This window comes from Canis lupus, chromosome 2 (genome assembly GCF_011100685.1).
Source record: "Canis lupus familiaris isolate Mischka breed German Shepherd chromosome 2, alternate assembly UU_Cfam_GSD_1.0, whole genome shotgun sequence".
Taxonomy (NCBI): domain Eukaryota; kingdom Metazoa; phylum Chordata; class Mammalia; order Carnivora; family Canidae; genus Canis; species Canis lupus.
In genome coordinates, this window is record NC_049223.1 from 38,675,819 (window position 1) to 38,747,907 (window position 72,089).

The window sequence follows — 72,089 nt, forward strand, 5'->3', positions numbered from 1 at the left end:
CCAGTGGAAGTGGGTGTCACTTAAATTTCCATTAGGAGTCCTAGGATAACATTGGCCTACCTTGATTGCATGCCTTCCCTGTAGTTAGTCAGGTAGCCTAGGGTAGATAAAGCATTCAGATAGGCCACCCCCAGATTGTTTTCCTCTTCCAGGAGTAGTAGATAGAGTTAGCCTGAACTGAACCACATGGACTCAGAATGGAGAAGTGGTGGTCCTCAAACTTGTAATCTGAGTGCTCTTACTTCAAGAAAAAAAACTGGGTGTTGGATTGGCAAAATATATAGAATGGCTGTCGTACACTTTCTTAAATTTTTCTCTCTACCTCTGCGTAACAAAGAAAAATATAATAGTGTTTTGATATGATAATGGTAGGTAGACTAGAAATCTTAATCATTTTATGCTATGATCCAAAATCAGATGCTTTCATAATATGCTTATATTTCCATTACCCTAAAACCTAGAAAGAAACTGAAAGCAAGAATCTTGTGTTCAAAAATTCAAATTCAAATGCCACTGTAAAATAACTTGAAAGGAAAAAGTCACGTTTTTATGACTTAATGACAAATACCCTTAGACAATAAATGCATACCAAATTACTATGTATAATTGATCATCAATTCTATGTCTTTTGGAAAGGGGTCAGGTTGGTGACATTCTCCACTGAGATAAGACCTTTTCCTGACATAAGGCCAACTAAACTCCCCCAAAACCATGTAGTTCTACAACAGATGACAGGAGGTCATGAGCTTTGAAACATTAAAACAGATTTATTTAATGTGTAACATGAAGAGGGCTAGAAGTGACAAATGGTAGGAAGATTTTTATATTCTGTTCACCTAAAAAGAATGTAGCCTGTGATAGATTTTTCTCCTTTTTAGTAGGAGGCAAGAGACTTTGAAGTTACTGTCAGGCCACAGACTACCCAGGGAGTTTATCTCTGGCCCAAAACTCTCCTGTGTAGCATGGACACATGGGCAGTGTGGGTGACTCAAGATCACAGAATACAGATATTAATAAATAATAAAAGATAAAGTTAGATCAAGGCTACTCACAGAGCTATAGTTCAACAGATTTAACCAGGCAGAGAAAGAATGTATTTTTAGTTTCAGAGCTAATTCATATATTTTTTAACAACAGCTGTAGTGTAGAGACATGACTGTGAATCAAAGTGGCTTCTAATACAAAGAGCGGCAGGACCAGGGCTATACAGAGAAGAATTAAACTGTCGTGATGGAAGATAAATAAGGAAGATCTGTACCAATCTCCATGTGCTAGAAAAGAGAGGAGTTTTATCTCTTCTCCTTACTCCCAACAATTAATATCTAAACTTAGCTTTTGCTAAGTTCAAGCTCACACAAGAAATTCATCTTTCATGGTCATGGTCTTTAGGAATTCATGATAGCACTGTATCCTCAAGTTTGAAAAAGATAAAAGGTAGGCATATATGCAGTTATTTTCAAAATTTTTAATGCAACAGAAAGTAATTTTCTGATAAAATATAACCAGAACCCCTGCATACAAATTAGATAAAACAACAAGCACTTTGAATGAAGATATCATTGTATTTAGTGCCAGACTATTTGGATTTGAATCTAGACTGTGGCTCCCGATAGCTGTGTAAATGGGACAGACCACCTGTCCCTCACAACATCCATTTCTTCTGTGGTACAAGTGGTGATCTTAGTGTACTTACCTATTGCAAGGTTGGTACATTGAAAAACAAATTAGGGACTGCATCTGACAGCATCCAAAAGACGTCTGCTATAGACTTAGAGGAAATTATTAAGTCTTATAAAAGAGGATTAATTAATCCAAAATTAATTAAAATATTGGATGGCCCCATTTAATTCTTGGCAAAGTTGGTTTTGATCATGGAAGAAGATAATCTCAAAAGTCTGGAGGGAAGCAAATAAGAAATAAAGATATGGGGCCAACTAGGTAAGAGAAGATTCTAAAGGCTTTCATGATAAGAATAAAAAAGACATCAGTTTTAATCATTAAGGAGAATGTTTGGACCATTTGACAACTAATAGGTATATGAAATGTCAATGTGGCTGAGACTTTAAACTTTCATTCAGATGCTTAGAGTATCAAAAATAATGTGTGTGTATGTGTGTATGTATATACACACACAGAGATTATAAACTGTTGATACTGTAAGGAAAAACAAAATAATATGCTTGGAAATCCTAAATATATACTCTAATTAATAGTCTCACAAAGATGAGCCAAGACTTTTTCAGTTGCAAGTGACAAAAGCCTAACTCATACCTCTATGCAGAAAGATATAAAGAGACAGAGGTGATTGAACTAATGGACATTTTGACAGGGAAATCAAGGAGGTAGTTCTGGCTTCAGGCAATGCAGGATATGGAGTTAAATTGATGCCATCAGGCTCCCCTTCACTCCCTCTCTGCTCCCCCTTTAGGCTATTCCATTCTTTGTTTTTTTCCCCTTCAAATTTATATTTGAATTCCAATTACTTACCATTCAGTGTAATATTAGTTTCACAGGTAGGATTTAGTGATTCATCACTTACATATAACACCCTGTGATCATCACAAGTGCCCTCCTTCATCCCCATCACCTATCTAGTTCATCCCCCACCCACATCTCTCCATCAACCTCAGTTTGTTCTCTATCATTAAGAATCTGTTTCCCATGAACAAGGGGTAGTGGGAAGGGAGGTGGGCGGGCGGTTGGGGTGACTGGGTGACGGGCACTGAGGGGGCACTTGATGGGATGAGCACTGGGTGATATGCTATATGTTGGCAAATTGAACTCCAATAATAAAAAAAGAATGTTTCCCAGTTTGCATCTCTCCACCCCTCCATGTTTTGTTTCTTAAACTCCACATATAAGTGAAATCATATAGTATTTGTCTTTCTCCGGCTGACTTATTTTGTTTAGCATAATGCTCTCTAGCTTCACCATGTAGCAGCAAATGGCAAGATTTCATTATTTTTTATGGCTGAATAATATTTCACTGTGTAGGGCAGCCTGGGTGCCTCAGTGGTTTAGCACCGCCTTCAGCCCAGGGCCTGATCCTGGAGACCCAGGATCAAGTCCCACATCAGGCTCCCTGCATGGAGCCGGCTTCTCCCTCTGCCTGTGTCTCTGCCTCTCTCTCTCTCTCTCTCTCTCTCTCTCTCTCTCTCTCATGAATAAATAAGTAAAACCTTTAAAAATGTATTTCATTGTGTATTCTTTATCTATTCATCAGTTGATGGACATTTGGGCTCTTTCCATAGTTTGGCTATTGTTGATAATGTTGCTATAAACACAGGGCTGCATGTATTCCTTTCAATTGGTATTTTTGTATCCTTTGGGTAAATAACTAGTAGTGAAATTGCTGGATCATAGAATATTTTTAACTTTTTGAGGAACCTCCATGCTGTTTTTCAGAGTGGCTGCACCAGTTTGCATTCCCACCAACAGTGTAGGAGGGCTCCCCTTTACACATCCTCATCAACACCTGTTTCCTGTATTGTCGATTTTCACCATTCTGACTAGAGTGTGGTGATAGCCCATTGTAGTTTTGATTTGTATTTCTCTGATGATCAGTGATGTTAGACAATTTTTATGTGTCTCTTGACCATCTATGTCTTCTTTGGAAAAATGTCTATTCCTGTGTTTTGCCCATTTTTTAACTGGATTATTTGTGAGTTTTTTTGGTATTAAATTTGATAACTCCTTTACAGAATTTGGGTACTGACCCTTTATCAGCTATGTCAATTACAAATATCTTCTCCCATTCTGCAGATTGCTTTTTAGTTTTGTTGATTATTTCCTTCACTGTGAAGAAGCTTCTTATTTTGATGAAGTACCAATAGTTTACTTTTGCTTTTATTTCCCTTGCCTCGGGAGACATATCTAGTAAGAAGTTGCTATGGCTGATGTCAAAGAGGTTACCACCTATGTTCTCCTCTAGGATTTTGATGGTTTCCTATTTCACATTTAGGTCTTTCATCCATTTTGGGCTTATTTTTGTGTATAGTGTAAGGAAGTGGTCCCATTTCATTCTTTTGCATGTTGCTGTCCAGTTTTCCTGGCACCATTTGTTGAAGAGACTGTCTTTTTTCTATTGGATATTCTTATTTCCTTTGTTAAAGATTAGTTAACCATAGATTTGTGGATCCATTTCTAGTTACTCTATTTTTTAGATCTCTTCTCACCATTGCATAGACATTGGAAGCTGTTTCAGATATATCTTCTTACATGTCATAATTTCCAAATCCCTCTTCTCAGTGAATGCATAAAGTATTCTAAAAGGAACACCGACTGGTCCTACTTGGAGCACTTCTTCTTTTTTGGTAACTGTTCTGGACTGAGTACTATAATTGACCCATCTGGATTGGAAATCCATCCCTGTGGCTGAAAACTAGAACCCTGAATTGATACCCTTATCAGTAGCACATGGAATGGAGGAGGAGACCTAAAAGGAAGGGACACAAAGGCTATTAAAAATATATAAGAGTACTTGATGTCCACTAAAGTTTCTTTAACCTATTTATAATGGATATGTTTTTTTGTTTTGTTGTGTTTTAAGATTTTATTTATTTATTCATGAGGGACACAGGCAGAGGGAAAAGCAGGCTCCTTGCAGGGAGTCTGATGTGGGACTCAATCCCAGGACTCCAGGATCATGCCCTGAGCCAAAGGCAGACACTCAACCTCTGAGCCATCCAGGTGTCCCCAGATATGTTTTTTTAGTCATAAATATTGAGATAGAGAAAACAACATCCCTTCATTGAAGATACAATTAATTTTCATTCCTTAGGTTGGCCACTTGAAGTGTAATATTCTAGTTGGAATGTCTGAGTATACTGATAGCAGCCCATGAATGACAAGATGTGAGCTTCTGCTGGGACTTTGTAAGGAGGTCAAGGCTGAAACAAACTTATGGTTTTCAAGTTAGGAAAATCAAACAATTTCTTTGACCCAGAAAGGGATTCACGGAGAGAACTAAAGTATCAACTCCTTCTGCGTTGTGTAGCAGAGCTCTGACCCTGCCCTGAATAGCAGGACTTTGCACACCGGGAATGTAGTGGCTCCCCCCATAATAGAAAGAGCCCATGGTAAGACATTAGCACAGTCTAAAGTAACCTTTAAAACAGATTTAAAACAAACAAATGTGTTCAGACCTTAAGAGGACTATCCTCTTGAAAGTTGAATGCATATGAAAAATATGAAGAAACAGTTCTTATTTTGATAATAAAAAACAAAAAGTGACTCCAGATAGATGTCAAAAAGCCAATTTATTAGACTACAGTGCAGTCATGCAAATGAAATCAACCAAAAAAAAAATTAAAACCCTGGTAGCCCTGTAGATCTAGGTAGCAGGAAGGAATAAACCATTTCTTCAGGAAACTGCTGCTGGGGTAGATCACCCTTAATCAGTGTTTGTGCTCCTGAGTTTATATATGTCAGGAAACAGTAGAGCCTAATGCTAGAGTATGCTTTCGCAGAAGACACATCAGAATTTGAATTCTGTGTCCTCACTTAACTTTGGCTCCTTGGAATATTTGTTTCATTTGTAAGATTGAGATGACAATAGCATCCAGTTTATGGAGTTGTTGGGCGACCCCATAGGGCTTAGATCGATGCCAGTGCACACTAACAAATATTAAGTAGTATTATTATATGATTTGGAGTTCTAGAAGGTAAAGTCCACGTGATGAAGCATGGTGTCTTGAATAGTGAAACCATCAAGAGTGCCCTGAAAGAGGAGAAAAAAATTCACAAAAGATTATTAAAGTACATGAGAGTAGAAAGGATAATGGAAGCTGGGAGGTAAAGCATAGCAATGTCCACTAGAGTAACCAATCCAGGAAATTTACAAATCCCTCTGAGTTCCTCACTATTTTATCAGATGTACATGATGTCAGGGTAGATACTGGACTTCCCAAAGGCAAGAACTGAAGTTTGGTGACATGTTGGCAGGGGTACACTGATATGGAGAAGGTCATCCTGGTATTCACGTCTACAAAAAGAATCAGTTTCAAACTGTAACTATGGACTGCAGAACAAACTCAGCCTTTGGCTAGTTTTTGTATGGCCTCTAAACTAAGAATGGTTTTTACATTTTAAAAGAGTTGTTTTAAAAAAGAGACAGAAGAGAATGGAAGAAAAACCATATGTGGCCTGAAAGCTTAAAATATTTATCTAGCTATCTATACAATAAGTTTACCAACTCCTATACTAAATTGTGTTTCTAGAATGTGAATCTGAATTCAGACAGACATGGCCTCTGCCACTTACTAGCTCTGTGACCCTAAGACTCCATTTTCTCATCTGTAGTATAAAGTAATAATAACTCTAATGACTGATGTGAAAGCAAAATGGCATGCTACACAAAGCTCTCAGAGTGGCTACTCATAAGAAGAGCAAAGTAAATAGCTATTTTTTCTTTTGTTTTGGATTCATGAGGTCTATTATACTTTCTATGCTCATACACAAAAATCTGGGACACAAGGAAGGCAATTCATTTTCAGATTAGTACGTGAATCAAATGTCTTAACTATGCTAGGATTTGTCCTGAAGTCCATAGTTACAGATTGAAGGTCTGGTGTGTGTGTGCGTGCACACACACACACACACACACACACATACACATACACACCCCTCATAGGGGACCTCATAGCAAATGTGTCATGTGGAGATGATAGAGTGGAAGGAGAAACATAAAAAGATTGCTTAGCTCTAGGTTTCTTGGGGAAAGGGAAATATAGCTGGAATAGATTACCCATGGTAAACACAGAGATGGCAATAGTGTGAATTATTGCTAGGACATCCTCTGAATGTGATCACTTGGCCAGCAAATGATCCTCACATGGCTTTAAAACATTAATGTCAAGAGCAGAAGAGGGAAAATATTAAGAAGGAAAATATGCTCTCTAATTAAAGCACTGGACCTGTCCCTCTGGAAAATGAAGCATAATAGAGTAGCTGAAAATGTGTGCCTTTCTGGACCCCAACTCTCAAAGGAGAGGAATGGGTGAAGGGACAAGCCTGAAGCTGCGAGTGGATAATGGAAGGATGAAGAGTATGCCTCTGTGTATGTATTTAGAATTCTCTTTACTAAGCCGTCACCATACTTTCAACTTTCAGATGGATAACTGCATTGGTTGCAATGATCTGGCAATGTTCTGGAATCAAAGTTTACAAATGATAATGCAAAAAGCAAAGAAAAATTCTTCCATCAAAAGTCTGTCAGGGAGCATGTTTACTGAAAGTCCATCTGGAGTCTTTAGGCTTATGAGAACTTACTGAGAAGGTAGAATTAGGAACCTTCTATATCTTGAAGCATGATGATAAATAACCCTTGGTTGAAGATTCATGTAACTTCTGGGGAAGTTGTGTGCACCATCAGAAGAGCCCAGAAAGCTTTGTGGTTTTGGATCTTCCTATCCCGTATCTTCTTTTAAACGACAAAATTTGTCCTGGAAAAAAAAAACAATTTGTGCAAATATGTTCTGATGCATGTAAGAAAAACAAATGGTATTTGTACAGTAGTGCAAGAGAGTTTTTGTTAACACATTCAAATTCCCATATATCTATCGAAGATGTGACCCTGTTCTTCACTTGTCTATGGTCCCAGTCAACACAGAAATAAACCAGAAAGCACTCTAGGCTAAATTGCTTTGTGTCTAAACTTTACTTGTTCATTGCTGATGTCTTGACTTTTTTGACAAGTTATTGAATGAAAATAAATAAATATGCAGTTGATTCTTCTGGGCTTACAAAGTTTAGTAAATGCTTATTTTACTTTTTGGCAGTTATGAGTAATAAATAAAGGAGCATCTTGAAGTAAGTTTTGTATAAAACTTGCTTTAGTTTTGCTTACACAAAATCCCTAGGAACCAGGAATTGAAATATGTTTCTGTATCTAAACTTTTTTTTTTCCTTTTATCACTGAGCACATTTATTTACACTTTTAGTCTAAGGCTGTTCTGGACTGTTAGGTTGCTACTTTGATTTATTTTGGTTTTCATTTCACAGTGGAAGGAAAAATGAGCCATTAAGCACTTGGCTTTGGACAGAAGATCTCCCATGATACTATGAATGACATGTCTTTCCAAAATGGACTTGGGGAAGAAAGTTTAGCAGATTACATTTCGGCTACATTCTAGTTTGGACAGCACACTTAAGATATGGAGCCTTGGAGTTTAGGAGCAAGAGAGTAAGGAGAAAGGGTTGTTCTTACTCTCTTTTCCATTGTCTAAATCAAGAAAAATGTGTCAATCAGTGTCACACACTGCTCTAAGGGCTTGGCATACATTATCTTATTTAAGCATTCACTCATTCATTTAACAAGTATTTCATGAAGGCCTGCCCTGTGTCAGGTGCTATTCTAAAGGCTAGAGAACAGCAGTAAATAATAATATTTCTGGCCTCAAAGAGCCAGAAGGGCATGGATAAAAAATAACAGAATAAAGAAAACTATAGCATTTGTTTAAAATTGTCATGAGTTTAGGAGAAAAACCAAGCAAGGAAGTGAAATACGAACAGCTGGGAAATGGGTGGATATTTTAGAAGAATACCTAAGAAAATCTTCTGAGAGGAATTTTTTTATGATTTTATTTACTTATTCATGGGAGACACACAGAGAGAGGCAGAAACATAGGCAGAAGGAGAAGAAGGCTCCCTCCAGGAGACAGAATGTGAGAGACTCCTAACTCAGGGAAACGAACAAGGGGTGGTAGAAAGGGAGGTGGGCGGGGGGTGGGGGTGACTGGGTGACGGGCACTGAGGGGGGCACTTGATGGAATGAGCACTGGATGTTATTTTATATGTTGGCAAATTGAACACCAATAAAAAATAAAAACATTTTTCAAATGAAAAAAAAAAAAAAAAAGAAGGCTCCTTGCCTGGAGCCTGATGTGGGATTTGATCCCAGGACCCCAAATCACGACCTGAGCTGAAGGCAGATGCTCAACCACTGAGCCACAAAGGTGCCCTCAAAGAAGGTGTTTTTGAGTAAAAACTTGTGAGAGGGATACCATGTAGATAATGTAGGGAAGAGTGTTTAGAGCAGAGGAGATGTCAAATTCAGAGGCTCTGAAGTGTCTGTAGACCAAGTGCATGGGAATAGCCAGGAAACCTGGAGAGAGTGAACAAATAGAAAAGCAGTGGAGGATGAAGTATGAGAGTTAAGGTGAGGTCAGAGGGCAACTCAATTCTGTTGGCCTTTATAGGTCCTAGCAAGGCATTTAACAATTCAATACATTACTCAGTGCTAACCACGATAAGTGTAATCACATAAAAAAAAAATGTTCCTACCATATAATTGGTTGTATGTCCTATGCTGTCCTTTTCATCTCCAGAACATTTATTATGTAACTGGAAGTTTGTACCTCTTAATCCCTTTCACCTATTCCCTTGCCTTTTTCTCCTCCCACCAGTCTGTTCTTTGTATTTAAGTCTGTTCATTTTTTGTTTCCTCCTTTGTTTTGTTTTTCTGATTCTGCATATAAGTGAAATCATGTATATGCCTGTCTTTGTCTGACTTATTTTGTTTGGCATAATACTCTCGAGGTCCATTCATACTGTCAGAAATGGCAAGATCTCAATTTTTTAAATATGGCTGAGTAATGTTCCATTAAATAGTTATAAATGATATAGATAGATCTCACATATTCTTTCATTTTTTGAGGGATACTTAGGTTACTTTCTAGGCTATTCTAAATAATGCTGCAATAAACAAAGGAGTGCATGTATATTTTCCAATTAGTGTTTTCATTTTCTTTGGATAATTATTCATTAGTGGAATTCCTAAGTCATGCAGCATTTCTATTTTTCAATTCTGAGAATCCTCCTTACTATTTCCCATAGTAGTTGCACCAATTTACATTAACCAACAGCGTACAAGAGTTTCATCTTCTCCATGTCCTCATGAACAGTTGTTATTTTTTTGTTTTTTGATACTAGCTATTGCAACTACTGTGGGGTATCTCATTGTGGTTTTGATTTGCATTTTCTTGATGAGTGATGTTGAGCATTTTGTTCTGTGTCTGTTGCCCAATTGTATGTCTTACCTGGGAAGATGTCTATTCAGATTGTTCTGCTCATTTTTAACTAGGTTATTTGCGGTCTGGTTATGAGTTGCAAAAGTTCTTCATAAATTCTGGATATTAATCCTTTATCAGGTATGCCATGTGCAAATGTCTTTCCTCATTCAGTAGGCTGCCCTTTTCATTTGTTGATGACTTCTCTTTATCATGCAAAAGCTTATGATTTTGGTATTGTCATTATAGTTTATTTTTGCTTTTGTTTCCCTTGTATCAAGAAACAGGTCTATAAGCATCATTTCTCAGGCCAATATCCAAGAGATTATTGCCTGCTTTTCCTTTTAGGAGTTTTATGTTTTCAGGTCTCACATTTAAGTTTTTAATCCATTTTGAGTTTATTGAGTTATTTTGTTTTGTTGCCATTCTTTTGCATGTGGCTGTCCAATTTTCCCAACATCATTTATTGAAAAGACTGCTTTTTCTCCTTTGTATATTCTTGCCTTGTTCATTGTAGAATAATTGACCATATAGGCATAGGTTTATTTGTGGACTTTCTATCCTGTTTCATTAATTTTTGTATCTATTTTTGTGCCAGTACTATACTGTCTTGATTACTGCAGATTTGAAATTTATTTTGAAATTTGGGATAGTGATACCCCCAGCTTTGTTCTTCTTTTTCAAGAGCTTTGGTTATTCAAGGTCTTTTGTGTTTCCATACCCATTTTAGGATTTTTTTTGTTCTAGTTCTGTGAAAAATGATATTAGTATTTTGATAGAGATTGCATTAAATCTGTAGATTGATTTGGATAGTATGGACATTTTAGCTGAAGAATTAGTATTAATTTTTCCAATCGTTTGATAATAGGTATTAACTCTTATTTAAATGTTTGGTAGAATTCACCTGTGAAGGCATCTGGCCTGGACTTTTGTTTGATGGAGATTTTTGATTACCAATTCAATTTTCTTTCTAGTAATTGGTCTGTTCAAATTTTGTATTTCTTCCTGATTCACTTTTGGGAGATTGTGTATTTCTAGGAATTTACTCATTTCTTCTAGGTTGTCCAATTTGTTGTCATATAATTTTGAATAGTATTTTCTTTGTATTTATGTAGTGTCATAGTTGTTATTCCTTCATTTTGATTTTATTTATTGGTGTCCTCTCTCTGTCTCTGTCTCTCGCTCCCTCTCCCTCTCTCTCCTTCTCCCCACCCCCACCCGCTGAGTCTGAATAAATATTTACTATTTTTATTTATCTTTTAAAAGGCCCAGCTCTGGATTTCATTGATCTTTTCTACTTTTTTTTTTTTTAATCTGTATTTTATTTATTTCTGATTTAATCTTTATTCTTCCTTCTTCTGGCAAGCTTCAGGCTTTGTTTTTAGTTGTTTTTCTTTTGCTTAGATGTAAAATTAGATTGTTTGATTTTTTTTTCTTCTAGTTTCTTGAGGCAGGTCTGCATCACTATAAACTTCCCATTTAGAACTGCTTTTGCTGTGCCATAAAGATTTTGGACTACAGTGTTTTGTTTTTATTTGCCTACATGTACTGTTTCATTTCCTCTTTGATTTGTTAACCCATTGGTTGATTAATAGTAGGTTTTTAGCCTCCATATGTTTCTGTTTCTCCCATTTTTTTTCAGAGCATCAAAGTCAGAAATGATGCTTTACATAATATTAATCTTCTTAAATTTATTGAGACTTGTTTTGTGGTCTAACATGATCTATCCTGGAAAATGTTCCATGCGAACTTGAAAAGAATGTGTGTTTTGCTATTTTTAGATGAATATTCTATGCATATCTGTTAGGTCCATCTGGTTTGATGTATCATTCAAAGCCAATGTTTCCTTGTTGATTTTCTGTCTGGATGATCTATCCACTGATGTAGGTGGGGCTTTAAAGTCCCCTCCTATTGTATTACTGTCAATATATCTTTTATATCTATTAATATTTGCTTTATATATTTAGATGTTCCTATCTTGGGTGTATAGATATTTATAATTGTTACATCCTCTTGTTGGATTGACCCCTTTATCGCCATGTAATGCCTTTCTTTGTCTTTTGCTGCAGTTTTTATTTTAAAGTTTGTTTTATCTTATATAAGCATTGCTACCCTGGTGCTTTTTTCTCTTTCATTTGCATGGGATATATTTTTCAATCTTTTCACTTTCAGTAAGTAAGTATGTGCTTTCATCTGAAGTGAATCTCTTGTAGTTGGTATACAGTAGGATGTTGGGGTTTTTTTATCCATTCAATCACCCTATGTCTTTTGAGCATTTAGTCCATTTACTTTTAAAATACTTATTGGGGAGCACCTGGTGGCTCAGTTGGTTAAGGGGCCAATGCTTGATTTTGGCTGAGGTCATGATCTCAGGGCCCTGGGATTGAGCTCTGCACTAGACTCCACCCTCAGCAGGGAGTCTGCTTTAGGATTCTGTTTTCTCCTTCAGCCCTTCCTCACTCTCTAGAATAAATAAATAATGCTTTTAAAAGAAATACTTATTGGCAGGTATATACTTCTTGCTATTTTGTTAATTGTATTGTTTGTTTTTGTAGTTCTTTCTGCTTCTTTCTTCTTCTCATGCTTTCTTCCCTTATGGTGTGATGGCTTTGTTTAATGTCATGCTTGCTTTCTCTTGATTTGTGTGTGTGTGTGTGTGTGTGTGTGTGTGTCTATTGCTGGCTTTATATTTGTGGTTACTATGGGGTTCATATATAACATATTATGTGCATAGCAGTGTGTATTATTTTATGGTTGCTTAAGTTTGAACATATTTATGTGTACTAAATATTACTCCCCTTGCCCATGTTTTTGTATATGATATCTTATTTAACATATTTTTATTTTGTGTATCCATGACTAATTTTTATAAATAGAATTAATTTTATTATTGCTTTTATGTTTTAATCCACATACTGTTTTTAATTGATTTTTCTATCTTTTGTATATGTTTACTTTTACCAGTGAATTTTTTCCCTTTCATAATTTTCTTTTTATATGGCCTTATCTTTCCACTTAGTGAGTTCTATTTGCCATTTCCTATAAGGCTGGTTCAGTGGTGACGAAATCCTTTAATTTTTCTTTGTCCAGAGAAGAAGAGAAACTCCTTCTTTCTCCTTCAATTCTAAATTATCATGCCACTCTTTTCTGACCTTCAACGTTTCTGCTGAGAAATGAGCTGATAGCCTTAAGGGGTTTCCTTTGTATGTAACTATTTTCTTTTCTCTTGCTTCTGTTAAAATTCTCTTTTTATCATTATTTTTTGCAACTTAATTAACATGTCTTGGTGTGGACCTCCTTGGGTTTATCTTGTTAGAAATTCTCTGTCCTGGGGAGCTTGGATGGCTCAGTCAGTTAAGTATCTGACCCTTGATTTTTGACTCAGATCATATCAGGGTCATGAGATTTAGCTCATGCTGGGCTCTGTGCTCATCAGGGAGTGTGCGCTTGAGATTCACTCTCTCCCTCTTCTCTCTGCTATTCCCCCCCACTCATGCTCCCTCTCCCTAAATAAAGAAATAAAACCTAAAACAAAAATTGTCCTTTCTGGACTATCATTTCCTCAAATAACTTTTCTGCCCCCCTTTCTCTCTTCTCCTTTTGAGATCTCTATAATGCAAATGTTGTTACACTTAATGATGTTGCAGAGTTCCCTTAACATATTCGACTGATTGATGGATTGATGTTCAGTTTTTTTTGCTCTCATGTACCTTGTCTTCTAGATTGCTAATCCACTGTCTGCATTGTTTGATCTCCTGTTAATTCCCTCTAGTGTATTTTCATTTCATTAACTGAATACTTCAGCTCTGACTGGTTCCTTTTTATATTTTCTTTCTTTGTTGAAGTTCTTACTGAGCTCATCAATTCTTTTTTCTAGTCTATTGTGTACTTTTATTGAGCAGTACTTTGAATTCTTTCAGGTATATTGCTTAGCTCCATTCCATTTAGCTCTTTTGCTGTAGTTTTGTATTTTTTTTTTTCTTTAGGGATATATTCCTTCCTCTCCTAATTTCATCTAAAAGTCTGCTTGTTTTTGTGAATGAGGTAAGATAGCTAAATCTTTTGGTCTTAAAAGTACTGACCTTGTGTAGAAGAGGTTGCATGGTGTCATACTGTAATGCTTCCTAGTAATGAGAACCAGGTACATGGAGAGTTTCAATACTGACTTTCTTAAGCATCCAGCTGTCTAGTCTGGAGCAGGGGAAAAGAAATGGCACCTGCCAGCACTTTTGTTCCTGGAAAAATCTCCTACAGTTTTCTGCTGCTCCAGCATACAATCCAAGATTGGTTAATAAATCTCCTTCACAGATAACCCAGGTGCTTTTCAAACTGCTGCTCCTCTGCTGTGTGTTGGGATGAGTTATTTAGTGTGCTGACTCTGTAAGGGTAGAGACTTGGTTTTGTGTCCCCCTCTGGTTCTCCTGAAATTAAGCTCACTGATTTTTAAACTCTGGGAGTTAAGCCCCACTGGTTTTCAAAGGCAAATGTTATGGGGACTTTTCCCCGTGTGATTACCCAGGACTAGAGGTGCCTGGTGTGGGATCTCATCCCCTTGTTCCTTTGTGCTTGTGATGTCCCTCCTTTTTGTGATTAGTTGACCCAGGAATTTTTTTTACCAACCATGTCTCTGCCTCTCCTACCCACTTTGATGCGGCCTTCTCTCTATGACTAACTGTGGAAGATCCATTCTACCAGTTCGGGTCATTTTCAGAATTTGTTGTATAGATGTAGCCATTACCTTGGTGTGTTCATGTGAAAAGATAAGCTCAGGATCCTCCTACTCTGCCATCTTCTGTTCCTGTAATTCAGTGCATCTAAAATATTTAATATTTATGTGTGAATCAACTGTATAGGGTAATATATAAACATATAATCAGTAAATATTAATTAATGTCTCCTTTGATTGAAAGGCAGATAATGCATATAGTGTGCCTAGTTTGATATTCATTCAGTGTACATAAGGTTAGATTGCTCTGCCACACTAAGAAAAATAATATACATTGTATACCTTACCTCTTCTTAAGCAAGCAGGAAGTTATACACAGTGGAAGCCAAGCAGATGATAGAAATTTGTGAAGCAGTAGGGGTTGGTAGAGATGCATGTCTACTTGGAAAAGACACTGACTCTGAGTTTTAGGCAATTGTCTCCAAATAGGAATGGAACCCAAAGATGCTAGATGTTCATTTTTGTTCTAATATTTTAATCTGAGATCATTGAAAAAATCCTTACTCAACCAACCAAAACACAACTATGGCCTACCAGTTTACCTATGTATCTAAATTTTCAAACTAAAAAAGTAATAAAAGTTAAAGATAACTTTTAACATAACCTAGTTCAAATATTCCCTCCATGCCTATTCACTGAGTGATCTTGGGAAGTTAATTAAAATTCTCTGAACCTCAATTACCTCAACTGTGAAAAGAATATAATACCTAAGTTTTAAGGGCACCTGGGTGGCTCAGTTGGTTAAGTGTCTGCCTTCCACTCAGGTCATGATTCCACGGTCCTGGGATCGAGCCCCAAGTTGGGCTCCCTGCTCAGCAGAGAATCCTCCTTTCCTCACTCTCTCTTCCCACTCATTCTCTCTTTCTCCCAAATAAGTAAATAAATAAAATATTTTGAAAAAATACTTAACTTTTAGAGTTGTGAAAACTGAGATAACATCTGTCAAGTGCTAGTGGTGATTAACAAATGTAACTTCCAAATTTTCACTCCTCTGATTGCTAGAGTTTTATCATGTCAACCCCAGTAGGCTAGATGTTATAGTATATATATATAGGTCATACTCCACGAAGAGAATGGTACAAAGTCTTTGTATATGTATTTTACATGCAGAATTTACTCCTCCTAGCTTTTAAGTAGGTACTACTATAATATCTCTTCACAAGTGAGAAAACTGAGGCAAGACTAAGCATTTTTCACAAACTCACAAAACATACAGAGAAGCTGGAACTCAAACCAAGTTTATCTGACCACAAAATAGAACTCTTAACCATAGCCTTCTACATAAAGTATCTATATATGTCAGTCTGCATCAAGAAAAAACAAAAAGTATAAAATTAGAGAATTCAGACATGAGAGAAGGATGAAAGAAAAAGTAGCAGACAGCAGCTACCAAAGTTAAGGGACTTTGTGAAGTCACTGTAAGTACTTCTGGTAAGCACAGTGTCATGGGCATAATACAAATGAGTTTTTCTTTTAATTTTTATTATTTTTCTTGAGCATCAAAGCAAGGTTTATTGAGTGATAACAAAGTGATAATACAAAGCTCCCAAGGAAGGAGGGGACCCGAGAGGTTTGCCTGAGTTTGTTGTTTTTAATATCCAAACTGAAAGTTTTAACTTCCTTTTGGGGACATTAAAAAAAGAATCCTTATAGAACTTTATCTCTGTATGTATCATAAAACTTAAGACATTTATTTTTTTCTACAAAGAAATCACTCTACAGCCAGCTTATCCAGCAGAAATATTTAGCCAACAAGGAGATGCCCACCTGAACTGAAACGACAGGTCAGAGCATTCTGGATAGCACAGCAGCTGAAGTAGAAGCAGTCAGATGGAATATACTGTAAAATTGTGCACACTGTATCTGGTTGCATGTAACATTGCAGTGTGTAGAGATTAGAGAGCTAAACTCATGGAGCCCTAAATTCCTTGAAGAACTTGGCAGGATTAGGTTTAGCTGTGGGTGTAAGTTAATTCACCAGAACAGCGAACAGACCTTGGAGGCAGCCACAGTCACTGAAAAGAGATTTTGATGGATGTCTCAGCCCTGGATGCATGGTGTTCAGGGGTGCTCATGCACTTCAAAAACAGAATCGGGCCAGAAGCTGAGCACGTGGCAGGTACTGTGTGGGTGTTCCCTGAGGAGAATATTTATTTGGAGTGGAGAAGGAACTAGAACTTGGAAAAGCTGAAGGGAGAGGTTAAGAAAAATATTTGTGTTTTTTTTTTTTTTCTGATAACTACTGGAGCAGGAGGAAGACGTGACACATGAGTGTTTTCCCATGGCAGAAGCTAATTCCTGTTCTAAGAGTGACCACAATGCTGAAGGGAATTGGGAAAAGCCAGGAAGACTTCCTGTTCCCTTGACCTCCTTGACCCTATTATGATGCCCAAACCCCTTACTCTTATTTGTATTATTCTTAGTGAATATGTAGCAATAATTCTTAATGTAGCAAATGCTATGCTAAGGATATTACATTCTTTATTTCACATTTTTACAGAATCCTCATGAGGTACACTCACCAATTTAAGTGAGAAAGCAAAGAGTCCAAAAGGTTGTCATTTGCTCAGAGTTCCCATCCAATAAGTGGCAAACAGAGTGAAACCCAGAATAATTTTACTTTACCATTCATGTTCTTTGCGATTCCTTATGCTGTACTTCATTTTCCTAAGACAAGAGAAATCTCTCTTTCAAATCTGTGACCTTATCAGAGATGCCATGTAGAAAGAGCATCAGCTGGGAGGTAGGAGATAGACTATGTTTTTTCTTCCTTTGTTTACCTGCTAGTCCTTATTAAGCTGTGGCATCTGAGGTCTCAGTTTTCTTCTCTATAAAGGAGAGACTTAAAGTAGGTGACTTTATAAATTATCCCAGTTCTGACATCACCAGTCCTCTCTATAGTGTGTCGGGTCAATAAATGGTGAGAGACACCAAGATGTGAAAAGAAGGGGATATATTAACAAAAAATTATTTTTATTATTTAACATTAAGGATACTAAATTCCATTTTAAGCATGGTAAAACATCTATTTTTCCTCTATAAATTTCCTGTACAGTAAATATATTAGCACTATATTACCAGTTAGAAAGCTGAGTGATAGGCAGGTTACCTTTCCCCAGGGCTGTACTGGATAAAGCTGGTACTCACGTTTTGGTCCTTCTGATTCCAGACTTCATTGTATTAGACCCAATGATAGCTTTCAGTGACTACCTTTAGGCATAATCATGGTGATCCTTGCAACCAATTATTTTATTCTGGCAAAAGTACAAGGTATGTGTTGATGAGTAGACTTGGTGATGGAAAAAGCACGTTGTTTTCAGAGCTTCAAAGACAAATCCTAATGAAGAGAAAGCTCAGTTTGGAATAATGGCACGTAGCCTGTTCATCAATGATTTGTGATTATCTTGATTTTGTGGATTCCATTACGGGGAACCAGGAAAGCAAAATGATGGCTAGTCATTGAGAAATCAATCATTTCACAGCATGGTTAGTAAGTTGCTCTAAAATTAGCTTGTAACCAATCAGAACACAGTCAGTTTGATTGATAAAGTGACAGCCAAAACTTGATTATGGCCTCCTCTCTGTGGCAAAATAAATGAAGAGTCAGGCCACAGATTCAGTTTTGGAGGCTTTTATAGCATCTGGTTGGATCCATTGCTTATTACTAATTATTCCTAAATTATTGCTTACCTTAATCTCTCTGCAATCCCAAGCTGTTCTTCATGATGCTTGATAAATTGCATGGCAAAGACTACGTTAACTCATGAAGCAATTCAGTCCATTTTTGGATAGCCAGTTCTGATGAATGTGGAGTTTTCCAGAAATTGGACTGAAGGCCGTTTCTTTGCATTTACCTCTCATGGGGAACATAGAGAATCTTTACTCTTTCTTCTTCAGAAATAAGTTGCATTTTAAAAAATTATCTTTGAAATTAAGGCTATATTGTCTTATAATTTGTTAAGACTACTATGGGTTCCTATTTTTCCTTTTAGTCCTATCACCTACATAAATATACTTTAGGAAAATGATTATTTCACTTTGTCAGCTGAAATATATTTGTGTATTTACCTCCAGCCAGGAATTCCTGAGCACTTACAGTAATTTTCATATATAGTCTTCACAACAACTTTGTGGTTTGTCAGTATTATTTGCCTTCTACAGCAAGTCACTTAGCTAAATAATTTGATGTTATGTCACCCACAGGCAAATGCATAGAATTCCATGGGAATTGTCTGTGGGCTTTATGTGCTGCAAGTTCTGCTTCTTTCCAGACTGTGAGCCTCTTAAAGGCAGGTCTATGCTTATTGATCACAATATCCCAATAATTAATAAAGCATCTGCCATGCAATCGGCACAAATGTCTATTTCATTAAGTTGAACTATAAATTTCAAAAATATCAATTTGAATCCTATCTTATAAATGTTTAAATCAGTGAATTCAATTTGATTCTTCAGTCTTATCAGTGTTCAGCTATTATCAGTGTTAAGATACATACTATTTGATCTCCATCTTACTTTTTTGTTCCCTGGAATATTTTGGAACACTTTGAAATCCTAAACAAACAAACAAACAAAAACACATTTATTGGGGGGTATTTTGGAATAAGTCAATATTTTGGGGTATTTGGGATATTTTTGCAAGCCTCAGGTCATACAGGATTGTAGCTTCTTTTGACATGCCACTTTCATATATTTGCTCTTGCTAAGTCCTTTGTAGAATTGGAATATATTACAATTATGACCTGAGAAAGGAAATAAATTTACCTAAAGGTTTCCCTAGAGGGATTGTAGGCATTGATATCCCCCCACCCCCGTCACCGCCCAATCATTGTCCTTTCACCAAAAGTTTTCATAAGGCAATGAAAAAGACTATTATCATAAAAAATAACTTCATTAGAATAGAAAATATATATCTCTAGCCCCTTGGTAGGGCAGCCAAATAAAAAAGGAATTAACTACTTTTTAAAAATTTATGTCCTGTAGATATCATAATAATTCTGATTCTGTTTTCTACTTTTGAAGTAGATAGTATTTTTTAACCACATGGTTTCCCTAACCAACATGCATGGGATATAATGGTAGGCAAGTCCATTTGGAGTAACCACAATCTGATCTCTTACTGATATTTTAGAGTCATGGACATAAATTCCTTTGGATTAATATTGATGACTCCTATCAGAATACATTATAACATTTTTTTCCTTTTAATTAAGGCAAGTATCACTCCATAGATTGTGTTTTCATTCATTCATCAGTTTTTTAATTAAAACCTACACTGTGTCAGGTAGTCTTCTAGGTATTGAAGACAGCAGAAAGAAAGAACTTTGTCCTCAAGAAGCCTGTAGCTTAGTGGATACACAACATGTTATAATGCAGAATGACAGTTGATGCAATGTAGCTACTTACAGGATGGATAAGAATATAAGAAAGATGTCTCTAAGTTTGGACAAGGTAAAAGAAAGCTTCACAGACAGTAGGTTTTAAGACACAAAAGTTAAGAAAACTCATTCATTTGCTCAGAGGCATACAGAAGCTGAGGGTCTTTGAAGATCAGTGCAAGAATTTGCTAACAGTGAAATGTAAGGAAAAACAATGAGTTTAGAAAACCAGGCAGTGGCTGAATCATGGAAAACCCAGATATCTTCCAAAGGGATTTGTGTTTAATCCTGTGAGCAACAGGAAACAGCTGCAGAATCTTGAGCACAGGAATGACATAATTAGATGTGAGTGCTCAATGCCACATTTCAGAGAAATGACAATTGTGCTGGTGACAGTAAGTCAATCCTAGCTCAGTTCTAGCAATCTATGAGGCTAAATATCCAGGGCTCCCTGGTTCTGTGTCTCAGATTCTGTAACCAGCACTAGACTGAAAAAAAAAATCCTATCTAGAAATAAGCAAGGTTGTCACTGTAGCTGTTACACAATATTGTAGGTGGTAGTTCTTTTGGCCTTCCGTTAGCACATTCTCCTTAGACTGTCATGCAATGTGATTCAGCTACTCTCCCTGAGCCTCAGTTCATGAAGTATAGATGCCTACAAATAATATATTCCACAGAACAGTGCTGACATGTGAAGATAAAGAAGTAGAGAGCTAATTCTCATCTTGGTCTGTCCAAAATCATGATTATTGTTTGCTTTAAAGATGACTATCAAAAAAAAAAAAAGATGACTATCATCTGACCTACCTCCCCAGGGGGGTAGGTCAGATGTGAAGCACTAACAATAATTTAAGGAAATATAACACTCCACATGTCAAAAGAACACAGAAAATTACACTTGAGAATGTAATGATATATGCATAGTTTTATTGGTACCCATGAATTGGTACCCAATTTCAAACTGAGTTGCAAAGGTCATTTTCTATATGTTCTCTTTTTTTAAGAAAACTTTTTATTTTGAAATAATTTCAGACTAATAAGAAGTTGGAAAAAAGTAGTACAGAAAGTTCCTATGAACTTTTCCCCTAGGTTCCTCTAATGATACCTATCGTAATTATAATACTTCATCAAAACCAGAAAAGTGACATGGGTACAGCACTACAAACTGAATTTTGGATCATATTTATATTTCTTTAGGGTTTCAATCACCAAAATTCACCCACATTCTTTCCCAATTCTTCAAATGCTTCCTTATCCTTTCTGCTTTAAACCCTTACACATGCTGTTCCATCTGCCTTGGGCACTTGTTCCTGTTTCAACAACTCAACTCCCACATATATTGAATTAATTTTCTAATTTAGATATCTGCATCCTCTTTCAGTTCCAGTTCATATATCATTTCCTAAGGGAAGCTTGCCCAGAGCCCCCCCACACCCCAATTGGGTGTATCTGCCTGCTCTGTACCCGGTGTTCTTCTTGCCATTTATTATAATTAAAAACAAATAATTCCTTGATTAGTTCCATGGCAATATATGAAGTTTGTGAATTTCACAAGTCAACTAGACTGGGTAATGAATGCCCAGGTAGCTGTTAAAACATTCTTGGGTGCATGTGTGAGACAACCATGGATGTCTCTGGAAGACATTAGCATTTGAAATTGGTAAACTAAGTTAAGAAGCCCATCCTCCCAGTATGGGTGGGCATCATCCAATTCACTGAAAGCCCCAGTAGAACAAATAGTAGGAGGAAGGGTGATTATGCTTTTTCTGCTTGAATAGAGACATCCGTCTTTTTGTGCCCTTAGACATTGGTGCTCCTGGCTCTTGGGCTTTTGGACTTGGACTTATACCATTAGCTACCCTGGTTCTTGGAGTTCAGGCCCAGGCTGAATTATGTCACTGACTTTTCTGGTTCCTCAGCTGCACATGGCAGATTATGGAACTTCTCAGCCTCCATAAATATGTAAGTCAACTCCTTATAATAAATTTTGTTATCTATCTATCTATCTATCTATCTATCTATCTATCTATCTATCTATATCTAGCTCCCCTTGGTTCTGTTACTCTACAGAAACTTGATTAGTACACAGATGGAAAAATCATGTGTTATTTTAGGGTCTTTTAGACACTTCTTCATAAAAGAATACAATGTTTTCTTACTCTCTAAGTAAAGAAAGGTAGGGTGCTCCTGGTGCTTACTGATTTCAAGCCAGCTCTCCCTTGAAAAATCTGTGAATGACATTGGAACACAACTAGATGAACTACAGAGGTTGGCTCATAGTGTTTAACACCATTGGTAAAGGAAATGTTTCATTACTCTTTGACCTGGGAGTCCCTTAAATGCAAAGGAATTTCTCTGTATTCAACATTTAGAAATTCTGTAGCATTACTGGAGAACATGGAATAAATGCACATGTAAGAATGTTTGTTCTCATTCAATTTTTGCTGATGAAGTAAAGAGAAGGCAAGTGAATGAAATTAGCGAATGCATTATTCATTCTTGTATTCACCCATCCATCTGTATTCAACAAATCCTGTTATAGCAGAAGTTTTGGTATATGTGCTCCAAGGAATATATGAATAAAGTTAAACTCATGGCCAAAGAGAGCTTACAACAGAGAAAGAATATAAAAAATCATGTGGAGTGATGGAAAGGTGAGTAGAATCGAGAACACTAGGAATTTAAAAGTACACATTAGAAGTTCTCATCACATACATAAATTTATAACTATGTATGGCGATGGATATTAACAAGATTTCTTGTGACGATTATTTCCAAATATGTACAAACATTGAATCAGTATATTGTATATCTGAAACTAATATACCTGCTATAAGTCAAATATACCTAAATTGAAAAAATAAAATAAAATCAACAAAAAGAGCAACTTAGGGATACAGATTGGTTGCCATGGGCAATGGTAGTCATGGCATGGGTGAAGAGGGTTAAAAGGTACAAACTCATAGCTATGGATAAGGCCTGGAGACATAATGTATGGCAGGATGACTCAAGAAAAAGGATGTAACTGTGTGGTGACAGATGTTAACTTTACTAATGGTGTTATTTTCACAATATATACAAATATCACTATGTTGTACACCTGAAACATAATGTTGCATGTCAATTATATCTAAATTTTTACAAGGGGAATAAGAGGACAAAAAAATACACGTTTGGGAGTTAGACATGACTTTTCTCATATCTTGACTCTGCTGCTGTCACTTTAATCCAAACTCTCTGATCCTTATTCTCCTCTTTTAAGTGAATTTAATGATATAATTTAACTGTGGGGTTCTGAGGGTCCAATAAAATTGGGAATATAAAGTTGTTTTAGTGGTTCTAGGCATACTGCATGCATCTAATGCTATCTTTTGTTATTATTTCTTCTGAGTCTTAGTTCTGTCAAACTTTTTCTACAAACAGCCTTACAACACTAGTTCATTACTATTACAGTTTTCCCTAAAATATTCTTAGTTGCTTCAACAAAAATAAAAACTTGTGATCTTATACAAATGACAAACGAGAACTACAGAGCTGTATTGAGGAGAGATACTGGGTCCAGGCAATTGTATTCACTTTTTTTTTTTTTTTACACTAGCTCAAAGTGAGTGTAATTTAAATTCATACCACAACAGTATGACAAATTATACAAATTATAGACCCTTCAGGGTCACTTATGAAGAGTTGAAACTGAGAATGTTAAATTTGCAATGATGCCAAGGATCTGTTTGTACATAATTACATATAACTCTAGCAAGCAAGTGATAAATGCCAGTCAAGGGGACTGATCAGGTGTGCAGGAAATCAGAGGAGGGAAAGATTGTGTTTTCAGAAGCTGTTCAAGGCTGCAGCAAGAATATCTTTCCCATGAAGCACATATTTCTCTCTTAGCATTTGATAACTGAACTCAATTATAGAAGAATGGGTTTGAGTTCTCAGAATTGTATGAAATGGAAACTTGTCAAGTAAAGGTTGTTTGTCTGTTTCTGGTGGCCCTAGAGAGGAAACCTCTCTAAGAAGCTGATTAGAATAGTAAACGGCCATCACTGATTACTAGCAAAACACTAATAATGAAAGTTAGCATGTTCTGGATACTTTCTGCCACACTTTTGTCTCCTAGACTTTTGCATTTCACAATCCAGTACAACTAAAAATAAATTAATGAGTCTTCCCAACAGAGCATTACCAAGATTTTAATTTTATCACAGAAATGCGTAATTTGTTGAAGCTACAATTACTATTGGTATCATTAAAAAAAACAGGAAGAACATAATCTGTATACATAAAACTAAATTGTTCTTTATATGTCTTCTAATGCATTGCACACAACCAAGCTTCCAGATTTTCAGAACATGAAGAGTGTACGTCTAGAACAATCTGATTTCAAGTATAGGCTGGGTGTCATACACGAAATTTATGTTGGGAGTTATGGGGGTGCCCCACAAAAAAACCAGACACCTCCAGAGCAGATGAAACTGAGCCTACAGGAGACAACTTCCTGATAGCGCATAGGGAAACACAGGCAATGCATACCAAGATTGTCACATGCTCTGTTACAAACAGAGGAAACAGTGCTTATTTAAATGGGAGCCCAGATTGAAGCCAGAAGGGCAGATGTTCTAAATTACAGGCCTTGATTACAATCTTGCTTTTTCTCCGGGTATGTAGCCTGCTGCAAGCTGAGTTGTAGTGGCTTTTTATTTAGTCAGTGGTGGTTAAAGATTTTCTCAAGTATTGCAAGGGAGGATGGCTGCTATCCAAATAAAGGACAATCTTTATTAAACCACCAAATTTGAGTTTTGAAAATTCTGCTACTTTGACTTCATTTTTCTCATTATGTTGAGGACCAATGAAAACTTCTGAAACACTCTGTACTGGTCCTTGGAGGGAACTGAAAAACCAGAGAGCTCTTCAGAACTCCAGATGCCTAGAACCCAATCTTCAAGGGGTCTAACTGAAATAGTCATGAAAGGCAGCTATGCTTCAGGATTTCTAATACATCCTCCTAATGAATATACAGTGCAACCAGCGTTGAGAACCTGAGGTCTACAGCTACTGGAACATTTCTCTCCCCCTGTCATTGTTTTTGTCTAGAAACTGTCCACTGCAGAAAGCTGTGTCTTAAACTAGTGCACATAGATGCTTCCTTGCACAAGTAGCATGGATATTTAGAGCCAGATCATCTTAGGCTTGAAGAATGTACTACAAAATAAATTCAGCAGTGTCTTTCTTGTTTGCCGGACTATTTACTGAGGCAAGAGAGAATTTTCTATGGGGCAGTGGGAGCTCCACTTCCAACATTATGTGAGTAGATGTCTCATTATTATCCAAAGGGTTAAAATATATCCCAAATGACTAATGGCCATACTCCCTTCAAAGCCAGCAGCTGGAAAAGATTTAAGAGGCAGCCAAGGCCTAATGTTTGCAGTAATTTAGAGCTCCCCATTTGAAAACAGGACATCAATGGCCGCAGTGTGAATTTTCTGAAAGAATAACAGAAAAAAAACCTTAACATCTGGCATGTTTTTCAGAAGCCATAAAATGGAAACATCATTACCAGAAAATATGATGGAGCTTGGCAGGTAAAGAGAGTGTAAAAAAACAAACAAACAAACAAACAAACAAAAAACCTGAAACAGAGAAAATAGAATAGGAAATGAGTCAGTATATTCTGTAAATTGGTGATGATGATGATGATGATGATGTTGATGATGATGGTAGTGGTGGTGATATTCTTTTAAATTTAGTATTGATGTATAATTGACACACAATGTTATATTATCTTCAGGTGTACAGCATATTGATTTAATAATTCTATACAGTACTCAGTGCTCACCACCATAAGTATAGTCACCATCTGTCACCAGACAATATTATTACAGTGTTGCTGACTACATTCCCTAAGCTGTACTTTCCATGTTTATGACTTATTCTGTTACTGAAATTCTGTATCTCTTAATCCCTTTTACACATTTTACTCATTCTCCCCACCCCCTCCTCTCTGGCAACCATCAGCTTATTCTCCATATTTAAGAGTCTGTTCTTTTGTTTTGTCTTTTTCTTGTTGCCGTTATTTGTTTTTTAGACTCCACCTGTAAGTGAAATCATTGGATATATATATATATATATATATATACACATCTGTCTGACTTATTTCACTTAACATAATACCCTCTAGGTCCATCCATGTTGTCATGGATGGCAAGGTTTCATTTTTATAAGGCGCAGTAATATTCTATTATATATATTCATATATTCTATATGTATATATATATGCATATTCTATATATATTCATAAGTGACTGTGTATATATACACATACACACACATATATAAATATATAGAGAAATATATGGTGTATCTTCTTTATTCATTTATGAATGGATACTTGGGCTGCTTCTATGTCTTGGCTATTGTAAATAATGCTGCATATGTTCATTGCAGGTGCACGTATCATTTCAAAATAGTATTTTGTCTTATTTGAGTAAGTACTCAGTAGTGGAATTACTGACTCATTAAGTATTCACGTTTTAAATTTTAAAGAAAGCTTTATACTATTCTCCATAGTGGCTGCACCAGTTTGCATTCCTATCAATAGTGTGTAAGAGTTCACTTCTCCCACATCCCTGCCAACACTTGTTATTTCTTGTGTTTTTGATCCTGGCCACTCTGACAGGTGTGGGTGATATCTCACTGTAGTTAGATTTGCATTTATCTGATGACAAGTGATGTTGAATATCTTGTCCTGTGTCTGTTGGCCATCTATATGTCTCCCCTGGAAAAATATCTATTCAAGTCCTTTGTCCATTTTCTAATCAGATTGGGATTTTGTTTTGTGTTGTATAAGTTCTTTATATACTTTGGATATTAACCCCTTATGAGGTACATTATTTGCAAATATCTTCTTCCATTCTATAGATTGCCTTTTCCTTTTGTTGTTTCCCTTTCTTGTGCAACAGCTTATTATTTTTGCGTAGTCCCAATAGTTTATTTTTGCTTTTGTTTCTCTTGCTTGAGCAGAACTACCTAGAAAAATGCTGCTAAAGCTGATGTTCAAGAGATTACTTCCTATGTTTCCTTTTAGGAGTTATATGGTTACAAGTCTCACGGTTAGGTCTTTGATCCATTCTGGGTTTATTTTTGTATATTGTGCAGGAGAGTGGTCCCGGTTTGTGCTTTTGCATGTAGCTGTCCAGTTTTCCCACCACCATCTACTGAAGAGACTCTCTTTGTCCTATTATATATTCTTCCCTCCTTTATCATACACGAATTAACCAGACAGATGTGGGTCTATTCCATTGACCTGCATGTCTATTTCTGTGCCAGTATTATTTTGATTCCTCTAGTTTTGTAATGTATCTTGAAATCTGGGACTATGATACCTCCAGCTTTGTCCCTTCTTTCTCAAGATTGTTTTGGCTCTTTGAGGTCTTGTTGATTCCATAAAAAAATTGGGATTAGTTGTTCTAGTTTCTGTGGGAAGAAAATGAATGATATTGGTATTTTGATAGGGCTTGCATTGAATCTTATGATTGATTTGGGTAGTATGAACATTTTAACAATGTTAATTCTTCCCATCTATGAAAGTGATATATTTTTTCCTTTTGTTTGTGTCATCTTCAATCCTTCATCAGTGGTTTATAGTTTTCAGAGTACAGGCGTTTCACCTCCTTTGTCAAATTTATCCCTAGGCATTTTATTCTTTGTGGTGCAATTATAAATGGGATTGTTTTCTTAATTTATCTTATTGCCACTTCATTATTTGTATACAGAAATGTGACATATATCTGTATATTCATTTTATATCCTGAAACTTTGCTAAATTCGCCTATTAGTTCTAACACTTTTTTTTTTTAAATCTTAGGGTTTTTTTTAACATATATATCATATCACATCATCTACAAATAGTGACAGTCTAACTTCTTCCTTATCAATTTGAATGCCTTTTATTTCCCTTTTTTTGTCAGCTTGCCCTGACTAGGACTTCCAGTACTATGTTGAATAAAAATGGTGAGAATGGACATCCTTGTCTTGTTTCTGATCTGAGAGCGAAACTTTCAATTTTTCACCATTGTATAGGATGGTAGTTGTGGGTTTTTCATATATGGGCTTTATTATTAAGATTTGCTTTCTCTAAACCCACTTGATCAAGAGTTTTTATCATGAGAGGATATTGCGTTTCACTAAATGATTTTTCTGTTTCTGTTGAGATGATCATATGGTTTCTATTCTTTCTATTGTTAATGTGATGTGACATCTTGATTGATTTGTGAATTCCTGAAATAAATCTCACTTGATTGTGGTGAATGATCCTTTTCATGCATTGTTGAATTAGGTTTGCTAATATTTTGTTGAGGATTTTGCATCTTTATTCATCAGGGGTATTGGCCTATGGTTTTCTTTTTTTGTAGTATCTTTGCCTATTTTCACTGTCAGGTTAATCTTAGTGTCATAGAGTGAATTTGAAAGTTTCCTTCCTTTCCCACTTATTGGGATAGTTTGAAAGAAATAAGTATTAACTCTTTTTTAAACATTTGGTAGAATTCACCAGTAAACCCACCTGTTCCTGGACTTTTGTTTGCTGAGTGTTTTGATTTCTCATTCAGATTTTCTTACTAGTAATAGATCTGTTCAAATATTGTATTTATTCCTGATTTGATGATTATATTAAAATGGTGATAAAGTCACTATTTGTGAAATCCTATGGTATACCAGGTATTTACTTTTCTTCACTCATTCCTGGGTATAGGAATGCAGCAGGGAATAAAAATAATATAAGTGCCTGACTTCATAATGCTTATATTCCTATTTGGAAAATTCCTAATTATATTCAATTTTTGTGAAATAGCTGCCAAGTAAGAATTGATCACCCCAATTTTACAGGAATTTAAAGCTTGAGAAGGCTGTTAACATACGCTAATTCATTAATACCTGTCATGTTGATGAATCAGGACATATCAGAGGAATTATTAAGTGTAACTTAAGACAAATATCATACCTCTTTATTATAAATGGAAAAGGGAGAGAGGATACAGACTTCCTCACATGTAAGATCATTTGCTTGATGACCAGAAGACCTAGATTCAGAAGTTCTCTTGGCCATTATTACATGTTGCCATCTAGAGCAGATTCTTTCCTTTTCTGAGTTTAAGTGTACTGAACTTTGAGAACCACTGGACTGGAGATCAAATATAATGATTAAAAAGTTAAGAGTCATACAAACATGGATTTGATCTAAGCTCCATCACTCACTAGCTCCTTGAGTATTGGAAAGTCACTGAACCACTGGGAACCTCTATTTCCTGAACCACCAAATGGAAGCAAAAATACTATCTTTCCTATTGGTCTGCTATGAATGAGATAACACATGTAATATACACAAGAAAATGTTTGGCGTTTAAGTGATTATTTTCAATATTATTACTTTTGTTTTTATTTTTACGATTTATTTATTTATTCATGATAGACAGAGAGAGAGAGAGAGAGAGAGACGGGCAGAGGGAGAAGTAGGCTCCATGCCTGGAGCCTGACACAGGACTTGATCCCGGGACCCGAGGATTGCACCCTGGGCTAAAGGCAGGCGCTAAACCGCTGAGCCACCCAGGGATCCCCTACTTTTGTGATCTTAAACATTGTAACACTGGTATTTTAAGATTCTTTCATGTTTGAAGATGACATCAAGGATGCTGACCAGTCTAAAACAATGCCCAGGTTCCCTTTTTAACAACCTAAGTGCAGACTGTCAGATTGCAGCCACAAACTGTTCCGTTGCAAGATGTAGTACGCATTATTATAAACAGATGTAGCATTTGCATCCACAGCATCAGCAAGCCGTGTCTGTCTGCATCAGAGCAGTCTGCTCAAATCATGAGCTCTATTTGCTTGCAAATTTGCTTTATAGTAAAATGGAACCTTGGATGTAAATCCAGACATGTATTAGGCTGGTGATGATAAATGAACAAAAGGAGAAGAGCATCAATCCAGTCAGCAGATAGAAACTGAAGGAAAAATGCCATTTGACATGCGTGGATGTGGCATTCTCCTCTCCTCCTCTACCATTCCGTTGTACCCCTCCCTGCACTCTGCAGGCAGCAAGATCCAAAATAAAACTCCAGGTTCTGCACAAAAGATGTTAAGCCACTAGAGAATGGGAAGAGATGAATGGTGACCTGCCAACCACGAGTAATTGAAAGGTGGGTTTAATGTGGTATCAATCCACCTGCCCCCAATAAAAGAGTCAAGTTGAAGTTTAAGTCCAGAAAAGGTGAATTCTCCATGGTATTTTATTTTCTGAGCAAGTCTAATTACAGTAGCTCAGTACACTCCCAAATTTTAGAGATGATATACTGCAGTGACTAAGATCTCCCTTCTTGGACTCAGCCAAACATTGAATCTCAACTTTGCCATTTACAAGCAGGGTGATCTTGGGCGAGTTTCTTAATAATTCTAAGTCTCGTTTTTTTTTTTTCCTCCCTCAGTTTTGATGACGTCCTCTGTACATCTGTGGGCTGCACGTGAAACTGTACCAAGTCAACATGTGGACTTACTAATTCACAAGGCTACGAAGTCCCGTGATAGATGGTAGCTTCAGGCCTGGCTGCCTTCGAAGCCCACACAGTAGCTTCAGGACCTGAGTTCTGCCATGATAGTGTTCAGCCCAACCCCCAAGAATGGGCAAGATGATGGAGCACACCCACATCTCCAAAACTCCCACCGCAGCAGGCCCCGTGGTCCTATGCTTTCCTCTGATTGGTTCAGGCTGTCCAGAGCCGGTCCAATCATGGCACACGGCTGCAAGCTGGTGCACTGATTGACTTGCTCTTACATCACATGATCACCCCAGAGGTGGCAGGTGGTGCCACCAGGGACCAGGGTCCCAGAGTGAGGGATAGGTCAATGCATACTAGAAGTCAGCGCTGTTGCAGTAAGGCAAGCAATGCATAGACAATCCAACTCTTTCTTTTCCCTTTTTTTTTTCCCCCCTTTCCACTCAGTTCTTTTGTTTGCATGCATGTGTAGTCCCTGGCTTCAAGGGATTACTGAACTCCAGGTCAGTTTTTCATAAAATATGGCTAGTGGACAACTTAAATAAGAATTTTCCATAGTGCTGTTAAAATGGAGTCGAACCTGAAAATTATGCCCAGACGTCTGCATTTTTAATGAGTTCCCTCTGCAATTTTTAAAATTACTAAAAGTTTGAGAATCATTGAAATAGATAACGAAGATAATTTCTCCCATAATAAAGCATTGATTTAGTATACTACATTTCACTGTCACTTCATTATGCCTGTCTGTAAAATAGAGACAATAATATATGACCTCAGCTACCTCAAAGAGCTCTTTGAGGACCAATAATTTCATTTAGTGTTGAATTTTTTTCGGCTCCTTAGAAATAGTGGTAAAATGAATTTTATTAATTTGGCATGCTAATGATAATAGGGTGATCTCTTAAATATACAAGTAATACATGTCATATTTTTAAGATTATGGTATTGAGTTGATAAAACCTCTCTGTGTCTGAGTTGACTCATCTATAGAGAGGAAAAAATCTCTACCAGATTTTATTGAGAAGTAAAATAATTAATTCACATAAAATCCTTAGGATTTTGGCCCATAGTAATCGCTCAGTTGCTCAATTGATAGTTACTCCTACTAGGCTTTTACTGTGTATTTTCTCACTTAATCCTCATAAATCCTGGTAAGTATTTATTACTAAGCCTGTTTACAAATGAGAGACCCAGGGCTCAGAGAGGTTAATTCACTTGTTCAAGATCACAGAGCTCCTATGATAATTAAGTCAAAATAAAATTGAAATTCATAAGTGTTCAGGGGATGCCTTGTATAAACTATCCACTGATAATTCATTATTTCTGAGTGAATTATATGTATTATAATTTAATTATGTGAAAGGGCCAATTAATAAAGTGGTTAGTGGTTAGCATAATGATGCTACTATTACTGTCCATCCTGCCAGACTAAGAAAACAATACTGAAACTTCTGATACATAATTTTGACAGGATATCAATGAGAATTATTTTGCTGAAGACTTAGCTCTCTAGTTAGGGAGTGAAAGTTACCTAAATTGTTCTTCAGGACTAATTTATACAAAGGAAAATTAAGCTCAATATGTTGTTTATTTTTTGCCAGGGAGTTTGTTTATTCTCAGTTTTATTTTTCATCAAGATTTATTTGTAGGCTGTTTCCATTTTTTATCAAACCAAAATTACTGGCACGACTATATTTTAAAATATAAGAAATGTGAGCACTTGATAAGCTTGAGAGAGCATCTATTCTTAATAATAGGGTTTTTTTTTTGTCTGCCTGCCACTCTCCATCTTGACTCTGTGTGCTCAAATAATCAAGGATTCCATCTTAATATAACTTCTCACCTTTATCCATGCTGGTCTCCTCATAGTCCTCTACACAAGTTCACTTCACCTATAAACTTGCTCATGCTGTTCCTCCTCCTGCACTCATAGCTCAACCCTTCCTTCCTGGCTCCCCTCAGGTCTGACCTTCTGTAGGATGCTTTCCTTAACTGCTCCACCCTAAAGTGATCATTCTTCTATTAGCTTTCACTTTCACTTCTTTATAGCTTATGGTTCTCCTGAGAAATTGCTTGGAATTTAGCTGGAAGACACTGTGCATTGGGTGAATAAACAGGCTGTTTCCTTTGAATTACATGCTAGGAATCTCAGAACAACTCTCAGGGCTGCCCAGAGCAAGGGTAAAGCCTTCACAGGAAGCATTTTTGTCTGAGCCTCGTCTCTGGCTGTTTCACATCTACATGTTTTCCCTTCACACACACACACACACACACACACACACACACAAACTCACACACATGTCCCTTTCTTAATCACACTGTTCTAATCTATGTTTCATTTTTGTATTCTTGTAATTTAATAGGTCTCCTTAGGTATTTTTTTCTAAAGTGGGTGCAAATTGAAATACAAATGAACAGCTACAAGATAGATGTCATAAGTTTTTGCGTTGCAAGTGACAAAATGTAACCCACCTTAAGCCGGCTTAACTGACATAAAATTGGTTGGTTCATCTAGAAAAAAAATCTGGGGGCTTTCATTGAAACTTGATCTAGAATCTCAGATTTTATCACCCAAAGCTTAGCTACTTGGTAAATCATTGTTCTCTGCCTCCTGTAACATGGGCTTTCTTCTCAGACCTCACCATAATGGCGTCTGGAGGTTCTAAACTCTCTCCTCAGGGAACCATACATCCCAAGCATACAAACCACTAAATTCATAGGAAGGAGGAAGGTTTCTTATGATTGTTTCTATAGGCTTTCCACTTAAGAAATAAATGTGTCTTATTTCAACCTTATTTCATTGGTTCAAATTGGAACATACGTCTTTCTTTGAGCAAATCATTTACAGCCAGAAGTATAGGAAGCCTTGCAGTCATTGTTTTAAAGAGATCGTATTTAAAGTTGGGGAAAGGTGACTTTAAAAAGGAATTTGGGGTACTGTTAGGAAGTTGGAGTTAGAAGCCTGGGGGCAAAAAAAACTTGACTGATATTCTCTGCATAAGAACTTTTGGAGTTTTTTCCATAATTGTTTTAATCATGTGTAGGTGATAGTAGGTCCTCTGCAAGGTGATGGCAGGATTCTTAAGTATGGGGGTAGTCTTGGACTTTTCTCATAGGTTTCACAGTAGCCACACATGGCTAGTACCCAGCTGGCCTTTGGTGTAATTTATATGGTAGTTCACTTGTGCAGCGGGGCTTTACACTACATCTCATCACCACCAAAAGAGAGCTGGAAGAAAGGCCCTCAGGGATTAGTTTGTGCAGTGAAGGAACAGGCCCAATATGATGGTGACTACTCAAGGGACTTCAGTACTTGGCAGTTTGGGGCTGAGATTGGATAATTCATTAGAGCTAAGATGGAAGATAAGCAGTGTCCTTGTACTTTGTTATAATTGCACTAGGAATATTTTCTATTTTATATATATAAATAAATAACATTTTTCTTATATTTATATTTATATCTAGAACAAAGAAATCAGGGATAGGTTATAGAACAACTGAGATGAGAACTGAAATAGGACATCTTCCTGCTTTCCCAGCACAAATATCCTACAAAGCATGAGTAACAGGTTATGTTGCCAGATATAGCACTTACAAATATAGCACCCCCAGTTGCATTTGAATTTCAGATAAACCACAAATTAATGTTTTTAATACAAGTGTGGTCCATGCAATATTTATAGCAGTGATACTAGCAATATGAAATCAGGCAGTTTAGTCAAGACTGTCACGGAGTTTTGATATATCTAACTTGCATGATGCCTAGCAGCTTTCATAATACTTCAGTGTTTGTGGGAATCAAATGTGGGATGGATTCCTGCTTCCATTGTTTACAGGCTATGTTATCTTTTGTAAATTTCTTCAGTTCTTTGAGCTATAGCTTTATTATCCCCAAAATAGAGGGGGAAAAATGCTCCTACCTTGCAGAGTGATTGTGAGGATTAAGTGCCATGCAATATATAAAAGTTTAATTGACGGCCTGGCATATAGTCAGCTCACAGGAAGTAATAGGCATAAAGTATGAAGGTGTGTATTTGCAGTTGCTCATACAAACCTTTTAAATTCTGTATAGTAATTCGTTTCTCCTCCTGTACAATGTGGGAACAAAAAGATATCGATGGTTAATGAGGAAACCTTTGACTAGTGCTGGTTAGGCATCCTACAAGTATTTAGTTAGGCTCGCTTAGAACACAGCAAGCATGACGGGATGCTGGTAATAGGGGTAAAAGTGCACTCTGCTCATGAAGCTTTGGTTCATGGAGGATGTGTAATGGTGGAGAGACTATATAAAAAGACAGGCCATGCCTGTGGAATTTAAAGATTTCAGGCAGAGGATGAGTTCACATAAACCTTCACAGATGATCTGTCTCCAAATAAAATGATATCTTTTGAGAGAGTATTTTCTCTTCAGTGGCTTTCACCACACATGGCATATATAGGTATTCGATAAATGTTTGCTCAAACAGAAGTAGTATTAGATAAGAATGGTTTTCCACCCCTTGGTAGGAAGGGGAAAGATTGTGTAGCTTCCAAAGCAAGTAGAAATCTATAGAATTGGCATCTATTTCCTATCAAAAGGCTGACCATGTAATTTTTCATCCAAACTAGGACCCTTTAGAAGAGCAAAAAAGAATGCTAATAATAATTGGACAGAAATAGTTGGTGTTGTAGTGGAGCTTTCACAGGCAAAGAAGGATATCTGTTCACCCTACTACAAACATTATCTGGTAGCCAGTGGCTAAAAAATGTGGAGTTCCAGGTAAAAATTTGTATTCTCTCTTCAGACAAATACATAATTCTGATTTGAACAGAAAATGTGGTTTCCCAGGCATATTTTTCACCATGGTCTAAGCCATGTCCACCATGCGTAGAATTAATATTTAATTGCCTATTTTTTTTTTCTGGTTGACAGTCACTGAAACATCTTCAGATAATGCACTGGGACTACAACATATAATCTTAAGCCATCATTTCTGGAAACAGCCTAGAGGTCATATGGTTTCATTGTTCCTAAGAGTATAGTAGGCAAGAGGGAAGCAGCTGGGATAGAATGGAAGATCACTTGACTTTATCAAAAAATGTTTTTCAATATTTGTCAATTATACCTTTAAAAAACTCGGGGGAAAAAGACCACATATAAATCCTAATTCTCTGATACAGGTGCCAAACTATGGCCTGAGAGACAAATGCAGCCCAACACCTATAATTGTAAATAAAATCTTATTGGAACACATTAATTCATCTATGGATTATAGATGGTTGCTTTCTAATTACAACGGTAGAATTGAGTAGTTGAGAGATAATGTATTTACTACAAAGCCTAAAATATTTACTATCTGACCTTTTACACTAAAAATATGTAACCCCCTGCCATAATCTAATTAAAGTGGTATGTTTTCTCTAGCTTGTTGTTCTCTAATTCCTCCCTCTCCTCTAGTCATAGAATAGCCACTAGTCATAGAATGCCATGCACCAAATAGAAGCCTAAGAGCCCTGCTTGTGTGGGTTTGCTAAATTGCTCCAAATCCCTGAAAGGGTAGAGGTATGCATGGTGGTTACAGTGTAGACTCTAGAAGCTGACTGTGTGCTTTGCATCCCAATTCTATCAACAGCCAGTTCCAAGAACCTTATCTAGTTATTTAATCTGTCCACATCTTCATTGATTTTCATCTTCAACATCTAATAAGTATATTCTCTAATTAGTCTATACTTCACAGCTGAGAAAATTGACTCCCTGAGATTAAGTTTCAGAGCTCACGCTGGACCTCAAAGCAGTCTGTCTTCAGAGCATAAGCTCTTAAACAATGTTATATGTCAATGTAGAGCTAAAATAATATACTAGACATTAAACGCCACTTCAAAGTATAACAAACACAGTGCTGATATGAGTAGCACACTGTGGTTATTCCTTCATAATTATTATTATTCTACACTCTACAATTAGGGAAGTCCCACATCTTGGGATTGATTCCAAACCAAATTAACTCATGATCTTGGGTCATTGTTCACTGTTGCTCAATATAAAGTATTGATGACAATAATGATAATTAGAGCGACTTGCTTTTAGATCATATTCTTTCCTGTCGACCTAATTTGGTTATGTAATTTTCAAGTTGGTTTGCTATCTGCATCTCTGTTGCACTGCCATGAGCCTGTTCCTTGCCTGACTTGGATTTATTTCACTAGTATAAAAAATAATCTTACTTGTATTGCTTTAAATTAGCTTTGCACAGTGTTTGGATAACACTAATTGGAACAATTATTTATAATAAGGGTGGTTGTGGAGAAGCCACTGAATTTGTTTACCTGTTGGAGAATAATTATGTCATTTACATTCCCTTAGACCACAATTTGAGAATAATATGTGTCTTGGTTTTAATGATACCCTCTTTTTACTAAATAGATCTTGGTATTTGGGGCAGGGAATTGTAGTTTACACTGGAACTAAATCATTAGACACTTTGATCAATCACTTTCCCCCTGGGTGACTAAGAGTAGCTTTCTTTAATTGCAATATGCTAGCACACCTGAGGTGGAGGCTGCATGTTGCTTGCCTTCTGCCAGCAGTCATCACTGAAATTAAAAATGGAAATAAAAAAAAAATGGAAAAGGACCATACCTTGCCTAATCGTTTCATCCATTCTCTTGTTAAGATGTTTCTGGAGGCCAGTCTTCTGTTTCTTCCAGAATAAAGGAAACTACCAATTCAGTGGGAAAATAAACCTGTTGAACATATGAAAACGTGGAGCAAGTTGAGTAAATTCTATAGTTTTCAAGTTATCATTTTGGGTCATGTAACTATAACTCAAGATTGAATCACTGTTATGAAAATACTTTTTTAAATAGAAAAGCATGTACACTATTACTAAAAATCAGTTTTTCAGCTGGACTTCAAACTTGCATGTCTTAGATTTAGTAAAATATACACGAGTGTGCAAATATATGCTTCTCTGTTCTTGCATATCTGTCTCTTCTTTGAAGCCTCAGCCTCTCTGAAATTTTACTTCTTTGTCCTTAATTCAGTAACATAGCTCTGCTTAGAATTCCTCTCCCTACACAAGGATCAGGAAAATGTTTCTAAGAAGTTATCTAGGGTACTCAGAGGGCTCATTTTATGTATTTACCTTATTTTAAGGAATTCCTGATAAGCAATATTTTAGAACAGTCATTTCATATATGTTGTCTACTTTTTCTAGAACAGTCATTTCATATATGTTGTCTACTCTTTCTAGTTGTGATAGTGGAAAGATTTAAAAATAAAACAAAGTTCAATATCCCTCATAAATATACATGCAGAAATAGTTAAAATATTAGCAAATCAAATTCATCACTCTGTGCAAAAAATATTACATCATGGCCAAGAAAAATTGTCCCAAGAATGCAAGGCTGGTTTAATATACAAAAGTCACTCAGTGTAATTGACCATATTAGAGGGATAACAGAAACTTTTGATAAGATTTAAAGCTCTTTTATTATGAAAAAAGTTCTCAGCTAATCAGGAACTTAAAGGACTTCTACAATCTGATAAAGGATAACTCAAAAAAAGTTTAATACTATACTTAATGGTGAAAGCACGGAAGGCTACCAATACTCTTTACTTCTATCCAAACTTTATTGGGTGTCCCAAACAAAACAGTAAGGCAAGAAAATTATATATGTATATGTATAATCTATAATAGCTATATAAGTATTAATATACATTAATTAAAATATATATAATTAGATAGATAGATAGATAGATAGATAGATAGATAGATAGATAGAGGGATTGTGATCTTGGCTGAGTGTAGACTTAGTGATACATGATTAATGCACTTAGAGACAGTAAAGTGAAGAGAAAAATGCAGAGAGAAACAAAATGAGAGAGCATTTTAAAGAATCCCTGTAGTTGTAGGATATGAGCAGACTATAAAACTAGGGTGACCCTTGCCTCTTCTTCTTGTTTCAAACATATAACTAATTATAGCACTGTCCTGGCAATACCAATTTTTTAAACAAACTAATTTGATTACTTTTCTCTATCCCCATTGCAATCTCCCCATTTGGAATTTCCATTATCTTTGCCTTGATAATTGTAACAACAGGCTTTAGTATGATGCCATTTCTCTTTAAGTAAATCCAAACACCTCTGTAACTTTTAGAGCTCTTTAGAACTTGATCTTAGTATATGTGCTGCTGAAGCGAGCACTGGAACTTGATCTTATTCCTACGCTCATCCCATATCTCTTGCCCCTTTGATGCTAACACATTATTCTCTACTCATTCTTAGTTCCTTCATAATGCTCAGCACTCTAAAGCGTGCTTCCCTTCAAATCCCATCAACCAGTTTACCTTCCAATTTTATCCTGATCAGTGTGGTATCAACTTAATGTCACTTCCTCAGAGACACCATCTCTAATCTCTCAAGTATGGGACGGGCTTTCCTATCCTGTGTTCTCATAACATTCTGTAGACTTCCCTTCTTCATCAAAGGTATTTTTCACACCATGATTTGTTGTTTCATTGCTATTTTCTGCACTCACTTCCTATGAAAACAGTCATTCTCTTTCTTCTTCAGCACAGTACTTGGCACAGAGAATATACTAATTAAATGTTAAATGTTGAGCAGATGAGCAGGAAGAGAAATTAGTGAAGGAGTGTTTGGGAAAATGGACCTTAAATCAGTAAAGTAAAAGAAATGGCCCTTTAGAAAATTTGTATTTGTGATGTTCATTAAAAATATATAAATTGTTTTTCCATGCTTTTTTTTCTTTTTAAAAAAGATTTTATTGATTGATGATTGATTGATTGATTGGTTGATTTGAAAGAGAATGGGAGAGTGTGCAAGAGGGAGAGGGAGAAGCAGACTTCCTGCTGAGTGGGTAGCCTGAATTGGGGCTCAGTCCTAAGACCCTGGGATCATGACCTGAGCTGAAAGCAAACACTTAGCCAACTGACCCACTCAGGCACTCCTCCATGCTGCTTTTTTGAGTTGCAGAATGTTTTCATCCTATGAAGTGGTTAGTGTTTACTATCTCCAATGTACAAATTCTAGAAATAGTTTCTTTTTTTTTCACTTTGTAAGATGTTATTTTATTTTGCTTACACAAATATACTAGAAAATAGTTTCTGAAAGTGTAGTATATAAACTTTTTGAATTAGGAAAAAATATTTGAGATACAGTGTTGCCTATTTATGATTTTTAAAAAAATTTTTATTGGAGTTAAGTTTGCCAACATATAGCATAACACCCAGTGCTCATCCCGGCAAGTGCCCCCCAGAGCGCATCACCCAGTCACCCCAACCCCCCGCCCACCTCCACTTCCACTACCCCCTTGTTCATTTCCCAGAGTTAGGTGTCTCCAATGTTTGTCACCGTCACTGATATTTTCACTCCTTTCCCTTTATTCCCTTTCACTATTTTGTATATTCCCCAAATGAATGAGACCATATAATGTTTGTCCTTTTCCGATTGACTTATTTCACTCAGCATAATACCCTCCAGGTCCATCCACGTCGAAGCAAATGGTGGGTATTTGTTGTTTCTAATGGCTGAGGAATATTCCATTGTATACATAGACCACATCTTTATCCATTCATCTTTCGATGGACACCGAGGCTCCTTCCACAGTTTGGCTATTGTGGACATTGCTGCTATAAACATTGGGGTGCAGGTGTCCCGGCGTTTCATTGCATCTGGATCTTTGGGGTAAATCCTGCTGGGTCGTAGAGCAGATCTATTTTTAAGTCTTTGAGGAACCTCCACACAGTTTTCAGAGTGTCTGTATCAGTTCACATTCCCACCAATAGTAGAACAGGGTTCCCCTTTCTCCACATCCTCTCCAACATTTGTTGTTTCCTGTTTTGTTAATTTTCACCATTCTCACTGGTGTGAGGTGGTATCTCATTGTGGTTTTGATTTGTATTTCCCTGATGGCAAGTGATGCAGAGCATTTTCTCATGTGCTTGTTGGTCATGCATATATCTTCCTCTGTGAGATTTCTGTTCATGTCTTTTGCCCATTTCATGATTGGATTGTTTGTTTCTTTGCTGTTGGGTTTAATAAGTTTTTATAGATCCTGGGTACTAGCCCTTTATCTGATAGGTCATTTGCAAATATCTTCTCCCATTCTGTAGGTTGTCTTTTATTTTGGGGATGTCTCTTTTGATGTACAGAAGCTTTTTATCTTGATGAAGTCCCAATAATTCATTTTTGTTTTTGTTTCTGTTGCCTTCATGGATGTATCTTGTAAGAAGCTGCTGTGGCCAAGTTCAAAAAGGGTGTTGGCTGTGTTCTCCTCTAGGATTTTGATGGAATCTTGTCTCCCATTTAGATCTTTCATCCATTTTGAGTTTATCTTTGTGTATGGTGTAAGAAAATGGTCCAGTTTCATTCTTCTGCACTTGGCTGTCCAATTTTCCCAGCACCATTTATTGAAGAGACTGTCTTTTCTCCAGTGGATAGTCTTTCCTGCTTTGTCGAATATTAGTTGACCATAAAGTTGAGGGTCAACTTCTGGATTCTCTATTCTGTTCCACTGATCTATGTGTCTATTTTTGTGTCAGTACCACACTGTCTTGATGACCACAGCTTTGTAGTACAACGTGAAATCTGGCATTGTGATGCCTCCAGCTCTGGTTTACTTTTTCAATATTCCCCTGGGTATTCAGGGTCTTTTCTGATTCCATACAAATCTTAAGATGATTTATTACAACTCTCTGAAGAGAGTCCATGGTATTCTGATAGGGATTGCATTAAATGTGTACATTTCCCTGGGCAGCATTGACATTTTCACAATATTAATTCTTCCAATCCATGAGCATGTAATATTTTTCCATCTCTTTGTGTCTTCCTCAATTTCTTTCAGAAGTGTTCTGTAATTTTTAGGGTATAGATCCTTTCCCTCTTTGGTTAGGTGTATTTCTAGGTCTCTTAGGCTTTTGGGTGTAATTGTAAATGGGATTGACTCCTTAATTTCTCTTTCTTCAGTCTCAGTGTATAGAAATGCCTGCTGATTTCTGGGCATTGATTTTGTATCCTGCCACACTGCCGAGTTGCTGTATGAGTTCTAGCAATCTTGGGGTGGAGTCTTTTGGGTTTTCTATGTACAGTATCATGTCATCAGCGAAGAGGGAGAATTTGACTTCTTTTTTGCCAATTTGAATGCCTTTTATTTCTTTTTGTTGTCTGATTGCTGAGGCTAGGACTTCCAGTACTATGTTGAATAGCAGTGGTGAGAATGGACATCCCTGTCTTGTTCCTGATCTTAGGGGAAAGACTCCCCATGTTTCCCCATTGAGAATGATATTGCTGTGGGCTTTTGTAGATGGCTTTTAAGATGCTGAGGAATATTCCCTCTATTGGTACACTCTGAAGAGTTTTGATCAGGAATGGATGCTGTATTTTGTCAAATGCTTCCTCTGCATCTATTGAGAGGATCATATGGTTCTTGTTTTTTCTCTTGCTGATATGATGAATCACATTGATTGCTTTACGAGTGTTGAACCAGCCTTGCATCCCAGGGATAAATCCCACTTGGTCATGGTGAATAATCTTCTTAATGTATTGTTGGATCCTATTGGCTAGTATCTTGCTGAGAATTTTTGCATCTGTGTTCATCAGGGATATTGGTCTATAATTCTCCTTTTTGGTGGGGTCTTTGTCTGGTTTTGGAATTAAGGTGATGCTGGCCTCATAGAATGAGTTTGGAAGTACTCCATCTCTTTCTATCTTTCTGAACAGCTTTAGTAGAATAGGTATAGTTTCTTCTTTAAACGTTTGATAGCATTCCCCTGGGAAGCCATCTGACCCTGGACTTTTGTGTCTTGGGAGGTTTTTGATGACTGCTTCAATTTCCTCCCTGGTTATGGGCCTGTTCAGGTTTTCTATTTCTTCCTGTTCCAGTTTGGTAGTTTGTGGTTTTCCAGTAAATGCGTCCATTTCTTCTCGATTGCCTAATTTATTGACATATAGCTGCTCATAATAAGTTTTTAAAATCATTTGTATTTCCTTGGTATTGGTGGTGATCTCTCCTTTCTCATTCATGATTTTATTAATTTGAGTCTTTTCTCTCTTCTTTTTAATAAGGCTGGCTAATGGTTTATCTATCTTATTAATTCTTTCAAAGAACCAACTCCTGGTTTTGTTGATCTGTTCCACAGTTCTTCTGGTCTCTATTTCATTGAGTTCTCCTTGAATCTTTGTTAATTCTCTTTTTCTGCTGGATGTAGGTTCTATTTGCTGTATTTTCTCTAGCTCATTTAGGTGCAAGGTTAGCTTTTGTATTTGAGTTCTTTCCAGTTTTTGAATGGATGCTTGTATTACAATGTATTTCCCTCTTAGGACAGCTTTTGCTGTATCCCAAAGATTTTGAACGGTTGTATCTTCATTCTCATTAATTTCCACGAATCTTTTTAATTCTTCTCTAATTTCCTGGTTGACCCTTTCATCTTTTAGCAGGATGGTCCTTAACCTCCATGTGTTTGAGGTCCTTCCAAACTTCTTCTTGTGATTTAGTTCTAGTTTCAAAGCATTATGGTCTGAAAATATGCAGGGGACGATCCGAATCTTCTGGTATCAGTTAAGACCTATTTGTGACCCAGTATGTGGTCTACTCTGGAGAAAGTTCCCTATGCACTTGAGAAAAATGTGTATTCAGTTGCATTTGGATGTAAAGTTCTGTAAATATCTGTGAAATCCATCTGGTCCAGTGTATCATTTAAAACTCTTGTTTCTTTGTAGATGTGCTTAGAAGATCTGTCGATTGTAGAAAGCACTGTGTTCAAGTCACCAAGTATAAGTGTATTATTATCTAAGTATGTCTGTACTTTGGTTATTAATTGATTGATATACTTGGCAGCTCCCACATTAGGGGCATAAATGTTTATGATTCTTAGTTCCTCTTGTTGGATAGATCCTTTAAATATGATATAGTGTCCCTCTTCATCTCTTACTACAGTCTTTGTATAAACTTTAATTTATCTGATATGAGGATTGCTACCTCTGCTTTCTTATGAGGACCATTTGAATGATAAATGGTTCTCCAACCTTTTATTTTCAGGCTGTAGGTGTCCTTATGTCTAAAATGAGTCTCTTGTAGACAGCAAATAGATGGGTCTTGCTTTTTTATCCAGTCTGAAACCCTGGGCCTTTTGATGGGGTCATTAAGCCCATTCACGTTCAGAGTTACTATTGAAAGATATGAATTTAGTGTCATCATAAAACCTTATTCAGCCCCTGTTTTTGTGAATTATTTCTTTGGGCTTCCTCTTTCTTTCATAGAGTCCCCCTGAATATTTCTTGCCGAGCTGGTTTGGTGGTCACATGTTCTTTCAGTTTCTGCCTCTCTTGGAAGCTCTTTATCTCTCCTATTCTGAATGAGAGCCTGGCTGAATAGAGTATTCTTGGCTGCAGGTTCTTCTCATTTAGGACCCTGAGTATATCCTGCCAGCCTTTCCTGGCCTGCTAGGTCTCTGTGGAGAGGTCTGCTATTAATCTAATATTTTCCCCCATTTAAGTTAGGGATCTCTTGTCTCTTGCTGCTTTAAGGATTTTTCTCTTTCTCTTTGGAATTTGCAAGTTTCACTATTAAATGTCGAGTTGTTGAATGGTTTCTATTGATTTGCCCCCCAGGGGGTAGGGACCTCTCTATCTCCTGGATCTGAATGCCTGTTTCCCTCCCCAGATTAGGGAAGTTCTCAGCTATGATTTGTTCAAATATGCTTTCTGGCCTTCTATCCCTCTCAGTGCCCTCTGGAACCCCAATTATACGTAGATTTTTCTTTCTGAGGCTGTCATTTATTTTCCTTAACTTTTCCTCATGGTCTTTTAATTGCTTTTCTCTTTTTTATTCAGTTTCCTTCCTTGCCATCAACTTGTCTTCTATGACACTCACTCTTTCTTCTACCTCATTGACCCTAGTTGTTAGGACCTCCAGTTTGGATTGCATCTCATTTAGTTGATTTTTAATTTCGGCCTGATTAGATCTAAATTCTGCAGTCATGAAGTCTCTGAATCCTTTATGCTTTTTTCCAGAGCCACCACTAGCTTTATAATTGTGCTTCTGAATTGGCTTTCTGACATCAAATTGTAATCCAATTTCTGTAACTCTGTGACAGAGAGTACTGTTCCTGATTCTTTCTTTTGTGGTGGGTTTTTCATTTTTTTTTAATAATAATTTTTTTTATTGGTGTTCAATTTGCCAACATACAGATTATCACCCAGTGCTCATCCAGTCAAGTGCCCCCCTCAGTGCCCGCCGCCCAGTCACCCCCACCCCCCGCCCTCCTCCCCACTCCTAGTTCATTTCCCAGAGTTAGGAGTCTTTCCTTCTAGTCATTTTCCTCAGTGCAGAGTGGCCCAAAACAAGTTGTACTTGATAGAAGTGCAAATTCTTCTCCCTGTAGTATTCCAGCTGTCCTCTCTTTAAATCTCAGGCTGAATTCATAGGTTTTCAGGATGATTTGAAAATTATCTAGGTAAGTTTGTGGGCACAGGTGACTTGGGGACCCTACTCTTCACCATCTTGCCCCACCTCCTAGAAATAGTTTTTTATAAACTATGGCAAGATGTGGCAAACCTTAGATTAGAAACTTTTGATTCTAAATTCATGTGTTATAGTTAGCATAAGTAACACTAGCTGCTGTAACAACTCAAAAGTATAATGCTTAACACAATGAAGTTTCTTTCTTATTAATTTTAAAGAGCCAGGTGGAGGTGGAGGCTCAGGAGTGTTCTGCAGTATACATTCTTCAGGGACCTAGACTCTCTTCATGCTGTGCCTCTTCTATTTTCAGGAAATGGCTTCAATAATTCAATAATACATAAGTATCATCCATTTGACAGGGTGAGAAAAAAGTAAGAGAGAAGAACAGAGGAAAAGTAAATTGATTGTAGTGCTTAAACCATTGAGAAAAGAAGAGGGTGTACTTGGGAAGAGAAGATGGGTTTTAGGAGTATCTAGTCAATCACTGCCAAAACATATACATTAGATAATTCATTTATATTTTTGCAGTGAGTATCACTTACTACAATTGGGGATTGTTTTAAAATATAGAGAAACATTGGTGAATAAAACATAACTCGAACTCCATGAGGCTTGTATCCTAATGAGGGGGAACAGATTAAAAAAAAGACAAAAATATTTTTTGTAGAGAAAAGAAAAGCAGTATACAAGTATATATAAAATAGCCAAAGAATTGGCAGCCCATGTAGCTCAGCAGTTTAGAGCTGCCTTCAGCCCAGGGCGTGATCCTGGAGAATCAACTCCCACATTGGGCTCCCTGCATGGAGCCTGCTTCTCCCTCTACCTGTCACTGCCTCTCTCTCTCTGTGTGTCTCTAATGAATAAATAAATAAAATCTTTTTAAAAAATAAATAAAATAGCCAAAGAAAATATTTCTTATCAGCTGATATTTGCAGACAGAGCTGAAGGAAGTAAAGAAACAATGCATGTGGATATAGGAAGGTAAGAATTTTGGCAGAGAACAGGGATTGCAAATGCCTCATGGTGCTGGATGTGTTGAAAGATCGGTAAGATGACTATTCTGGCTAGAGCAGTGTGAGAGGGAGAGGGTGATAGAAGATAAAGTCAGCAAAGCCCTGGGTTAGCAGTTCAGGTAGGCTCTGTAGACCATCATGGGAATGGGCCTGGCAAGATAATGGAAGAGTAAAATGATAAGACATATTTTCAAAGTGTCCTTAGAGGAAAATAGTTAGGCAGCTATAGAACAGCCTAGTTGTTCTTTGAACTATAGTGCATTGTAATCTCTCACGTATTTTACTTTTTAAAAAATATTGAGGTATAATGTACATAGAGAAATACTCATTGTTTTTGGAGTAGAGTTCTGTGAGTTTTGATAAGCACATTCAGTCATGTAACCACCACTACAATCATTACCCCCTCATAATTCCCTTGTAGGTAACTCCTCCATCTCCAGGGCCTAGCAACCATGGATTTATTTTGTTTCCCTATAATGATGTCTTTTCCAGAAGATCCTCTCAGTGGAATCAGAGTATGTAATCTTTTGAGTTTGACTTCTTTACTTAGCATTATATGTTTATGATTCATCTGTGGTATTGTGTATTTCAATATTTTTTTCCTTTTCATTATACAGTAGTATGCTAGTAAATGGAGGTACCACAATTTATTTTTCCATTCACCAATTTTTTTTCAGTGTTCAGCAATTATAAGTAAATCTTCAAAAAATAGTGATTCTTTTTGTGTGTTAATGCAAGTTTTCATTTGCCTTGAGTAAACATCAAAATTGGGATATTTTACTTTTAAGGATCCAATATAACTAGACATTAAACTACACAGGAAAGTCATTCATTCATTAATTGAACACATATGAAGGCCATACCTGCACAATGTGAAAACCACCACAATGACAGCATCAGGCAAAGTCCCCTTCTCTGTATAATATGGAGACATGGATATGCCTACCATACTCCAGATATTGTTCTAGGCACTAGAAACATAACAAAGGACAAAACTGAATTATCTCTTTCTGTTATATAAGCAAAATAATAAGGAAAGAACAAGACCTGATAAGTACCAAAACATTTAGATTTAATTTAAATTGAATTTAAATTAGTATTGTGGAAGAGGGTAACTCAATCAGAGGAGATTTCTCTGAGAAACACACATTTAGGCTGTTGCTAGAAAGATAAGGAAGAGCCATCAATCCTAACTCTGGAACGAAGATATTTAGGGCAGTGATACACTTAGGACAAAGGCCTTAGTGTGGGAACTGTCAGTGAATATCGAATGAGTTAGAGTAATTGACAGGTATTGAGCAACTGTATGTCAGTCAAAAGGCTAAGTTAGTAACTTGTGTTCCAAGTCTTAGCATATTCTTCATTTGAATAGAATACCTGAATTGCCGGTAAAAATGTTAATCTGTGAAATATGGAGTAATGATTAGACTTTATAAGGAAGAGTGTCCAGGTATCCATAGCATGGTGATTACCACTGCTCTTCTATGCTAGAAATAAATTAAAGCTGAATGAGTAAGTAGGAGGAAGCTCACTACATGGCTGTCTGCACATACAGTGGGTATAATTTAACGTGATACCTCAGTGCCTTTCACAATGGCATCTCACTTACTCCTAAAAAAATAAAAAGGAATAGATAGCAAGCCAGAGGTCTCAAGCAGTATGTCAAGATACTTTATAGAGCAAAAGAAAAGCTATAAAACATAGCAAACCAACAACCAAAAACTCACTGACAGCTAAAAGAAATGGGCTGCTTCAAGCTGCATTTTCTCTGGTTCTGTGATTCAGTGTCCCTCTTTCTCAAATGTATATTTTTTTCTGAGATATTAAAGCCTCATGGAGAAGATGCATGGCATTTTCATTTCAGTACTACTTTGTACCAGCCTTCATGATCTTTCATTATGTCTATTTTTGTTTGTTTTATATAGACGTGGCAATTGTGGGTGTAATTTTGTAAGTATAGGTTAGAAAAGTCCGTATAGGATGAGAATTTACCTTGGATCAATCACATTATCTAAGTGCTTGGAAACATAAGTGACCACAACTCAAAACACTTATCTAAACATTGCCATATATTTTCTGCTGTCTTAACTACATTATGATCAGAACAAAAATTCTATTTGATACATAGTGATACTTCAGAGCTGGAACCAACCTGAAAACAGAGTAATTAAATACAGGTTTAGGACTTAGCCCAAAGAATATCTTCAAATTTATCGATGTTTGTGGATTTAGAGGTTAGGGTGCGTGCGTGTGTGTGTGTGTATGTGTGTGTATTATACACTGGGGATGGGAAGATTTATTGAAATTGAGAAGTGGGGCTTTAGACTGCCAACAGGGATTTATAATAGCATTTAATCTTCTTAGTTACTGAAAATGTGAATAGATGGTGTAGAATTGGATTAAAGGAGCTCTGGTCAAATGAATCTATGTGTATGTTTATGCTGGTTATCTATATAAACACCAGTGGAAAAATGGTAAAAGTTAAAAGAAAAATAAAGATAAAAGTCTACAAAGAAAAAGAGTGACATAGAAGAGCCAGATGAGACATGTCAATAGCATACCTAAGGACACAGATGAAAGAATGGCCACAGACTAGCGGAGCGAATGAAGCTGAAATCCACCTGCCCAGAGTGCAGCAGCCAATTCACAACAATTTGATGTTAGACCCAGAACCTCAGAAACATTCTAGATTTGGAGCTACTGTGTAATTCTAAAGGAAAGGAAGAGATAGAAAGCTGAATTTAGAGAATTATTTGAGAAACTGTGTGAGTGAATTACTGCCCTACTCCACCTTACCTCACCCCACCCCACCCCACACCACCCCACACTATCGCTTCTCCCTTGTCACACACTTACAGCCACTCTTTGCTCACCCTCAAAAGACAATGATTTCATTTGCTGGGTGAGTTGAACCAGACACCTCCAGATTGGTATCAGACCACATGACTGCAACTTTCTGTCACAGGTTTTTGTGTATATTTGTTTTCATGACTGCTGGCTATAATGCTACACAGATGAACCATACATATTTTTTCAGTATATGGTTATAAAAACAGTTACCTTAAGGTTTGAAATGCTAGTTTACAATTGAGAACCAGGGGCAAACTTTCTTTGAAGTAACTATTAGAGATTCTCTCCCATTTTGCAGCTTTCCTCACTGTAAGCACTTATCCCTTGAGGTGGTCATGAGTGTTAAATGAGAAAATGTGAACAACCTGGGTAAAGTCACAGCAAAATGCTATGTAACTGCTTGTGTCTATTGTTTCTTTTAAATCTTCTTCCTTCTCCCTTATAATGGACATCTTATTTAATGCTCACAATATCTAGTTCCCCACTTTTATAGTATTAGAAACTTAATTCTCTTATGGGTAACTCTCTAATTGGTAATACTTGTGTTTGACAAGAGTAGACTTCACTATGCGACCACCAAGGGGTAGAGATGAGACCTAAATCTAGCCACTCTGCTCCCACAGTAAATGGTTATTGACCTATACATGGCACAAGCCAAGCTGATCAGAGCCAATGCATACAGTTTACAAGAACTATTGAGAAGGAAAAGTCCCTTCCACTAGCACTGCTAGACAGTGAGAAGTGAGTCTGGAGTCATGGGTGACCATCATGACTGAAGAGCTTGACTGAAATTGAAGCCAATAAGGAGAGAGCAGAACTGAGAGTTGGCTGAACCAACTGGTTTCTGGCTGAAACCAGACAATGGCAGGAATCCCCATGCTGGAGCTGTGCTTCAACTTTGTGGTTAGGTTAGCCAAGAAATCTCCCCCACTTTGTTAAGTCAGGTTGAACTGAGTGGCACTTTCAAATACTAGCATGATGCAATTGAATTCTTGTATTCCACTCTGTTCTTCCAAGAGGCACTTCTCTATTAAATCTCTTTCCTCACTATTTGTACATTTTTCACCCCCCACACGCATGCACTTTTTAACTGAATTATATATTTTATTCGGTTATTACTTGCCATTTTAAAAGATTTTTAAAGATTTCCATTTCTGCAGAACTATACACTGTTATAGTGGTATAGAACTGTCGGTAACTCTATAGATAACTATGGTTATAAGGATAAAGAAAATGTTCTTAGACAAATTCTAGTTGTGTGATTTGGGGAAAACTTTTAATCATTCATAAATCTACTCTAATTGTAATTCTGTTATGATTCTTATATTGAAGATTCTCTTGTCAAGCTCACAGATGCCATCCACATTGCTGCGTTCAAGGCTCAACTCCCAACCCTCATCTACTTGATCAACCAGCAATGTTTGACAAATCTTAACACTTCCTCCTCATGGAAAGTCTTTTTTATCACTTGGCATCCAAGACCACAATTCATGGTTTTCCTCTTGCCTCCCTGGCCACTCCATGTCAGTCTCATTGGCTGGTGACTCATGTTCTGGTTGTAAATGTTGGAGTGCCTAGTTCTTGGACCTTTCCTGTTTTCATTTACTCCCTTGGTGCTCTTTGCTAGTCTCATGGCTGTAAGTGCATCCATTAAGGCGGCCGCTTGCATATTCACTACCTTCTCTAAACTCAGACTTGGATATATTCCTGACTCCTTGATATTTCCTCTGGAACATGTAATGGATTTCTCAAACTTACCCTGTTCAACAGTGAATTCCTGATTGTCCCACCAAATGTATATAACCCACGTCTCCCCCATTTCAGATAATAGCAATTCTTTTGGTTACAAAGCAAACTTAGTTCACATTATCCCACACTCCTTTCTCTCTCACATATGCACTTTCCTGCCCCAAGATCTTTGTATTTAACTGTTCCCTCTCCTGGAAATGTCATTCCCTCAGATATCTGCATGCCTCACTTCTTTGCATTGTTGAAGTCTGTGCAGGTGTCAGCTTTTCAATATGATCTTTCCTGACCATGATATTAAATATGCACAGTCTCTGGAGCCAGCCTGATTTGAATCATGGCTCTGCCACTTCACAAACCATGAGACCACCGCCCTTATGGGCTCTGCCCACAGGTAAATTTCTGATCAGTGGAGTGCCTGTTCTTTCTTTCCAATTCATTGAGCTAGGAATTGCTCCTATAGGAAAGGGATAAAATCAAAATGTTCTTAGAATATGCAGCAAAGGTGACAACAGTTTCCTTTTCATCTTCTAGAAATAGATGAGGTAATTAAGGAAATCTCTGCTATGAAAGTGAGCTACTCAAGATGCACACATTATTTATTTAAAGTATAATTTTCTGTTTCACAAGGAAATATACTATGCTCCTTCCTAGTGACATAGGAGCTGTGTCTTTAAAACATCAAAGTAATTATTGATAAAAGAAAAATAATGGATTTTATTTCACATCCAAGCAGTGGTTTAGACAATTTCTATTCACGTAATTGCTTAAATAAATTAAATTATATTCTCTTTTATTTTCCTATTTAGTGTTATAGAAGTAAAAGAGGAGAAGAAAGGGCCAAATTTCCAGCTAACTCTTACTTTCTATCTTCTTTATTTTAAAAATAATTAAAACCCACACAGAGACACATATACCTTTGGAAAACTATATGGAAAGTTCATTATGAAAACATAATCATGAAAGCTGAATTGTATGGTAATATTGTTTTTATTATTTATTAACTGTATAATAGGAGTCAGGGACAATTTTGATGAAAACTGGAATTCAGACCAGAGCAGAAGCCAGTTTTGTGATTTTAATGTTTAACACAGTAAGAGGATGGAGCTATGTAGAAGGATGAGGGAACAGCTCCAACTGCAAATTTGCATCATTTATCATGTCCATCTATTTGAGATAGTTTTGTTTATTTTACTTAGCATGTGTATGTGGTGTCATGCTGCAGAGAAATTAGTGATTTTTCTAGCTACTTTCTAAGCCAGGCAGGACATATCCTGCTCTAAATGGGTTGTTTACCTAAGAACTCTGCCTCACCCCTACAGATTCCAAAATCACTGACCTCCTTAGCCCATCAGAAAATAATGTCCTTTGCTGAAATAGTATCATCGGGTAAAAAAAAAAAAATAGAAACTGTAATTTATTTAATGGTTTTAATTTATTATTTAAAACATAGATGAAGAGTTTCCTAAATAAGAAAATAGCCTTTTCTATAGATTTCTTATTTTAATCCTCTTTGTCTTTTAGCATTTATTTCAATTCTTTAAACTTGTAAATATTACTATTTCCATCTAGAGATGAAGAAGCATAGGAACAAGTAATTCAGAAGTGACTAATTGCTTTTAAGAGAGAGAGCTGGGGGGGAGGGGCAGCAGGAAAGGGAGAGAGCGAATCTCAAGCAGGCTCAAGCCCAACATGGGAGTCTGTCTCACGACCCTGGGATCATGACCTGAGCCGAAATCAAGAGTCGAACTCTTAAACTGAGTGATCCATCCAGGCACCCTAATAGTGATTCTTAAAGTCAACTTATGAGGCATATACTATTGTATCTCAATATTTGTCCTTAGAAATATTTTAATTTAAACATCCTGTCTGAGAGGGTTTGAATCTGCTTTATATAGTTACCTTCAAGAGTTCACTCCTTTATCTGGCTTTGGCTATTCCTTTGAGTTCCGAAGCCTACTTTTAATTCATTCAACTATTTAACAAGGTCATAAGTGCTAACACCTAGGAAAAGAGTAAGAAAAGAAGAGTAAAGGCCAAACCTTAAAGAGTCCGCTTTTAAAGCCCTAGGAGAGGAGGCTGAACCAGCAGTGCCTCTGGGTCCTGTTGTGGAATTGCTTCCCCTGATAAATAAAATGGAAGGGAGGGGACAGGGGTTGGCTACCCATGCAAGGATGGAATTATTATTCCCACTTTTAGGATAAGACAATGGAGGCTCAGAGAGTTGAAGTTGTTTTCCTGAAGTAAGAACTAATACGTGGTACAGATAGAATTGTGATTCAGCACATTTATGTCTAAAGCATATACTATTTCTAATAAACCATACAGAAAGAGCTGGTATTTATAAAACTGTTTTGTAAGCTGCCAAAAGCTACACAAATACAGATTGTGATTATAGTAAATTAGTTATTTTAACCGTAGCCTATAAAGTTGATATTATCTTTACTTCCCTACTATAATGTTAAAATGGAAGTCTAATGTAACAGTGAAGCAAAATTAACTGCAGACACTAGCTTGGCAAACAGATCTTCTTTTCTAAAGTCTGAGTACATCTTTTGCCATAACCCACTGAGAATCTTCCCTCCTCATCAGTGAATGGGCTTTTGATGCGACTATTCTAGATACATCTAGAAATGTATTATATATTTTAATTTGTTCTATTTAATGAAAATCATTGAGACTAATTCTCATTTTCTTACAACTGAAAAAAGAAAGATTTCCAATTAATTAAAATTAATGACTTTCACACTCACAAAGATTTTTGAGTTCAGAGAATGCGATTTAAGATTTAGTGTAAAAGGTTTCCAGCACATATGTAATAAACTGGAAGCCCACTTTGGCAATATGATGATAATTTACTTGGCAAATTTCAATCCTTTTATCCCCAGAAACAGTGAGGAGAGGCTGCAGTATGCTAACAGAACATGGGACTCTTTGTAGCAAATGATACTGCTTTGGTTTTGGTCTCCAGTCTCATTTATGCCTAAACATTATATTTTATTTAATTTGAAATTTTCCCCTTAATATGAATGGGTAAAAAGGAGGGGAGAATGGAATTTAAATACCATAAAATCCACCCTTAATATTGTGTCATTTTGTGCACAGTCAAGCTTTGGATATTAATGGGAAAATTAAATTAAAGGTTTTAACATAAAACCAGAAGATTAAGCAAACAGCAAAATATATTTTCCTCTGCATGCCTATTGAGTATATTCCTCGTGTGAAGCCTCCCTAGCATCCTTAAAACTCTATGTATAATTTATTAGAAAAGCAAAAATAAAATCCCTGCCATGCTAAATTGCAGAAATTACTTTTCCTTAAAGTCAATGGACACAGTAAGATTTTTTTTAAATAGCTGAGATTCCAGGACAAATCTGTTTTAGCCATTCTTTTAATCTAAGGTCAAATTTCACTGAACAGATACTGTAAAAATTATAAGGCAAACAAGTGAGAGCAGCCACTGTTTCTTTCTAAAACAACAGGTTGCCTGGTTGGGCAGATTGCAACTCAGCCCACAGTCTTTGTTCCAGTCCAAAACAGCAGTTTTATTTGTAAAGAAATATTCTTCCTAGAACTGGCAGATTAGGAAAAATACCCATAACATGAAGTCATAGACCATGTTTCCCAAGAACTTCATCCAGTTGGCCCTTTGGAGATTTGAAAATAAGAATAAAAAAAGTTGGGACTCCTGGGTGGCTCAGTGGTTGAGCATCTGCCATTGGCTCAAGTCATGATCCTGGATTCCAGGGGTTGAGTCCCACATCGGGCTCCCTGTATGGGGCCTGCCTCTCCCTCTGCCTGTGTCTCTGCCTCTGTGTGTGTGTCTCTCGTGAATAAATAAAATCTTTAAAAAATAAAAACAAATTTAAAAAGTCACTGGAATGCAGGAAGAATGGTTAGAAGTAGTCTATTGAAGAAACATTCTTATTTGTGGAAGCACCTGGGATGAGTGGTGATTTCTTGCTCCAAAGGGAAGAAAGATACAAAAGGACAGTTTCTGTTCTCACTTGTCTGTCAGGCACAGTATTTGAGGCTCATTGTCATGGTGGTCTTGTTTGACCTGAACAGAGAAGGTTGGGTTGCCCAAAGTCTGACTGGTTTTATTCACAAGCAAGAGGAAAGGAAGGGAGGGTCTGAAGCCAGCAAGTTTTATTTAAAAGAATTTCTTTTTGGGGATCCCTGGGTGGCTCAGTGGTTTAGCACCTGCCTTTGGCCTGGGGCTGATTCTGGAGTCATGGGATCGAGTCCCACATCGGGGTCCTGCATGGAACCTGCTTTTCCCTCTGCCTCTCTCCCTTTGTGTCTTTCATGAATAAATAAATAAAATCTTAAAAAAAAAAAAAAGAATTTCTTTTTAAAAGGACATCTGAGATAATGCCTCCTTGGGGGCTGTGCTGAGAGTAGTTGCATGCCACAGCTGCCAATATTTAGGGAGCTCTGCAATGGGGATGACAAGTCAACAACGGTATCCAGGCTTGTTTTGATCTTCCAGGACTCACCAGGCTGTGCAGCTGTGCTTTCTCAAAAGCATTCGGACAGGAAGAGAATAATTAATTTACCCTGAGCACATGAGTCAGGTTCAGAAAGCAACAGTGGAAAGGCCAAGGGCAGGGCTCCTGGGTTGGTGGATCCTCCCATTCTGCCCTGGTGGCCTCTTTGAAAGCTCTGCCAGTCAGATGGCCAGAATGCAAGTGGGAGAAATGCACGTGATGTTGCTGAGTGTCCTCAGTGCCTGTGGAAAGAATGTGCTCACTTGCTCTTAAAGCTCTAGTCCATAGTCACATAGTTCTTTATCCAGCCTTTTCCTAGTGGACAGAATAAGGAATGAGTAATGATTTCATTGGAAAAGAGACCATTTACTTCATGTCTGCTTAGCACCAGGCACTACGCTGGGCTTCTGAAAAACAACACTAAACGAATACATAAAGTCCTTGCCCTTGATAAGGTTAATTTAGTGTGTTCCGCAAGGCCTCCAATGATCTCAGGCCTGTACATGTAAATAAGCACAAAATATGATAGGGCCTCTGAACAAAAAGTATGGGGTACAGTAATAGCAGGGACACCTGTTTTAGCTGAGAAAGGAGCAAAACCTAAGAAGGATTTAACAAGGTGCGGAATATAGGGAATGGTCCAGGCAATCCAAGGAGCCTACAGAGAGGGAAAGCCTCATGACCTCTGGAACCAAGAGGAAACAGAGACTATAGAAGAGAAAGAAGTTGAAAGGAAAGGTGAGAAGGTGTGAAGGTGGCTCCTGGGAACTAATGAGAGAGTAGAGGACAGAGGGGAACTGCCGTGTGAGGAATCAATATGAAAAGTCTCACATCTCCGTTTTCTGTGACGTGGGAACAGAGGAGGGGCACAGACTCACTGATGGAGTTAGAAGGCCAGGGAGGACATAGGCCACATGTCCCTGATGCCAAAGGAACGCAGACTTTTAAAAGAATGGTCGAGGTGATTGTACATGTGGATTTATCTTGTGTGGCAATTCCATTTCTCTGCGCCCTGAGTTGATCTCAAGGTGTCACGGTTAAACAATCAGTAGTCATATTTATAATGTATGTGCCTTCATCTTGGGTCTCTCTATCCTGAATCACTTGGATGCATCTCACAGTGCATTAGTATAGAGCCTTGTCACGAAGGACCCTTTTGATACACAAATCAAGTAGAATGTATGCTCTATTGTGATTACTTAATTGACAAAGTCTCACTAGATCCTAGTGACAAACAGTAAGCAAGGTATTTGAAGTTTCCCAGTTCTTCACAGGAGATGATTTTGGTAATCTCTCTCTCCAGGGTGAAGTCCTACCAGGTCAAAGGAAGCTCTGAGAGACTTAACAAGCCTCTTGAACCAATTGGCAAATTCAAGCAAGCATCACTACCTATTTCAAAACTCACCTTACACATGATATTAACTAGATCTCATACCTGGGGTCTCGGTAAAATTTCTTAGTGTCACACATAGTTTTTGAGCATTACATAATCCAGTTACGTTGTAATAGGCTGTAGACAGGTGTAAGCAGCTCTCCATAAGACCTGGGAAGGGTATGGGCCAGCCATGGTCACTTCTTGTGGGAAAAGATAGAAAAACGTACTCAGCCAGCTTTTCAAAAAGTATTTATTGGCTCACCTAAATGAAAAACCTACAAACTGGTTTAAGATATTGCTTGATTCTGAACTCAAACTTGACCACGCATCTCAATTATGTTTCCTCTAATTTCCTAGCCTTGGTAGGAAAAAGATTATAGCAGTTTCAAACCTCCTATCACCCTTCTACAAAGCCCTGAGGAAAATATGGAATGTTCCTTTTTAATCCCTACATTATGGTAAAGAAGACATTTTGCTTTCCTAGGGTATTTAGTGTTTCTCTTAAAATTTGTATTATTTTTCAGCTTATTGAAATATATTTGATATTTACACATTGGTGTAAATTTGTAAATTTAAGGTATGTACCATGATATTATATATATATATATATATATGAATAATTACAGTAAGGTTAATTAGCACATCCATCATGTCACATAATTGCTGCATGTGTGTGTATTGAGAACTTTTAAGATCTATTCTCTTAACAACCTTCAAGTATACAATGTATACAGTACTGTTAAGTTTAGTCAGTTACCTGTTGTACTTTAAATTCCAGAACTGATTCATCTTATAAGTCAATTTTGTACCTTTTAGGACATTTCCCCATTTCCTCTAAGTAGAGCTTCCTCACTTCCCACCCCTGGCCAACAACATTTTACTCTCTGTTTCTGGAAGTCTTGCTTTTTTTAAGATTCCACATTTAAGCGAGATCATATAGTATTTGTCTTTGACTTATTTCACTTAGCACAGTGCCCTTCAAGTTTATCTACGTTGTTTCAAATAACAGGAATTCCTTCATTTTTATGACTGAATTGTAAATATTCCATTGTGTGTGTGTGTGTGTGTACACATATATATATATATCCCACATCTTTCTTACCTATTTATCCATCAATGGACACATGTCATTTCTATGTCTTGCAATTGTCAATAATGCTGCATTGGGCATGGGAGTACAGGTATCTCTTCAAGATGGTGATTTCAATTCCTTTGGAGATCTGTTTAGAAGTGGGATTTCTGCATTTTTTTTTGAGAAACTTCCATATCATTTTCCATAATGGCTGTAACCATTTACATTCCCAGCAACAGCATACAAGGGATACCTTTCCTCCACATCCTTGCTAATACGTATTATCTCACATCTTTTTTATGATAGCCATTTTAATAGGCGTGAGGTGGCATCTCATTGTGGTTTTGATTTGCATTTCCCTGATAATTAGTGATGTAGAGCATCTTTTCATATACCTGTTGGTCATTTGTTTATCTTCTTTGGAAAAATATCTCTTCAGATCCTTTGACTGCTTTTTAATCAGGTAATTTGTTTTTTTCTTGAGTTATATGAGTTCCTTCTATACTGTGGATATTAACCCTGTATGAGGTACATGGTTTGCAATAGTTTATTCTAGTCTATAGGTTGCATTTGCATTTTATTGATTGTTTCTCTTGTGTAGACGCTTTTTAGTTTGATATAGCTCCACTTATTACTTTTTTTTGCTCATGTCACTTATACTTTTATTGTCATATCCAAAAAAAATCATTGCTAAGACAATGTCAAAGGTTTCCCCTCTGTTTGAAAAAGGAAACTAGAGACTAGACAGTGTATTTCAGAATGGTTTAAAGTTCAAACTCTGCAATCAGATTGACCATGGTTCTGGTCCTTCTTAGCAGCTTATAGGCTTATGTCCTTAAGCAAGTTACTTAATGTTCCTGAGTGTTAGCTCTTTATTTATTTATTTTTTTTTTGCAGTGATAGCTTTTTCATCCATAAACAGAAATCATAATAAGCTCATTACCAAAGGACTGTTGTGAGGGTTTACAGAGATTTATGTAGAGTCTAGTTCATGGTATATGCTCAAAATATGCTAACTGTTGTTAACTTTGTGTCTTCAGTGGCAACAAGCACAGGCCCAGAACAGTAAATATGTGTTAGATTATATAGAACCAAATAAGCGATCTGCAACTGTCTAGATATTTGGAATAGAATGTGAGGAAAGCATTAAGAAGAAAGTAAACCACTGCATTCAGTCAACATGTTTTAAAGATATGTCCCTAGAGAAACCACCATGTATTCAACTAGTCAAGAGGAAGTGTGGCCTTTCCTTCATGCTGTTCCCTTGACTAGCTCTCTTTCTTCATCTGCACTTGTTTCTGTGAATTCTTAGGAAATATCTGGGTGTTTTCTCTTCCTGTATAAATGTGCTAAATTTCCTTGAAGAAAGCCCATTCTCTTTTGTCTGTTTCCTTTCTATTTTACAGAATAATTTATAGGGCTTTGTGGCTCAACTTGGCATCTGTTTAATTTTTTAATACTTTATTTCTATCATGACTTATTAGAATAATGAAAGAATGGTAAGTGTGGATTGCACATTTCTTATTCCCTAATTGCTAGAAAGAAAATAGTTAAGGTTAAGAACTAATAGGAAATTTCCTTAGAATCACCCTGCTGCTGCTCAGAATCCACACTAGCTTCATGCCCTTGTGCTCAGTGTTGTTAGGGATGAGGACCTTAATCATTGTCAGTTGTCCTATCCTGTTCAGCCAGTCACCAACTTTACAATATGATAAGAAATTATAAAGTCAAATTGAGAGAGAGAATTGGGGATGGAGACAGGGAAGGAGAGGGAGAGACAGAGACAGAGAATTCCAACAACTTTTATTTCTACATTTCATCTATTCTTGAAGCTTTTTTTGAGGGGGAGGGGCTTGAGTTGCACCAATCTTCATTTTTAATTGCTTTGTTGAAGACAGTCAATTTTTTTCATGGTCCAGCTGATAAGTCTTCACAGTATGTTGGGTTTTGCAAAGTTGTAAATGGCTAATTTATTTTATGTTTATTTTTCTGCCAGGGTTGAAAGGACATATCTGACTTTACATTTGGTATGAACTTTTAGCACCTTTTCGACGACAGCATTTATTTTCCTCACTGATGTTGACTCCACCAGAAAGCTCATGAATCTTAAAAGCTAACATTTGGCAGTTGGTTTTATCCTCCTGTTATGTAGTATATGCAGAGGTACACCTCCCCAGCACTCTGTGAGAACGGAAGAGCTTCCCCCAACTGCTGCACTTAGCAGAAGCCCTCCCTCTCTGGGTGATTTTCTCAGCCAAAGAGTTTCTTCAAAGCTGAGGTCAGGCCCTCTGTCTATGGTCCAGACACCCCCTACCCTGATCAGTACAGGCTTATCAAAGCTGGGCCCTTTGCCTCAAAGGGAATAACTAGAAGAGCCATCCCATTTCTGTGGGATTGACTGAGGCCTTCCTTGGGAAGAAATCTTAGGTAAATCTTTTCTTCCCAATTCTATTTCTTTCTCTTCCTCAAATGTGTTTATCTTTGAGAGAATCCTTCACGGAAATTCTGTGGGTTTTTTTTTTTTTAAAGATTTTATTTATTTATTTGAGAGAGAGAGAGAATGATCATGAGCAGAGGAGTGAAGGGCAGAGGGAGAAGCGGACTCCCTCTGCAGGACTCCATCCCAGGACCCTGGGTTCATGACCTGAGTTGAAAGCAGGTGCTTAACCAACTGAGCTATCTAGGCACCCAAGGAACTTCTGTTTTAATATAGGTTTTATTATTACTTAGATGTGAAGGAGACGATTGCCACTGAAAAGAGAGTTTGTTACTCACTTTTCAAGAGGAGGTGGCCCTCCATACCATGGTGGGCATCAACATAGGAAGCATGGGGGTCCAACCTGGGAGAAGAAACATTACTGGGATTTTCAAGGGAAGGAAGAAATGAGGCAGATTTTGTGAAAATGTCAGTAGACTCTGGGGCATGGAGGCTGCTCTTATTCGCCCAATACCTGGGCCTGGGGTCATGGGTGGTGAGGATAGATGGTTGAGGGTATGGATTCTGGACTGTTAGGTTTGCATTTAAAAAGCACACTTGTTGTCAAGTTGGTTACTATCTCTAGAAATGGGGAGCCCCTCTAGTGTTGGGAATGCCCCAAATGGCAAAACATCAGAATACAGAAAAGGAAAGACAAGGCTAAAACAACTTCCTACTCAGAAATCTTCATCTCAGACTGTCTCCCCAGAAACCATATATAGGGTGTCTTTCATCTTGGTACCCGACAGTACATGGTGTGTAGGCTCATAGTCCTCCAAATGGCGTATGGGCAAATGCTTAATAATTAGTTTTTCAAAAGAAAAAAAATCCCTAATCTGTGACATTTGCCAGTTTGCATGGTATAACACTCCCACCATGGCTAATTTCAAGCATCATTGATGTCACTGGAAGTGGAGCTGGGACAAGATGCGTATTGTCAGTCCTGGGAAGCCAGTGGGAGCTAGCTCCAGCATATCCCTGGCACCTCCTCAGGGAGAATGAAGACATTTTTATGAGCACTTTCACCAGCTAGAGTATAACAAAATCCTACATCCCTAGGACTTAATGAGTTTTCCTATAATTTCCTTATCCAACATTACCCACATGTTGTAGGTTTGCAACCTGATTTTCTCCAGGGTTTGTTCTAACATAATCTTCAAACTGTTTAATAACACAAACAATTTTGTTAAGGCCATACTTTATTTAATGATTAATGAATAAAAGGCAATGTAATTTGTTTTCAAATATTTTTTAGATGTGTGCACTCAAAAATCATGAAGAGTTGGAAAGACTCTTAAATCACTAAAGCTTTAAATATACCTTACACAATCTTGTTTGTACAAAAATACAAGTTAAATATAAACATAAAGCCATCATGGTAATTTTATTCAAATCTGTTTTATGTGATCTCCAGTTCTATATAAAAGTTACTCAGTTCTGTTATTTGTGAGATCAGTACCAGATTGAATTACTATCTGTTGGCATAGGGCCCTAAAAAGCTTACTTCGTTATTAATCTTTTACATGATTAAATGCCTTTCCTAATCAGAGATTACCTAAACATTGGGAAAAAAATGAAAAGGGCAGTATGTTTACAAACCAACAAATAATATGGCTGTAGTGTATCACAGAACATAAAGAAATACATCTGTGAAAGAAACATGTATTGTACACACACACAGATGTCTGCTTGCACACATGCCCATACATACACGTGTGCTCACATGGTTATAAAGCAAGACCTAATGTGATGCAATTTCTGGCTCATTCTTTAGTTTTGCATTTTTTCTTCATCATATGTGAGCAGCTCCTTGTCACCTTCCCACTCTGGAAGACAGTATGGAGAAGATTATGACCAAATTCTTCAAGGTATCTTTTTTTCAAGTGTAACCAATTTCTCTGTCGTGTCCTTTGTAGAGATAATCAGCCCTTTCTGGGCCTTTTGTGGGGATCAGCACCTGGGTCCTTGAAGACCTTAATCCCAAGGCCATGCACTACCTGAAAGGAAAATTCAAAGGCTACCTTGTTAATTTCTGGAGCAGTGCTCCACCAGCACCAAAGGAAGTATTTTAATACTTCGTTTTTGAGTTTTTTTTTGTTTTTTTTTGTTTTTTTTGGTTTATACCTTCTACAATCTCACGTGAGGTGTATCTGTACCATCTCCTTGACTAACTGGGATAACATGGCAGCAACTTGTCACCCTTTGAATTCTCAGTAACAGGGAATTCCTTACCTAAAAAATCTAAAATCTTTAGTATAGTGTTAAGAGGATTTCAAGAATCAAGTCTAATTATTAGTGGCGCTTCTGTACAGTTGGATACTATTAAAAGTCTTGAATCTCCATCCCCTGTTTTCTCACATTATGAATGCTATAGCTATCCCACACTATAGAAACAGCCACTGATGAAAGCTGTGTTACTCTATGTGCAAAGAAGCATCTTTGTCATGGTCTTTCCCTCAAGCTGTTGTGCTACTGTGTTCTGCCAATGGAACAGAATAACCTGGAACAGGATCTTTTGTTCTGTATTTTTAATTAGAGCAATCCCTGCTACTGTTATCTGTTCCTTTGAAGTTAACCAAGTGAACAGGCGCTCCTCGCCAGTGAGGTCTTGGAAGGAGACTCCCCTGGAGCCGAAATCACCTAACTTGTATACCATCTAGATTATTGCAAATTTCTAAGAAATATTTGGCCAATATTTTCTTCTGCTTTCTAGAATTTGTAGCCACTGTGATTGGGTACCAGGCCAGAACAAGAACAGCCTCAATCCAACTTGTAAGCCAGTAACACTCTGAATCTGGGTTTTCTACTGTGAAGAGAATATTTCCTCCGACAGTGACAGAACCCTTAGGAACAGCTCTTATTTCTGTTGGAAGATGTCAGTCACGTTTCTTAAGAATGTAGTTCCATCCCTTTTCATTAAAGACACCATCTTGGAAAGTTCACTTATCTTTTATTCTGCAATGTTTCTTCTGCTATTCATCCTACCTAGAGTATTTTTTTTTAATTTTTTTTATAGTATTTTTTTATTTCTGTCCTTTTCCCTTTTATAAGTATGATCAGGGTGTCTTTTATATCTCCCATGCCTTCACTTAGCTCAGTCTTTCTTCCAGTTTGTTGAGGGGAGCAGCTGGAGTGCTGTTGGTGTTTTATTTTTTAACCTAATGGTGGTGGATACTGGTGTTTGCTTTATATTACATTAGTACATTATATGACATCGGTAAATTTTATTTCTCTTTGAAGCACTTCTCTGCATGTGTATTGTATTTCAAAATGAAATGTTAGATGATTCAAGAAATCATATTAGCTCCACATTCAAAACATCCCAAATCCAAGGACTTTTCATCATTTCCACCATTCCTATCTTGATCCAACCTTTTATCATTCCTTAAGTTGCTGATAGCACCACCCCATTAGCCTTCCTTCTTCTGCCTTTGCCCATGCAGTCTACTTTGAGCTCATGGGCTAATGACATGGATTTAAAATACAATTTAGAGCATGTCATCCTTTTGCTGAAACCCAGTGGCCTCCCAGCTTATTCAGAATCAAAGTCAAAGACTTTTTATAGCTTGCATAGCTTTACATGATCTGACATCTTCTTATCTCGAACTTTTTTCTTCGAACTTGTTCCCTCTATATTAACCGCACTAGCCATCCTTGTGTACTTCTAAAGTCCTGTCCCTGAAGAAGGGACGCTAAACTCAAAATTTCCCGTGTCTTGATCCTCTTCCCACTGATAGCCCCATGGTTCACTTCCTTATCCCCATCAAATCTACATTAATACTTTAGCTTCTTTGCAAGACTTTCCTGATGTCCCAGTTTAAATGAGTCTCCTTTCACAGGCATCCATATTCCCTTTTCTATTTATTTATTTTTTGCATAGTACTTACCACTATCAGTCATATTGTATATTTTAAATTCATTTGTTCTTTATCTTCCTCAAACTGAACATACACTCTGTAAGGGAAATTATTTTTGTTACTTTTAAAAAAATTAATAGCTTGATGCTTCAGTGCCTATATCAGTATCTCATGTAAAGTATGTACTCAATAAGTATTTGTTGAGTGAATACTCTTAAATCATTATTCTCTACTTTCAGGTAATTTTTCCTCCTTGAAATTAAAAAAAAAAGCCTCTATTGTTTATTTCAGTGGCTTGTACATAATGGGCAATTAATAGCTGTTTGTTGAATGAATGACTCCATGCCTAGCTAGTGGCAATGTAGTCCTGTTTTCCTAATGGTTACAGATGGGGAGTAGGAGTATGCACTCTGATGTTCTATTCTTGGCTTTTTCTCTGACTGCATTCAATATGTATGAATATTCATTAGCCGTTTATTTTGGGACCGAAATATCAAACACTCATTTAGTAAACATGTTGGTATGGAAAACACTGGACAGGCCACTGCCGGTTGAAACAAAGACCACATATTCTCCAGGATCCCAAAATATGCCTGCAAAATGAAATGTGTCCCGGCATTGTATCGTGTGCTGCTAAATGTGCATTTGCATATGCAGATACCGGCTTCATCCCACAGATCAGTTAATTGCCAATACAAAGCAGCCACTGAGGACATATTTGCTTCTCTTGTAAAGGCAATACCGTTGTGTGGGCCACAAATGAAATGCATGCTGTTGGATCTGCAGGAATAGTTTTAGAGACTGGACAGGATTACCTCTTTGCTGAAATAAATTAGAGAGCTGTTGCTGTCAGTTCTAAAAGCCCCTGCTTTCTCAAACAGGAAATACTGCTTGTTTTCCATGACAATGTGCGGCTGGTCAGAGAAAAAACAAACAACTCCCTCTTTGCCTCAACCCTGGCACATTTGGAATGACAGCCATCGCTCACCTGTCTTTACTTGTGCCTGCAAGAGCCACAGGGTCCCCGGGAGAAGAAGCAGGGTGACCTTGCTGACAGGTCACAGTGTTCTGTGGCAGTTATGCTGCCAACCTTGACCCTACTCCATATGAGGAAGGTCTCTCTGAAATCTAATGGCCAGCCCTACAAAGGGGACTTAGAAGCTCACTGGCCAGTGTGCAGACTATCATAGAACTCTTTGCCATTTTGTGAAGATCTACTTGAAATATTTGCACAATGTTAGGGTAGGCATGTGATCTAACATCATCACTTTACAGATGGGATAATGCAGGCCCAGAAAAGTGAAGTGACTTGTCCAAAGCCACAGAATTAGTTACTTCCAGGGTAGGATTAGAACCCAGATCACCTGGCTTTTCTTACCTCGGTCTTTCACTGTGTGACTGTCACAGTCATGGGCCTGCCTGTTAACCACACTGGATCTCAAATATTCACATTTTTAAGAAGTCACCCAAGAAGCAAATTAAAAATGTAGATCATTGGGACTTCCCTCTCAGAAATTGTAATTTGGAAAGTCAGAGGTAGAGCCGAGGAATTATGCTTTAGCATGTACCCCAGGTAAATTTAATGTAGATAACATCAGGCTCTATAACTTGAGGAATTTTAGTACTTGACGGAAGGTCAGGGAATATGCATGGTACATATATTAGCACTACCACTGCAGAGCCAAAAGACCTGTGTTTATAGTCTCAGTTTTGCTACTTCCTGACCAGATGTATTTGAACGATTGTATTTTTCAGCCTCTCTGAGTCTCAGTTACCTTACCTGTAAAATGAGAACTCACTAGGATCTTGGGAGAATTATACACACATGTGTGTGTGTGTGGATAAAGCCTGGGGTGCTTTGTGCATAATACATTGTTAATAGATACTAGTTGTTGTTGTTGATTATATATCTTATACTTTTAAATATTCCTTAAGTAGCAAGTGGTATTTTTGATATTTTGAGACAGCAACTAAATCATTTCCCAATTTCATTTACATATGTAAATAATATATGTAAAAATATAGATATATTTCCCTTTCTCTCTACCCTAGTCTCCATCACTTCTCCCTCAACCCCACCATATCTCTAACAGAAAATACCTGTGTAGGAGAACAGGGATGATATCACTGAGATAGTTCATCTCATCTTTAAAATGTTATATTCTCTTTCCTTCCAGTGAGCCTTAACTAAAATGGCCAATTGCATTCAATAAGCCTGGTGAGAACTTACATTTCTGATTGCGAGGAAATATGTTTAAGTAATTTGGACATTTCAGTGTGTTTATTCCCACTTAGGCTGGAGGTCTTTCGGTCCAGTGAGCTTGTCAAATGCAGTGAAAATAGACTCAACCCAGGTTGTCATTTCTATGTATAAGCCAACAGGATACTAAAAATAGTCTACTGAGAGATAAAGTAAATAAGGGCCTCAAATCATCCAAAATAGTGACTCGAGTGCTACTTTATCATCAATTGTCTGAAATAACTTGATTGCAAAGATTCTGAGGCTAGACAGTAGAAATAAACTCAAGTGTGAAGTGACAGCTATGCCAGGGAAAAGGAGATGGATGTCTGAGAATTTTGAGCAACTTTGGGGCTATCTGAGCACTTTAGATAGCACAGATCACCTAGGGATCAGATACTCTGTGATTGACCTTGCATTGTTTTTAAAAAATGTGGAGAGAGGCAGTCAGCTTGGCTACAGTGATGTATTTTATTATTGAAAATGACTCTACACATCCCATCCTAGTTGGTGGTGAGAGCACTAGTAATTCCAGTATTGGGATTGCATAGAAGGGTTTCTCTTTTTTTCTTCTAAAAATTTAGATAGGGAGCATGGCAAGTGAAAATGGGACCTTGGCATTGAGGAAGGCCAAGTTTTGAAAACAGTTCCACACATCCCAGATGGGTGAAGTTGCTTGGGATTTTGAAGGTTCTGCTTCCTCATCTGTAAAATAAGAGTCCATTGCTGCCCGTAAAGGGTCATTTATGAAATTTATGAAATATATATATAAAATTTTTAACATGTAATTTAATTATGTAAACTCCCTGAATATAGGAGATGATCAATAAATGCTTTCTCCTTCACAGCAGGATTAGTGGTAATAAAAATATTAGAAGAAATGGGGCACTTTTCAGAACAGTGTCCTAATTCTCCTTTAATCTTCTGTCTGAACTTAATATCCAGGTTTTTTGAATTATAGCTGACTCAAAAATGAGTTTTCTCAATGGAAATAAATAAATGATGAAAATGTCGAAGAGAAGGAAGAGATTCAAAATAGTCTAGGATATTTTAAACACATGAAGACCAACAGGATTAATAGGCCAGAATCCATGCGATATATGATTATACCTCAGATCTGTGCTTATTATTACGTATTTTGAGCAGTAGGAGGTAGGGGTCTCCATCTGAATCTACTTAAAAACAGATAATAAATTTCAAATGTTTTTATCCATTGATGAAACTCTCCAATGCCAAGACCCTGAGCAGAGTTTTTAGATGACTAAATTACTACCAATCTCTCTCCAGACTGGTAGACTAGGAATGAGTTCCAAGGTTCCGTGGGGGTCAACTGAGCCTTTGTGAGTGCACCTGACCTTCCTCATGGGTGCTCTGTGGTCCTGTTGTTCATCTTCCCTTGGACCCATCAAACTTTGCTGGTTGGAAGGAGGTAATAAGCTTATTTAAACTGAGGTGTAAGTGACCGATGGTGTTTTGTAAATATTCTTAAGTCAATTTTTTTGCAGATTTGAAGAGGAATGAATCTCTGCATATTTAACACTGAGACTTAAGTGATGAAGAATTTAGTGCATACAGTGTCAAGCTTTTTAAAATAACCATTTTCACACACATGCACAAAGGTGGTATGCTGTATACTTATTTGTAAACTGCTCTTGTATACTGACCATTTTCATTTCATTATATTTTTACATCATTATTATATCATGTTACCATTCTGAACTTGTGTTTCATGGCTGGAAAGGTAATTTTTCCTAAGACTTGGCTTCTGAGAGCTAACTAGAGATTAATATTTTCATACAGGAATACTTTCAGAGTTTCATGACAAACTTCTTAAAGTTCTAGAAGTAAAATTGCCAGGCCATATGGTACGCAAATTTTTAAGATACAGTGACATATTATCAAAGTGAAGATTACCATCCAAGTTAAAGAGAATGAGCACTTTCTCAGTGTTACTCTCACTGAGTATCATTATTAAAAGCAATCTAGAGGACATGCAAACTCACAGCATGTTTTTTTACCTGACTATATGGCCAATCGATGGTAATGATGGGATATTATTGCCTACTCTGTTGAAAGCCTATTTTGTCCTCTGTTTTGTTGCCAGCAATGCCCCTCTCACAGCTAGAGTCAGCAGCTATGAACATCTGCAAGCTTGATAAGAGCACCGTAAGAGTACAGTGAAGGAAGCAGGATTCTGTTTCCCTCCAAGCTAACAAAGACATAATTTAACAATTTCTGAAGGCCAATGCAGTGACGCAACCCCAGTGGGTTTCCTTTAAGAAGGAAACCGCATGTGTTCACGTCTTTCTATTTTGAGAGTGCAATAAACACTTACAAATAATGTGGAGATGCTGCTAGAAATGGAATGATTCAAAGATAGGGCCTGTACCAAATGTCAGTGTGTACAAAAAATCCAATCACCATTATAATCAGATAAGGCCTCTTTCTCCTGTGGGCAATAGGTTGTCTTTATAGATACCTTTTTTTTTTTTAAGGCTATGAAAAGCAAAATCAATTCTTGCTTTATTTTTATCTGAAATACTTATGAAACCATTTTTACCCTTCTGTAATCTGAAGTGGAAAAACCAAACTGCAATTGCCTTTTTTTTTTTTTAAATGAAAGCACATATAATTAATGATTGCCCAAGGTGGTACTGTAACTTGGAGATAGGTGATTTGCTCTGGCTCCTTCAATTCTTAAAGAACTGTTCTGATAGGGGTAATTGGATATAAACTCTAGCATCATTTTGTGATGAAATAATAGCAAAATAAGATGAAAATCATATAAATGCTGAATGGATTAGGTCTCCATTGTAGGCCTTTTGTCTCTTGCTACTTGGAATGCTCTTCCTTCACCATTTCCATCCCACACACCATCCATTTGGTGATGACTGTCAATGTCTATCCCTGACCCAGAGCTCACATTTTTAGCTCCCTGGATATCCATTTGCTTCTTGACGTGTCAGCTTGCAGTTCCCCAGTGCCCATAGAGCATGGCAAGTCTGAAATCCGTAAGTGTCTCCCATAAAATGGATCTTCTTGTAGCCTGCCTGAATGAAGGCAAAGAGCCAGAGCCACCTCATCAGCAAATCTCCTTTTTTCCATCCAGGTATATTAAATGCATCCATTTCTTTACCTCTGGCCCTTGTCAGCTACTTCCTCTTGCACCTGCACAGGCCTCCTCCCTACAAACCACTGCAGTTAGTATCTTCCACTCTCAGGCTCCCTGCCCTATCCCATCCCTCCCCTTGACAGGGTGCCCCCCAAGAATGGTAGAAGTAGTCTTCTTAGGCCTCAAACATGATCATATCACCTCCAACTTCAAAATGTTCTAAGGGATTCTCATTCATTTATGATACTGGAAATGTCTTAATGAGGCCTACACAGGCATTATTTTGCACTATAATCTGTCAGTTTCTTATGCTAAAGCCATGTTATCCTTCTTCTGATTTCTCAATTGTATCATGCTGTCACCTGACAGAAGTTTTTGCACACCTGCCCCCCGTAGCCTCCCCTTCCCCTAACCCATGACAAATTTATCTTCCTTTCCATTCTGTTTATTCCTCGTCATTCTTCATTCCTCACTTCCGGCATTGTTTCCTTGGGAAAACTTTGTCTGACCCACCAACCTAGGAGATATTTCTCTAGTCTCTGCTCTCACAGAATCTCCTTTCCTTCCCTCATATTAATTAGGTCAATTTTGTAATTACACACCTGTTTTGGGGGATTGATTAATGTCTGTCCAATAAGCTCTGTGAGAATGGACTATATTAGTTTTAGTAGGGCTGCTGTAACAAGTTACCACCAATTGAGTGACTTAAGCAGATACTGATTGTCTCACTGTTCCAGAGACTGAAGTCCGAAATCAAGGCATTGGTAAGTTTGGTTCCTTCTGAACTCTGTGATGGCAGGATTGCTTCCTGAGTCTTTGGCTTAGAATTGGCCATCTTCTTCTGTGTCTTCACATCATCTTCCCTCTGTGCCTATCTGTCCAGAGTCCAAATTTCTCCTTTCTATAAACACACCAGTTATATTGGATTGAGGCTTATCCTAATGACATCATCTTAACTAATTATATATGCATTGATCCTATTTCTCAATAAAGTCACATTCTGATGTTCTGGGAATTAGGACTTTACCACATTTTGGGAGACAAATTCAACCCACAGCAGTTGCCATGCCTGTTTTGTCCAGCAACATGTCCTCAGTGCTTAGCAGTGTCAGAATCATAAGGGAAGAGGTAAATTATACTTCTTAGCATTCACGTAGTCACACTTTTCAGAAGCAGGCATTAGGGATTTAACGTGGCAGGATAATTCCTATATTTTTTTCTCTTCCTCCATCTTTACCATAAAGTTTTATTTTTCTAAAAAAAGAATGTGCCGGGGTACTTTCAAAGAGAATTGTTGAATACAACATCATGTAGCTGAAATTTTTACCTGAATTCAATGATGAGACTGCCCGTTTATGGGAACTCAACAAATTTTTATGTAAGAGAAACAGGGTGGATGAGGTTGATGGCAGAGATGGGGAGGAAACTCTATTCCAAGTGGCTTTATGGATTTGAAAACACAGCCTGGAATATGAACAGAGAGGCCTACTGCTCTCCGTGCCTGAGACCTCAAATGTGACTTGGCATTCTCCAAAGATTGCTGCCACAAATCTTCCATCCCAGTGCTCTTCTGCACTGTGGTTTTGTCACTCCCACACAGACACTGTCTGTCACTCCACACCCTTGAACATGGGCAGGCCCTGTGATGACCTTAAACAATCCAGTGTGGCCAAATGGACACTGTGCCACTTTGTGCTTTCACCTGGCCCAGCCATTTTCATTATTTTCTCTCTGAAGTGCAGCACATGTTAGAAGTGCGACTATCCTATTGTCAGAAGACCAAGCCTCGTGGAAAGGCCCGTGGAAGATGTGAGGCTACGTGGAGAGAGGGAAGGAGGACAGGAACGATGGGGTGCCAGATCTGAGAGTAATGAGGCCATCATAGATTCCAGCCTGGTTGAGCCTTCACGTGACTCCAACCCCAGCTGCTGTCTAACTGAATCCTCATGAGAGACCATTGATCAGAACTGCTCGGCCGACCTGAGTCAACCCTCAGGACTGGGAGACAGAATAATCAATTATTGTTTTAGGATAATTTTAGGGTGGTTTGTTATGCAGCTGGAGGTAAGCAGAACTGTCAAATGAATATTAATGCCTTGCATATAGCAGGTGCTAAATGTCTTCTTTTTGGTGAACAGATACATTTGTCTCCAGGGTCCAAAGAGAATGGACTTAAAGAAAACAGAGAAAGGAAGCTTTTGTGCAAGATGTGAAACACCTCCTCCTATAAGTTTCCTGTCAGAATGTTTTTTTGTTGCAAAGCCTGCTCCACTGGAAGGCTTTCAAGATGCTAAGAGAGCCGACCTTAAATGTTTCTTTCCACTGTCAGGTCAGGCAACCAGCTCAGACCTCAGGAACCGCGGAGGCTTTCGGAGGGAGTTCTTGAATAGTGAGAATGAGAGGTGTGAAATAATTGCTTGGTTGGCAGCTGGAAACTGAGAATTTTATTCCTAGAAAGTGTTAAGATTTGAAGAGAAGGCATTTAGCCACTTGAATTCAATGTCTCATCAAAGTGTTACCCTCTTCTCTGCCCCTCCCCTACCCAAAACCCAACCTCCATCTGGATCGTTTCACTAAGTGCAATGTTTTTATATAACTAATCTGAGTGATGAACAGTCTGTACTTGGAGGCTGACCGCTGGCTAATTAGCCTCAAGTTGCCTTCATTTTTGTTGGTTTAAAAGGCTAGGGTGGGTGATAGAGAGAGGTAGTTATTTCTTTATTGATAAGTTTTGCA

The 72,089-nt window shown here is 37.3% G+C and overlaps 1 long non-coding RNA gene and 1 pseudogene across 1 annotated transcript; both read right to left on the bottom strand.

The window, feature by feature from the left end:
- Positions 1–5,319: 5,319 nt before the first annotated feature.
- Positions 5,320–48,777, bottom strand: LOC111094606. The gene is made up of 6 exons (XR_005354985.1): positions 48,698–48,777; positions 47,000–47,107; positions 37,278–37,381; positions 17,881–18,070; positions 7,270–7,442; positions 5,320–5,719 (listed from the first exon to the last, which is right to left on the bottom strand). It is a non-coding gene; the product is annotated as an uncharacterized LOC111094606 (long non-coding RNA).
- A 13,109-nt stretch (positions 48,778–61,886) lies between these two features.
- On the bottom strand, positions 61,887–63,797 carry LOC100685854 (annotated as a pseudogene).
- Between the last annotated feature and the right edge of the window lie 8,292 nt (positions 63,798–72,089).